Here is a 57,007-nt window from a genome sequence, read left to right on the forward strand (position 1 = left end):
TGCCTACTGCAGTGCTGTACATAGTAGGTCTTCAATAAATAGTCTTTAGATGAGTCTTAAAATTTTGAACAGACTTCTTTTTTGAACAAACCTCTTTGGAAGGAAAGCTTTACACTGAAGCTTATTTCTCTTCTGTCTCATACTTTTGTGAGCATTCATTATTAAATTAGAAGGAGCCAGATTTTAAATAAACTGAGTTTTCATTTTCTAGAAAATGAAATCCCATTTTCTAGGGATTTCTCTCACTTCAAATTCCATATAATATAGCTTGTAACTGGGCATATGTTCTAGCAGCTTTACATTGGCAGGGGGCTGCCCTAACTTTGCATTTATTTACTTCCTTTTACAGCAGGTACCTCCATAGTCAAACAGTCACCACAGCCTCAGACATTGGTTTAAGCTCATTAACAAGGAAGGATACATTAAATACACAGTGACATTTGCCTATCAGATTGGTGCCAAAGTAGTTGCGGTTTTTGCCATTAAAAGTAATGACAGGCTGGGCGCGTTGGCTTACGCCTGTAATCCCAGCACTTTAGGAGGCCAAGGAGGGTGGATCATCTGAGGTCAGGAGTTCGAGACCAGCCTGGCCAACATGGTGAAACCCCTCTACTAAAAATACAGAAATCAGCTGGGCGTGGTGACACATTCCTGTACTCCCAGCTACAAGGGAAGCTGAGGCAGGAGAATCACTTGAACCCAGGAGGCGGGGGTCACAGTCAGCCAAGAACGTGCCACTGCACTCCAGTCTGGGCCCAGAGTGAGACTCCATCTAAAAAAAGTAAATAAATAAATAAATAAATAAAAATAATGACAAAACCTGCAATTATTTTTGTGCCAACCTAATACTTTGGATCATAAAGGAATTGGAAGCAAACCTCTCTTCCTTTTTCACTGACAAATACATTTGTCGTGAGGTGGAGGCTGGATATTGAATCTGCAAGCCCTCTTTTGTTCTTTCCCCTGGGTAGCAATGCGTGATTTCTCCTGGAACACTTGCTCTAAAGCGGGTCTCTCAAGTGACTGATACCTGAGTGAGGGAGATGGGCCAGCAGCAGAGCTCTCTGGTTCTGTCTGTACCATATTTGCTTGACTTTAAGCACAAGAGGTTGAAGTGCTGTTTTCTAAATTAAGAGACTCTTTACACACGAGTTTGCGTATGCATATGCACACACTTCTGTTCAAGCCCAATGTGTATTTAAAGCATGGGTCTTTCTGGCTTAATGCTCTTTGAGGCGTTTTAATTTATTTATATACCTGTATTTATCGGACTGTAGGCTAAACAAGAGCGAGATAAATAGCATTGTATCTTGGAGAAGTTACTCCTGTTTATTACCTCTCCCAAAAATAGTGATGGGGGAAGGTCAGATTCTAGCTAATTTCCGTGGACTGTTATGTAAGAACACAGGAATTAGGTTTTTAATACTTAGGTTGGAATTCGGGGCATTCAGTCAAATGCAATGCGGAGTTACTTCTAGAGAGGCTATCAGTGCCTGGTTTCTGCAGGAGTCCACCACCTTAATGTTGCTCAACAGCTCATTAACAGCAAAATAGTGACTATAGATGGTGTTCCAGAAAAGGAATTCATCACCAAGTCTAAAGAACATGGAAATGATCTTACTGTTTTCATGAGCTGGTACTAGAGATGTCAGACATCTCAAGTTCTTTGTGATAAGAACTTGCAAAATCATTGTTTTCATTGTAAGTCACATGAAATACATTCATTCTAGACCTTTATTTACTACTCCCTTAACCAATGTAATTGCAGGGTAATGGCAGCAACTATCTTAGTCAGTGGAGTCTATTCCTTGAGAGGGCTGGATGCCCTAGAGATAAACCCAAATTATCTCTGGTTATAGTTGCCCTGTAATAAACCTTCTTTCCCAAAGAAAAACAATTACCTGTATCTCTTGGGCTGGGCTAGGATGGAGAGGCTTTGAGAGCATTGCTTGCACCGGCATCTTTGCTGATAGTCTGACAACGTTTAAGGCAGGTGTTTGTGGCATTTGGCCAACATCAAAGTGAAATTTAGTTGAAGATTCAGTAAGTAAGTGGATGACTAATTTTGCTGTGCCTCAATGTTCACATGTTGTTGCCTTTTGAATAATTCTTGGTTATTGAGCTGCCTCTAAGCAGTAATTGTGTTAAGGCTGTGTGGATGTCTGGAGGAATGTCTCCTCTAGAAACTGGGATGTGATTTGGGAGTATCACCATGGGTTGCCTGAGAGGCACAGCCTGCAGCTTCACCCTCCTGGCTAAGAGCCCCTTCACTCTTGCTGCTGACATGCACCCCTCTTGCTGGATGGGCTGTCTTCCTTGCGTGTTGAAGGACACACCTTTGAAAATCTGTTGCCTCAGTAGAAGATGTTGGGGCAGTGGTTCTCAACCCTGGCCGCACATTAAAGTAACTTGAGCTTTAAAACAATACTCATGTCTGGGCTCCTCCTTAAACCAATTTAATGAGTTGAGGGTGGGGCCTGGCCATCAGTATGTTAAGTCCCTTAGGAGAAACACCACGACCACTGTTGGCACCTTGTGAACTTTGTAACCGTGTGAGAGGCTGGACCCGTTGCTCTCTCAAAAGGGGTTTCCTCTGAGAATATGAATTTGTGGGACATTGTATCCAGTGAGACAATTAGAGAAGTAGATGTGAGGGTGGGGACGTGAGCAGTAGGATTTCTGTTTTCCGGGGGAATTTTAGGGAACCTTATTCTTGCTGGATGAGGTTGGTGGTGCCAAAGAGCAGAGGGGTGCTGTGAGCTCTGGGCCGGAAATAAAGTAAGCTGGCTTCTTGTCCTGACTCTTCTAGTGTCTGACTCTTCTAGTGTCTGAACCTAATGGTAGTTTCAGGAGCTTGATGCTGGGAAGAGAGCCCTTCTCTCTTTGGGAGCCAAAGCTCTCTGCCCTCCTTTTTTTAATGTGCAAGACTTAGTGCAAAGTGAGCCTGCATAGAATTTGCCAGCCTATGCCTGTATTTGTTGGGTCTTAAAACTCAATCACCAATAATTAGCACAAAAGCAGTTATGCTAACTGAAACAATTTAGGCAAGTTAAAACCTTTTTTGGCTCATCAAAACTCACTGTTGTGCATCTAAGTGTGAACTAATTGACAGTGAGATTAAGTACAATGAAATTGTGGGAAAGAAAAAACCCACTGGCAAGCTTTAGAAAGTCTTTATTAATTTTTTTTTTTTTAATTTGAGCCCAGATTTTCCATTTTTTTGTCCAGCCTGTCAACTCCACCTCCACCAGAATCGGGCCACTTCTCACCACCTTCATGGCCACCAGCTTGGGGCAAGCCGCCATCATCACCCATCTGGTTTATTGCAAAAGACTTGTCTGAACTCCCTGCTCGTGCCCTTGCCCCTTCATCAGCAGTTTTCCACCTGGCACCAGAATGATTGCATTGGTCCTCAGAACTCAGTGGCCTTTCTTGCCTTTCTTTCTCTTTCTTTCCCTTCCTTCCTTCCTTCCTTCCTTCCTTCCTTCCTTCCTTCCTTCCTTCCTTCCTTCCTTTCTTCTTTCCTTCCTTCCTTCCTTCCTTCCTTCCTTCCTTCCTTCCTTCCTTCCTTCCTTCCTTCCTTCCTTCCTTCCTTCCTTCCTTCCTTTCTTTCTTTCTTCTTTTTCTTTCTTCTTTCTTTCTCTTTCCTTTTCTTTCTCCTTTCTCTTTTTCTTTCTCTCTTTCTTTCTTTTTCTTTCTTTTCTTTTTTTTCTGTCTTTTCCCCTTCCTTCCCTCCTTCCTTCCTTCCTTCCTTCCTTCCTTCCTTCCTTCCTTCCTTCCTTCCTTCCTTCCCTCCCTCCCTCCCTCCCTCCCTCCCTCCCTCCTTCCTTCCTTCCTTCCTTTTCCGTTCTTTTTCGTTCTTTCTTTTTCTTTCTTTCAGATGAAGTCTTGCTCTGTTGCCCAGGCTGGAGCTCAGTGGCGTGATTTCAGCTCACTGCAACCTCCGCCTCCCCGGTTCAAGCAATTCTCCTGCCTCAACCTCCCAAGTAGCTAGGATTACAGGTGCCTGCCACTGCCCCCTGCTAATTTTTGTGTTTTTAGTAGAGATGGGGTTTCACCATGTTGGCCAGGCTGGTCTTGAACTCCTGACCTCAGGTGATCCACCCACCTCAGCCTCCCAAAGTGCTGTGATTACAGGTGTGAGCCACCTCACCAGTCCAGCTTTTCTTGTCCTGCAAGAATAACATGTGGATCTACACCCACTCCTCTGCCAACCACCCCCCATGCTGGCCCTTTTCCAGTGACCCCAGCATGCCCAGGACAGGACCTTGGTACTCAGTGAATTCTGTCTGCCCGCAGTGCTTCCTTCAAAGATGAGGTTTCCACAACCACTCTCTCATCTCTGGATGTCATTCAGTAGTCACCTAAGGCCTTCCTCAGCTGCTTCATCTGAAGTTTCAACATGCTCTGCATCCCCCCACAACCCCCACATTCAGACACATCCCTTTCATAATCACCTTCCTTGTTTTCTTTTTCCTCTTGAGCACTAAACACTTTAAAAGTATTTGACTTTTTTATTTTGTTTAATTTTTGGTCTCCCCATTAGAATGTAAGTTCCATGAGGACAAGGATTTGGGTGTGTTTCGTTCTTGGCTGTATCCTCAGTGCCTAGGGAAGTGCCTAGCAGTTAGTAAGTCCTCAGTAAATATAAGAATGACTTAATGAACGAATGAATCTTTCCCTGCAGGGCAGCTCTACGTTCCATATTTTGGTATAAAAATTGGCTTGCTTAGAAACGGCTACTCTCACACACAACTCACTCCTTGGCTCAAGCCCCACGTCTGTACTCTGCAAAAGGCCTGCAGCCACTGAATGCTTGGGCACGAAGGCAGGTTTCCAAACTTAGTAGAAGTGGTGCCCTTTTTAAAGGAAACAAGACCTCAAAAGCCTCTGTAGTACGCCAGGAGTCCCCATTTTGAGAAATTTTAGCTAATGTTGTATACTTACTCTAAGACCATCTTCCATTTGACACTGTAGGAGAGGTAACTGGTAAGCATTTTTAAAGATTATCACTAAAATAAAAGTAAATTTAAAAATCTTTATAACACTGGTGGACTCTGAGAAGAGGTTCCATGCAGAGAAACTGTAAGACTTTAAGGTCTTTTAGACACAAGAGTTCCTGGGCTGGTTGAGGCCTCCTGAAAGGAACAGTAACACTGGGTAACTGGTATTGGCAACTCGGGGTTGGACCAGATGTGGCCCTGCCTTCGAACCCTTCACGACCTGACGGTGAGCTCTAACCTCACATACAGCGAGGGTGGCCACTGAGGAGGCTTGGCCCTGGGCCCAGAAAGGTGACGTCGCCCCATGCAGTGGGGAGGTGGGTCCCGTGGGAGTCACGGCGAGCGCAGGGCCTTGTGAGCACTCCTGCAGCCTGTTCACATGTGGGTCCATGCCTCCCAACATGTGTTTCAGGGGGCCTGGGGTGGGGCATCTAAAACACAGCCAGGCCTGAGCACCACCAACTTAGGGAATTCTTGCTAGCTAAATGAGAGTGTTTTAATTTTATCTTGATGTTAGGGGCTTATAAACTTGGGTCTGTAGTTCCTTCAAGGATTTCTGTAGAGATGTCATGCTCTATTTATACCCATCTGTGTTTTTCTAGGGGAATGGATGTATCCCGTCTCCAAGGGGTCAGCTGCCCAACTGAAGTCCAGGTCTGACTGCAGGTCCTGGGGGCCGCTTTCCAGATGGAGCTCCTTTATGGGGAACCCCACCAGCATTGGCACCTCATTTCTTCAGATGCAAAGACCTTCACATTCAAGTCTGCAATGAAGGGGGAGGGGGTGGCCCAGGATCTTTCAAGCTGAAGGGTGAGATGGATCTGGAGACACCAGGCTGGGGTGTTAATTTGCTTAGGAATTGGGGGCCTCCATGGAGCACATGTGGAAAGTCCCTGAATGGCCAGAGGGAGTATGAATTCCCTTGTAATTGGAGGTACAGCATTTGGGCCAAGCAGGAAGCACAGGGAAAAGAGGTGGCTGCACGATGGCTCATGGGCCCCCCACTGGCTTTCCCCAGAGAACACCGGACTAGAACTGGGATTGAAGGAAGAAATAATAAGTCTTAGGATTTCTCCACCTTCCTGGGTGGAAGAGCCTCTGTGGGGTTCGTGATGCTTTATTGTTTATCATGGTGGGGCCTTAGAGAGCTAGAGAGGGCCTTACGTGGTGCTCTACAGAGCTAATGAAGAAGCACAATTAATTACTTTGTCGTATTCACAGCAGAAGCTGAAGGGTAGTTTTTTTCTGAAACTGGAATCATTAGCTCCTACTTGCCCCTGCTCAATCATTTGTCCACCAAGCAGACACTGAGACGGAACTCAGGACGTCTCTTTGGAAAATCCCTTCTACTCAGGTTCTCCTTTCCAAAGTGCAGTAGCTAACGTTCAGAATTTCCTATGGATCTGGCTTTCATCCTTCATTTATCCAAGCAGCATCTGTGGACCCTGCTGTGTACACAGACAAATGTGGGGTTTAAGTAGAGTGATCATATAATTTATTGTCCAGACCAGGACTCATGAGAGTGAAAGTTATGCTATTAATTACACCAGGTCACCGGAATCATCCTGGACTAACGGGGGCAAACCATGTCTCGTCCCAGCTCAGGGAACTGCAGAACTGCTGAAGGGCAGCCTGTGTCCTCTGCCAGTGGGAAGTCAAGAGCCATCGAGGCCTGGGGCCCCTTGGTTAATGAGGTTAATCTGGAGACAACTGCAGGAGAGTCTGCAGGGTGTGACGGAGGCCCTTCCACTCCCATCTGCTGTCACTCAGGTGAAGTAGAGAAGAGGTGATGCCCTCTGTCTGGAACTGGCCTCTGGGCTCTAGTAAGAGTAGGGTATGGAGCCACAGACAGATTTCTCCTGCTGTGCAAAGCCAATAGATCTCTGGGACTTCTTTGTGCCTTTGGTCATTCTTGTGGGTTAACCAGCTCTGGGTGGAACAAATAGGAAAGGCTGGTTTATTTAGTGAATGTTTCTAGGGTTTCTCTTGAGTGCAGAACTCTTGCTGCAGGCCTAAGAAACAGCATATGCCCCCTGGAATGACCAGCCCAGCAGTGGAGTCTGCAGAGACTGCTGAAGGAGCACCCAGAGGGGACACTTCTGACTAATGCATAGGATTTGCCAGGTGATGGTTCTGTGATGAGGGAGGCCTGCTACAGCGCTGTGTGGGAGGGCCTTGAGGCCTAAACAAAGAAATCCCTAAGAGGAAAATCTGGCAGAAACTCAGTCAACACAGGGCAGTGATGCCCTCTGCCCATTCCTCCTGCTAATTAACATGTCTAAGTGGCACAGCCCCCTCAGGAAAATTAGTGGCACCTTCAAGGCAGAGCCTGGAAGCCATCCTGGGCATATTGATGAGTAGATTCACATGTTTTCTTTTTTTTCCTTTTTTTTTTTTTTTTTTGAGACTGAACCTCACTCTGTCCCCTAGGCTGGAGTGCAGTGGTGTGATCTCAGCTCACTGCAACCTCCGCCTCCTGGGTTCAAGCGATTCTCTTGCCTCAGCCTCCCAAATACCTGGGATTACAGACGCGTGCCACCATACCTGGCTAATTTTTGTATTTGTAGTAGATATGGGAGTTTTACCATGTTGATCATGCTGGTCTCAAACTCATGACCTCAAGTGATCTGCCCACCACGGCCTCCCAAAGTGCTGGGATTACAGGCATGAGCCACCGCCCCCGGCATCGCTGTCACTTTCTACAGCACATGGGTGTGTGTTGGAAAGAAGAGACAAGGGATGTGTCTTTTTTTGCTGGCCCACACCCCTGCTGTAAGAATCACCCGGGGCTTGTGAAGCGTGTGGATTCCTAGACCCCACCAAGCATGACTCCTGAAGCCTGCTGTGCAACATGCCACCTGGTTGCTTCCAGGTGTGCTCTCAGAACAGCGGCCCTGGCTGAAGGGGTCTCCCTGCTTCAAGTCCCTCCTATGCTCTCGGCCACCCCCACCACTGGTTCCACCTGAGGGAACAGCTGTTTACCGCCAAGCCCTCCCTGACCCTGGCTGAAATGTCACTCTAGGAAAGAACTCCCCTGGGCCTCCCAGCCCCAGGCCTGCCCCCATGCCCCATGACATGTGCGGGGGATTTTGTTCTCCTGAGCGTGCCATTTTCTAGTCCCTTCACCTGTCCCTCATAGGACAGCCTCCTTCCCATCCAGCTGCATCAGCACATGTCCCCCACCTGCCCAGGGCCTCTGAAGATGCTAGGGAAAGCACAAGCAGCACAGCTGGGCTTTCTTCCCTATTCTGTTTCTGGGGCATCCGGAAGTCCGGGCCTGCATGGGGGTGAAGGGGAAAGAAGTGGGGAGGGCAGCTGAGGTCCTCATGCCTAGAAGCCAGCTGGCTTGGGGCCACTGTGGGCGTGGGCTAGGAGATGGACAGAGCAAGGGGCTGAGGACAGGCGCAGGCTGTGGGAGCCAATGTGTCTTTTGCCTGCCTTTTCCTTGTGCTGTTCTCAACCAGATTTTGAGTTTCTTGAAACAGGAACCTTGTCTTTCTGTTACTTCCATACCTGGCACACCCTGGTATTCTGTGAATGGGGACTGATGGAGGAAGGTGCGTGTGCCTCCCTCTCTGGGTCTCTGTGTGTGTTCCTGCAAGTCTCTCTGTGTTCCTGCCCTTGTGTCATTTCCATCTGGGCCTCCCTCTCTGTGGCCACGGGACTGTTGGCCTCCGTCTCTTAGGAAAGTCTGTACGTTGGAGGGACTTTCTGCGAGTGCCATGCCCCGCAGGTCTTGAGGCTTCAGGCCCTCGGGTAGCCCCTCCACCATGGGCCCTCCCAGCAGGGGACCCGGGAGAGAAATGCCATCCCTGCCATTCACCTCCTGCCCCACAGATGCTCCACCACCCACCACTCCTGCTGCCGTGTGTCATTTACCAGCTTCTACCCAAGCAGGTACTTTCTAGCCTCACTTTGATGATGACCCAGGGACTTGGAGCTGTGCTGGGGTCAGGACAGAGCCTGTTCATCTCTCTTGGAGTGGGGCCAAGAGGCTGGTGTGAGGACATGCAGCTGGCTCAGGTCTTCCCCAGTTGTGTAAATCAGGGTGGGTGAAAGGGTTAAACAGGGACCCTAAGAGCCCCCAAGATCTGGGTGCTGGAACTTGCCTGCTATGGAGAAGGAGAGTCTGCTAATGAGGCCACTTTCCAGGAAGGCCCGCTCCACGAGGTGCTGCCAGTGCCACAGCAGATGCTAATGAGGACTGGCTTGGCTTGAGAAACAGGTGCCTAATGAGCTTAACAAGTAGGGACCTAGAGAGATGGCCTAATGGCTCTGTTGGCATTTTAAGGGCAGAGCTCAGTGGGAGCCATAACCAGGAGACTGAGTAATGAGGGATTCAGGGCTGGGGTGGGACCAAGGAGGAGCCTCCTCTGAACTGGAGAGAGAGCATATTGAAGTGCCTGCTGAACAAAGGTTAGCAACTTTGATGCTTTTCTCAGTGTTGGCCTTGGCAGGCCTGGACTCCCAGCAGGGATCACAGGCCCTTGGTCCCTCCAGGGAGCAAAGGACAGTTGGCATAATGAGCCGGGGGCTGCGTTAAGAAGCAGTGATGAATGCCTGGGACTTGGTGCCAGGTTCTGCAGCGTCTGCTCCGATAAGCACCTGCTCACAGCCTCATCTGGCCACAGAAATCTCCAAGTGGCCTCTTGGGGGCCAAGCCATTTGCAGCTCGTTGCTCTACAAGAGCCCGGATGATGCTAACGGATGCGGCCATCATGCTGCCGCTGGGTGTGCAGTAAGACTGTCTAAGATACCCTGAGTTCTGAGTTCTGTCACTTGAGAAAATAAAATCAGGGCGCCCCAACCTGCCTGCCCTCTTGACAAGGGAAGCAGGGCTCACATTTAACCTGCAGTGCACTCCCACACAGCTGGTGGTGAGAAATGGAATGAGCTGATGACATGGGCACCCTAAGCCTACTGCAAGTCAGATAATGTTCAGTTCATCTTTTCCAGCCCAGTTGAAAGGACACTTAATTAAACAGCCAGCTGATAGGTCATTTTGGTGGTAGATCATTATGCAGTTTTGACTGTACATCTCAGCAGGAAGATAGAGAACTGACTGGCAGTGCCAGATCATCTCCTGAATCGAAAACGCTTCTCAGCACAGCCCACTATAAACGGTTAAAAAGGAAAAGAATTGATGCTGAGTCCCGATTTATTCTAGCAATAAATATTCACCTAAAGATTCATGAGCCGTTAACTTCCTATCCATTTCATTAAGCTGTGTTTTCAATACATTTTCCTCTTTAGGTTTAACTAGTTACTTATAAAAACTTTAGGTATCTATGTTGTTTTAATCAGCGGCTTACTGTATTTTATATCAAAAATTAATTGTAATAATTCAACCCAGAAGATTATTGTAAAAACCCTTGAACCTTTGGTCATAGAAAATGAAATATCTTAATTTTAATTCATACATATATTGTGTGGCAGAGAAGTAAGACAAAGTGAGCAATAAAACACTTTGAGCCATAAAAGTAATGCATTAGTATAAAATTCTGTAGGGCCATGGAATGAAGCTACACATTAAAGAGGAAGGAAACAATATCACATTTCCCACAATTAAATCCGAGCTGACCAGCCTGAGCAACATGATGAGACCCTGTCTCTACAAAAAAAATACAAAAATTAGCCCAGCATGGTGGTGCATGCCTATAGTCCCAGCTACTGGGGAGGCTGAGCTGGGAAGATCACCTGAGCCGGGGAAGTGGAGGTTGCAGTGAGCTGAGATCTTGCCACTGCACCCTAGCCTGGGTGACAGAGTCTCAAAAAAAAAAAAAAAAAAAAAAAAAAAAAAAAAAAAAGGAAGACGAAGAGCTGAGTCAGGTGTTTTTAAAATAGATGAGGGTGGGTGTTAAATCACTGTGGTGTTCAGAATTCATTTGATATATTTTAAAGTGTTGCAGCAGTTTTATTTAAAGATGTAAATATTTACAAAATGACAGAAATCACACCTTTGAAGGTTTTAAAGCTTAAGTAAAAATACTACATGTCAACTTAAAAATGTGCAAGATAGAATACATGATTTTTCAAAATTTATTTTTGTAGGGGTACCTAGAGCATTGGTTCCTTTTAGAAGCAATGACCTGATGCTTCTCCCTCCCTGACTCCTGTGGCTCTGCTGCAGGGACATAGGGACGGAAGCCAAGCCCAGAAGCTGCCCCGGTGGTCGACTGAGGGGCCTTGTCTACCCTTCCCACCAGATTCCAGAGCCTTGGCCTTTGGGACAGGCCCTGGCTTGCTGGATGAGCTGCACACCTCCTCCAGGCTGAACCAAACTGCCCTTGGTTGGGGGCTAGGGCCAGGTATTAGCCCGGTTGGAGTGATAAGGGACAGACCTGCCTTCAGGTGCTTTGACCATAAAGACTCCAAACCTACTAGAGGTCAGAGAGAGAGAGAACTGGCCCGAGGCCAGGGCCCGAGTCCACTAAGGAAGATGGATGTGGCCCCTCAGACCCAGCCACAATCCTTGGCCCACACCACTCATTAGATGCCTGGGTGACTTGACCTGAGGGGAGGCCATTTTCAAGAGGCATGGTTTATTTCACAGAGAGCAGAGATGTTTCTGAAGGGGAGGCTGGAGGGTGAAAGGCAATGGGGTGTGAGTTTCAATCACTGAAGACATAGTTGGTTTCTGCTATTCCCATCCCATGCCTCCATCCTCCACGCCTCTGCTCCTCATTTTGCCCTGCATGATGCAACTGGTTGACCTAAGAATGTGGCTGCCCTGATGGCATCTTCCTCGATTCCCTAATCTGTGGACTAGGCAGAGAAGGGGTCTCCCAAGAGAGGAAGCCTGGCCTGGACACCTGCATCCTTCATGGAGCCCCTGAGGCAGGAGGATGGCTGGGGAGGGGACAGAGGAACAAGGGTGGGGCACAAGTGAGCCTCTCTAGGTGACAGCCCCTGGGATAAGGCAGTCAAATTGATCCTTTGCTCTAGCTGGCATACCCCACCCAGCTGCAGGGGCACCACTGAGTGTGGGGGCCAAGGGCTGGTGCAGGGCCACACCATCACCTGACTGCTGGCACCGTGAGTAGGGCAGGGGAGCCCCGTGTCTGCCACTATAAATAGCTGTGTGTATTGGACAGGCCCTTCTCTGCTCTAGGCCTCAGTTCCCTCTCTACAGTGAGGCTCTGGCCAGCGAGGCTGGGATGGGCAAATGCCTGCAGACATTTGACTGGCTCTTCTCAGGGGGTCCTGTGAATTCCCTCTGCTCCCTCTCGCACTGAACCTGGCGGCCCCCACTGGTCCCTGTCCCTTGGAGTCCCCCTTGGCTGCCGCACCCCTTCTTTCCTGCCAAGCTGGAGAGCTGGTCTCTCCCCTCCCATTTCCTGCCCCACCAGAGCCTGCCCAGCAAAGAGAATCCAGAGGAAGAAAGTGAAGAAGGACGGGGGAACTGCATAGGTGGGCGCATGAGGGGTCACACGGCGGCGGTCTGCTTGATGCTGTGGAAGCTCATCCGTGTGGGTGATGTAGGGATGGACATGGCCCGGGCCACGGGGACTCGAAGGGATTGATGGTCCTGCCAGCGGTGCCACCTCTTCCTCACAGCCGAGCGCACCTGTGGAGAAGGCAGAGGCTCAGCCGGCTCCCAGTGACCAACCCTGGGCTTCTGGGACAGCTTCCTTCCCTGCTGTCTGCTCTCATGGGTCGACTGCCACCCTCATGCCAAGCAATTGTCTGCTTCCAAAACCGAGGTCCTTCTCTGATGCTGTTGCCTCTCTCCAGGTGCCCCTTCCTTATCCTTCTCCTGGAGAGGCTTAACTCCACACCTCCTTTACTCCACACTGTCCTCCCAGATCATCCAGTTTCCTCTGGACACACTGCCTTCCCTTCCAAACTGGCTCCAGCCCCTGCAAGGAGGATTCCTGTTCCCCTAAAGCCAGATGGTATCTCAAGCCTTCCCCTCCCTGGGACTCCTGCAAGGCTGGGCAGCACCACTGGAGCTGCCCTGGAGTGGGATCTGAGGACCTGGATATCTCAGGACCCCCCGCGGGCCTGGCCTCATACCTCTCCATTGAAGAAGCAGTAGAAGACAGACACAAAGAAACCCTGGAGAGGAGGAAAGAAGGGAGTGATCAGTGACCTGCCTGCAGAACTGCTCTGCCTGGAGGGGTGGCACTGGGGACAGGATGGTGGGGGGAAGGCTGTGACCAAGGAACCCCTGGAGTCTGAGCTGGGTGGGGTCCTAGCCTCAAGGTGCAGATATTCCACGGTCCACTCTGAGTGAGCAGTGGCCACAGGCCTGGAGCCAGGCAGACTCCAGTCTCCTCAATATTGTGTGACCTGTCCCAGGGCATTTGGCCAGGCTGCCTGCATCCTCAGAACAGGTGCTGTGACAGAACAGGTGCAGGCTGGTAGGACCCAGATGCAGGCTGCGTGGGGATGACGGACCAGGCTCAGGCTGAGCGCGTACGGGCTTCTAACTCTATGGATGTAACTGAGCCACGGGTGTGCCAGTCCCGTGGGACCATCTTAATGAGGGCATGGCTGCCACAGCAGCCTCAGGAAAGCTCACTGTGGGGCCCTCATCTGGTCATGGGCCCCACCTGGAACGACTGCAGGAAGGAGTTGAAATAGATGAACACGATCTGCGACAGGTCGTCCTCCCCAGGATTGACAAAGAAGAGCATGTAGGTGATGCCCAGGAGGGGCAGGAGCACCAGGGTGGCCTTCACCGCCTTCCTGGGGGCAAGAGGTAGACACAGGTCTGAGCCCATGCGGCAGGCAGGGCCTCACCTTGTGGGATGGCGGGAGACACTGTGGCTGTGTTTCTTCTGGGAGCTTGAGCGAGCTCCGTGGGTGAGGCCTGGAGCAGAGGGCTCTGCCAGGAAGCAGGGGGACAGCCCAATGACCTCCTCCTCTCCCCACTGTGGGGTCAAAGCACCCCCTCACGTACCTGTACTGGATTGTCTCGGATGTGGTGGACGCACGTAACTTTGTCATTAGGATCCTGACGATGTTGAACAGAAATATGAAATTGATCTGGAGGGAGGGCGGGCATGGGAAAGAGAGGAAAGGAAGGAGCACGTGTTTGAGATAAGCCGAGAGGCAGCCCCCTTCCCCGCAGCCCCCTGGAAACCCACGTCCCATGTACACACCTATCCTACCTGTCCCCCTAGCACCTGCCAGCATCCCAAGGCCTGTGCTCCTCCCTCGCCAGGATGGGGAGACAGCCCATTTTCCAAGGCCTGCATCTCCAGCCCGGGCTTGAGGAGGAAAGGCGGCAGCCTCTGTGGGTGGTGACCGAGAGCACGGGGCACGCCCTCCGAGGTTCAGAAAGCCCCCAACCCTCTCCCCCGCATAGGGACCCTACGGAAGCCCCTTCCCCTCTCTGTCCCTACTTGTTAACTGAGGGGCTCTCTGAGTCCCTTGCACTGTTACTGGCTCTAGGACGGCCTGAGGTCCTTCTGACTGAGGACAGCACTGCCCTGGTGGGGCAGACAAGGCCAGATGGAGGGATTAAGAACTCAGTTGCTGAACGAGTGATTCATCTGCCAGCATCCCCCTGTGCCCAGGAACTCCAGAGCCTTCGTAGGCACTCTAGACAGGGAAGATGGATGGGCTGCGGGGCTGGCTCTGAGGCCCCAGGAAGGGCCTCATTTATCTTCATTCTGAGTTTTCCCTTAGCACCAGAGCCTCCCCATCCAGCCCCTGGACCTGGAACTGGCCTGTGTGGCTCCCCAGTCACTCCCTGCTCGGTGTGGGTCCCTGTGGGCCTGCAAGTGTCTGTTCATCTGTGTCGGCTGTGACTGTGACTGTGTTGTCCCCTGGGAGCTGCGATGTGGGTCCGTGGGTCTATCCTTTAAGCACTTGTGCAAGTGGGTTTGCCTCACAGAGCGTGTGCATGCGTGAGCGTGGATCTGGGGCCCAGGCACATCTGTGTTTCTTTTCACCTGCCTCCGAGCGTAGGTAGGCAGGCAAGGGAGTGTGTATCGGCCTGACACAGTGGAGCTGTTTCCTGGCAAAGTGCTCATGGGCCAGAAGGAGACACATGTTAGTCCATGGGTGTCTGCTGGCTCGTGTGTGCACACCCACTCACACACACACACACACACACCTCTGAGGATCTGTCTAGAAAATCCATTCGTTCTTAAGCTTGGGCTGGGCCCTTCTAACCCTCCCAAGTTCTGAATCCTGGCTAGGAGAGGAGGGACACAGGATCCAGGCAGATATCCTGAGACTGTCAACCCTGTAGCCTCTGGATGCTCTCCACAAGCTTTCGGGTAGCCCTAGGGGCAGGGAGAGCTCACACCCCACCTCAGCTACTGCCTGCTGCCCTCTTACCACATAGTGGTATGGCCTGGGGGGTCCAAGGGAGGGCTGGGGGTGGAAAGCCTTCAGCGGGGCTGCCATGACCCGATACCCCCAGCTTTCTCCTAAGGCTCACCTAATTGCCAGCTCCTGGGTCTCCAGCATATTCCCCTGGATCATGGGACACAAGTCACCTTAACATATAAGTGAATCCTAATTTTCTCATACAAGTAATGCAAAGTATTTGACCTTTTCTGATTCTTCCTGACTTCCCTGAGAGTAGAAACTGTTGGAATCAAAATATACTCTCGTTTCTGCCACATTTTCTTGAATTCAATATTAATCTTTGGACATCCATCAACCCACTAATCAGTTCAATTATCCACCCACTTTTATTCATCCATCCATCCATCCATCCATCCATCCATCCATCCATCCATCCATCCATCCACTTACCTACCAACCAATTCATTCAATTACCCACCTACTTTTATCCTTCCTTCCTTCCTTCCTTCCTTCCTTCCTTCCTTCCTTCCTTCCTTCCTTCCTTCCTTCCTTCCTTCCTTTCTTCCTTCCATCTATCCACCTAGCCAACAACCAATTCAATTACCCACCTACTTTTATCCATCCATCCATCCTTCCTTCCTTCCTTTCATCCACCTAGCCAACAACCAATTCATTCAATTACCCACCTACTTTTATCCATCCATCCTTCCATCCATCCATTCACCCATCCATCCATCCTTCCTTCCTTCCATCCATCCACCTAGCCAACAACCAATTTATTCAATTACCCACCTACTTTTATCCATCCATCCATTCTTTCTTCCTTCCTTCCATCCACCTAGCCAACAACCAATTCATTCAATTACCCACCTACTTTTATCCATCCATCCATTCTTCCTTCCTTCCTTCCATCCATCCACCTAGCCAACAACCAATTCATTCAATTATCCACCTACCCTTTTATCTATCCATCCACGCACCCATCCATCCACCTACCCAATAACCAATCCATTCAGTTATCCACCTACTGTTTTATCTGCCCATCCAGTGGCCCATCCATCTATCCATCCATCTACCTAGCAACCAATTTATTCAATTGTCCAACCGCTATTTTACCCATCTACCCATCCATCTATTCAGTAAACAAGTGGTTCCTGAGCGCCTCTCGGCTATAGGGCCCTGTTTCTTGTGCTGAGGCAAGGTCAGGGACAGGGTTGAGTGTGGAGCATCTGGGAGACAAGGCCTTGTCCCCATCCTTACACTTGGCAGGCATTTAGTTCTGTGGCCCCACTCATCTCAGCTTGGGTCTATGTAACCTGAAAATCCTTCTTTCCTTTGAGCCTGTTTCCCAGCCTCCCACTTCACACCACCACAGGCACCTTCCTCTCTCTCCAGGGAGCCTTCTGGTCACCCTGCCCACACTGAGCTCTCCAACTTTCCATTCTTGAACTCCACCTCCCCATTAAAAACACACTCCAGTTCTTTAGTAAGAACTGTCTATTGTACCCTGTCCTTGTTCAGCCTGTTTCTGGTTTTATTTAATTGTTCATTCATTCAATGAATCAATGGACCGTGTGTCAGCCTCTGAGCCAGGCATCCGCGATGGGGAAGTGGACAGGCAGTCAGAGCCCCTGCTTGCAGAGGGCTTGTGGCCTAGCTGGGGGCCTGGAGGGGTTGGGGTGGGGGAGATGACACCTTTCCTAAGGTGTCAGAAAGGCCTGGAGAAATGGCGGATGGGCTAAGAACTGAAGATAAGCACCCCCCCGCCACAACAAATGAACTGAAGCACCAAGTCCTAGTCTCATGGCTCAAATTTTGACTGTTCCAATTTGCAGTTGTGTGGCCTTGGGCAAGTTGCTTAACCTCATGAGCTCCTGCTGCCTTGTCTACCTCCAAGGGGGCTAACCACAGAGCTTGCCTTAGAAGATTAGCACAATACTCACAGAGAGCACTAAGACCTGTGTCTGGCCTAGTGACTGCCAGTCCTTTCCCATGACACCAACAGTGACAACACCAGCAAGAAGTCAGGTTTCCTGCAAGCTCAACCACCTGATTCACTTCTCAGAACCAGAAATAAGTATCTCTTAGCAGCAGAAATGCAGCTGTGAACTGCTGGGGAGTGTAAGGATGGCAGGAACGCCAAGCACGTGTCCAACTTCGAGGACAGCAGGCAGATGGTGGGGACAAAGCAGGAGATCTGTCTTTGAGCCTCAGCTGTGCTAGCTATTAGTGGTGACCTTGGGCAAGCCAATTCATCTCTCTCGGCTTCTTCATCTGTAAAATGGAGAGCATAACCCTACTTCTTTTAAGACTTGAGCGTGCAAGGGTTGGAAATAACGTAGATAGAGCTTCTGGAAGGGCTCAGCTTGGAATCTGGAAGCCCCTGTTGATGCAAAGAGCTGGGCCCAAAGGAAAGAAGGAAAGGGCTTATGAGCACAGACGCCAGGGTGGAGCCAAAGAAGGGGTCTGGAAGAGGAAGCAGGGAGCTGGGTCTTGACACTGAGCTCTTGCATTCCTCGCCTCCTTTTCTCTTGGCATTTCCTCACCACCTGTCCAACATCTTTACAGCTGGGGCTCACTCTCTGGCACCATTGGTCCCTCATCCAGGCCAGCCTTCCTTGGCTCCATCCCAAGCTCATCAAAAGCCTTATTCCTCCAGGATGGCCCTCGGCAGCTGGTTGGGAAGAAATGGATCTCATGGGGTTTCTGTTCACACTGAGGGGTGAGTGACTCACCACAGCTGGGAGTCCAAGGACAATCCTACTAGCTGCTGACAAAACCTGGTTTCTGCCTCTGAAGTGAACCAAGCCCTGACAGTGGAATTTCCAGCAGTGGGGTGAAAAACCTTCCTAGTTGTCATCAGTTCGCATATATCAAGGACACTCCAAAGATGGAGGTCAAATGAAACCCAAAGTCACAGAAAAAGGAGAGTAAGAAAATAAAAGAGATACATAATAATTGTCTCCAAGGTAGACAAAAGAAAGCCCCACCAGGCACCTTCTGTGTGCAGGAGGAGATGGCACTCTTGCTGAGTCTCCCAGAAGGTACTGTGGCCCTTTAAGGAAGCCGGTACATACAGGAGCCTGAAATTACTGAGCCTGAAATAAGTCTTACGTAAATGCCAATTTCTTACGGGGCTTTTATGTATGTCGTTCTTTCTCTCTCTCTCTCTCTCTCTCTTTTTTTTTTTTTTAAGGTATGATATATAATGGGTTCCTTTTGCAGAATGCAGCCTCTACTTAAACTCTCCCTTAATTAAAGCTCTTTGTGGATTAAAGATGTGTGGCAATTATACCTTAGATGCAAATACATTTGGCAAAGGGTGGGGAGCTGGACAAGGAACAATTGCTCATTATGCTTCATCCCAGTATTCTCCACTCCAGGCTGGGGGCGGTGGGCTGGACCCAGAGAGGGTCGCTGGGTGCCGAGGGGAACGTAGGTCTGGAATGAACAGAAGTCTGCACACTCTTCTGTTGTCACCAGCTGCCTGCTCACCTGGCTATCTCAGCATTGTACAGTGTCAGACCAGGAGGGCACAGGAAGTCTACCCATTAGATCCTTTCTCCTCCCAGAGAAAGAGCCCTGAGGTCACCAGTGTGGTGCAGGGCTGTACCAGGGCATCGAGCGTAAGGAAGGGAAGGCTGGGTGGTGCTGGGGCACAGGGTGGCATGGACAGGGTATGGGATGGCATATAGAGTGGGTGCACAGGGCCACCCATGCCACATCTTTGCCACTGTGTCTGCCTGGGTGAACCCTCCACTGTCCTCCTGTCACCCAGCCCCATCCCAGCCACCACTGAGGACCTACCAGGAGCACGAGAATGATGGGGCCTTGGTAGATGTAGTCCACCAGGTCACCAGGCTCCTTGCCAAACCAGCACCTGTGAAGATGGGGTGGCTTTAGGGGGCCTGCTGAGCTGGAACTGAGGGAATCCCCCAGACTTGGGCCCAGGGTCCTCCAGCTTTACCCTTCCTGAGACCCAGCCTCCAGGACTGCCCCTTCCCAGAAAGCCCTGGTGGAAATACCAGCTCCACTGACCACCCTCACCCACCCAGGCTGTCTTTTGCTCTACACGGTGGGTCTGATCTCCCCAGCCAGATTGAGGACAGGCCATGGGTTTCTTGCTCCTCCTCTCCTGCCTGCCCCATTGCAGCCTGCTAGGCACAGGACTGGGCATGTAGGAGGCATAGGGAGAGCTGGGCTCCCTCTTGCTGGTCCACGGCCAATTGCGTTAGGCCACCTGTTCCCATATTGCTTGAAACCCGCTGTTCTGTGTGCCAGGCACTCACTCGGCCACACAAAGCAGCAGATGTGGAAGTGGAGTCTTCCTACCTCCAGCCTGGGATTTTGTGTCTTTGAGCCAACACTTGTTCACCCAGTGAAGGGAGCTGCTGGCTGGCTGGCCTCACTGGCTGCCAGAGGCTTAGTTCATTCTCTGGGGATGCTGGTCAGGAGAAATGCTTTAGGGTCTGGGTCGGCCAGCAACTACTGCACCACAGGGAGGGGCCATCAACTTTGGGGAATTCAGTCCTCTGAAATCTTGGAGGTCATCCAGTGCAGACCTGCCGCAGATAGGATTCTCCCTATCTTCCAGGGTTTCTGGTCTCTGCTTGGACACCTCCTTTGACAGGAAGCTCACCACCTACCAAGGCAGCCCTCTTCTTCTTGGGTAGCTTTTGCTCTTACAAGCTCTTCCTAATGTTGAGTTCCTGGAACTCTACCCCATTCTTGTCCCCACTCTGAGGACAGATCCCCTCTGCTCTCTCCAGGCTCTGAGACAGACCCCTCGAAGATCTGCATACAGGCTGATGTTCCCCAGTCCCCACTGCTCTCAGTTGGTGACACTCGACTTCCTGGCTGCTCCCTGGCTGACCCATGGCCAGAGTTGCTGTCATTTGGGCTGTGGCTCAGCATATCACAACCTGTGGCATAGGGAGAACCTCAGGATGGGACACTGCACCCAGGCATAGACTGGGACTTCAGAAAAAAAAAAAAAAAAAAAAAAAAAAAAAAAAAAAAAGCTCTGTTAAATGCTCATGGACAGCTCTGGATGTCCTGTGCAGCCTTGGCCCCTTCCACATACCCCGGGCCAGAGCTGCCACATCCAAGTCTGAGGAGGTCTTACAAAGACCAAAGGGGGCGTGCGTGGCACGGAGGTGGGGGTGCGGGGAGGGGCCGGGGAGACACTGCAAGGAACCATGATTCCTAACTTAATTCAGCAAAGTTCCTTGAGCCCTACTACATGAGTACCTCTGAGTGCAGGGCTATTTTTTTCAATTTAAGGACAACAGGACAGTGAATCTGTCTAGGTGTGGCTACAACTCCTGCTCCACGGCTTGGCCAGAGCCCAAGGCTGACCTTTCCTAACACCCCCACCCTTCCCCCATGAGCCCCCATAGCTGGCCCATCCACTTACTGTTCATTCTCATAGTAGAGCTTGCTGATGGCCCAGGTGATGATGATGGGACAGGGGATGCCTGAGAGAAGGACAGACTTGGGCTGCAGGAGACCGATGGTCAGGGACCTTCTTGTAGGACATATCATGGAGGACCACAATGGGGCTGGGATCATGTTTTTAGTCTTCCAACAGCAGGCTACCCATAACCCCAGGGGTGCTCTGTCCCTCGACCCCTGGCCCATGTCCCTGCCCCTCTCTCCAAGCAGGGATGCGTGATTTTGTGATAGAGTAGAGCCAGCCAGTTTCTGAGCCAGAGACAAAGGCCTTGGACAGGTCCTTCCTGGCAGGGGGAGAAGAGCTATTTGAGAAATATCCTTTGGAGGGATCCTTTGCTTGTTCCTCACCAGCGTGGAGGGAAGTAGCTGCATCCGCAGGACTGGGCTGGGGGTGGAGGGCAGGCCCGGGCTCTGGTCCTTGGACCCAAGATGAAGGGAAATGGCCTGGTGAGAAGTCCTCCCCCCAACTAGGCCCTGCTGCCCCCAGGACCCTCACACCATCCGATGAAGAGGAAGAGCCACTTGCGCAGGCGCTCGGTGGAGTAGGTCATGACGATGGCCGTGTGCAGGTAGCAGCCTTCCACAAACATCCAGAAGAAGTTGGTCACCACGAAGTAGTTGAAGATGGTGGTGATGCAGCGGCACCAGATCTGTGTGCAGGGCACAGGCTGTCAGGAGGTTGCTCGGGGCCTAGGCAGGACATACCCATCCCCAGGCAGGGCAACAAGACACAGGGCTTCCCAAAGGGGGTTCGTGAACATGCCATCAAATACCAGTGAACCTCACTCTGAAAAGCCTCATCCTTCTCCAGTGCTCTTTCACTCTTTCAGATTAAGTTAAGGTGCCATTCTCCACTGGGGCCAGTGTGCTTTTTTAACTTCTCTCTAACTCTAATTTTTCTTTCTATTAAAGAGAAGAAGAGTCTGGCTCTGAGCTTTCTGTAGACAGAGGCTGGAATTCAACCATCTTGTTGTATTTTCATTTTAGTTTTTTTGAGTCATTTTCAATCCATAGCAAGTCAGATCTGCTTCCTTTTAGGGATGGGATATGGAATTTCATTTAGAAAAAAATGAAAAAAAAAAAGTGAGTAAAGTGAGTCAAGGGTGTATGAAGTGGGGCTGCGGCCAGGGAGGAGATTCTCCAAAGACTCTGGGTTTGGGAACTTCTGGACTTGGCACAATCATTACTGGCTCTGGAGGGAAACTTGCAAAGGACATGGCTCCTAGCAAGTCACTGCCCCTCTCTGAACCTCAAAAAGTAACACTGCCTTCCAGGGTGGTTGAAGGAGACAGAGGATAACAAAGACAGGCACGAGGGTAGCTGTGTTGTGGCCGTGGTTGTGCCTGCTGTGGTTCCGTGCCTTCCCAGCAGAGGGGAATTTGTCCCTGTCCCTCTGAGTAAGGCTACCTTCCCCAAGCACAAAGGTTACCTTCCCAAAGGAAGCAGGGAGGGGAAGCCCCCGCCCCTCTAGAGCCACACAGTGGGCCACAGCAAGGCCAGGGTCTAGGCCTTGGGCTTCCACGCCAGAGCTCCTCTCAACAGACCCCCACCTGGTCATCTTCCCCACATGCTCATCTCCAGGGCACCCTGAGAGCCAAGGCTGGGACATGGGGAATGATGGAGCCAGCTGAAGATCTGGGGACCTGTGTGTCAGGGCCTCTGCTTCTGGCTCTGACAGCCCCGGTTCTTAGATAACCCTCCTGTCCTGAGCTGCTGGCTGCTTCTGGGCTTGCCTGCCCAGTCCCCGTGGCTGTCTTCTGGGCTTCCCTGCACAGCCTCCTGTGGATGTCTGTCTCCCTTTTTTCTGAGAAAGTCCTGCTGAGGTGGGAAGCTACCGAGCCCCTCCTCCCAACCCTACTTTTCCTCCATGGTTGATGATGTTCTATTAGCACAAGCCCACGTGGGAGCTGGAAGGCGCCCTCAACTTGAGTGAGCCTATTTGGTTCTGAGGCAAGGTTCTTTGTGGGATCATGTTAAGGATCACACCAGGCTGGTGTCTACTAAGGCACACGCCACCCAAAGGAAATGTACTGAGAAGTCTCTAATGGTGTGCCACAGGCTCTGCGATGGCCAAAACTAGTCTATACTTTTACAATGGCTTGGACACAGTACACAGCAATGCACAGAAATCCAGGGTGGACAGTTAGCATGTGGGATAGCCCCTTATGTAGAGGTACCATCACTGCATGTGACCTTGGCTAGTCACTTAACCTCTGTGAGTCTCAGTTTCCATGTCTATGTAATGAGGAAAATGATCCCTGCTAGTCTCATTGGGATTCAGAGAAAGCTCAACAGAGGTTAGTTCTAGCCTCTTTTTCTCAAAGGGGTCTTTGAGGACATCTGAATCCACAAGACGAGGAGTGGATTAGGATAAATGTGTCTGGAGTCAGCTTTGTGAAGCTTCCAGCCTGGCATCTTCCTGCTCCTCCCAGCCCAGCTCTGGTGGGACAATGGCTAGGGTGGAGGTGAGCTCAGGTATGGTTTTGCACCTGAGCCACAGCCCAGATGACAGCATTCTGGCCATGGGTCAGCCAAGGAGCAGCCAGAAAGTCAGGTGTCACCAGCTGAGAGTAGTGGGGACTGGTGAACATCAGTCTCTGTGTGCAAATCTCCAAGGGGTCTGTCTCAGAGCCTGGAGAGAGTACAGAGGATCTATTCTCAGAGTGGGAGCAAGAATGGGGTAGAGTTGCAGAAGCTCAACATTAGGAAGAGCTTGTAAGAGTAAAAGCTGCCCAAGAAGAAGAGGGCTGCTTTGATAGGTAGTGAGTTTCCTGTCAAAGGAGGGGTCTAAGCAGAGAGCAGACAGAGAGATGGTGCCCCCAGAGCCCAGAGTCCCCCAGGTCTAGCCCCGAGTCTCCCCGAGCAGTGACCTCATTGCTCTCATGCACTTCATGGTCGATGAGCTGCAGCAGGAACCACATGACATTTCGCAGGATAAAGGTGGTGATGAGGTTCCAGTGAATCACATTCCGCAGACAGCGGATGCTCCTGTGGGAGGTGCAGGTCAGGGGTCAGCCGGGGTCAGGGGTCAACTGGGACTGGGTTCACCCTGAGGCCAGGTAGAGACTCAGGGTGAGGGCAGGGCTGCACTAGGAGCCACTTCCCACCCATGGTGGCCACAGTGAGGCCTCTGAGTCCAGCTCCCACTCTGCAGCCCACATGCCTGCTGGTGATCTATGCCCTGGCACCCCACCCAAGCCCCCCCTTTCTCCACTGGCCCTTTTATCTGCTGGACCCCAGAATGGAGGTGAGAATGTCTGGGAGAGGTGAAGGGGGTACTGTAGGAGGAGGGAGGAGGAGAAAGCAAGGCAGAAGGGTGGACTCACCGCAGGGCCAGGAAAAGCAGGAAGGCAGCCACCAGGGCTGCCACAGATACGCAGTGGCCCAGGTAGTTGACGACAAGGGCAACGCGGTAGTGCAGATCGTACTTCCTCTGCTGGACAGACAGACATGGGCAGGGCAGATGGGGGCACGGGCATGTGGGGGTGGGGCTGGGTACTCCAGCCATGGCCACCTCTGCGTCCTGATCTTGGGGGCAGAAGTGCTCCACCTGTCATTGCCATGCCTGGCTCTTAGAGTTCATTCCTGTTGGTCCTGGGTGGCTCTTGTTGTGATAAATGGCTGTGGTCAGGCCTTCCAACATGCATTTATTTTTATTTTTTTAGGGATGGGGTATCAGTCTGTTGCTCAGGCTGGGTTCCAGTGGCTATTCACAGGTGTAATCATAGTGCACTGCAGCCTTGATCTGCAGGCCTGAAGCAATCCTCCCACTTCAGCCTCTCAAGTAGCTGGGACTACAGACATGTGCCACTGTGCCAGGCACCAACATGCATTTTTGGGGGCACATTTTGAGAGGTATGGGTACAGATTCTTTTTAAAAATTCTAGACTCTAGCATGCCTCTCCTGAGTTTAGTCTCAGCCCAGATCTCAGCTGGCTGAGTGACTGAGGGTGGGTTAATTTTTATCTCTGGACCTCAGTTTTGATGTCTGTACAATGGGGCCAACTTGCCATCCTGCCTCAGAAGCAATGGCCTATGGGAGGCCTGGGGTGGGGTGCACTGAGATTACTCTGCCCTGGAGACCACACGAGGGGGTGCACTATCTATAGAGAATTTAGAAATTTTATTCAAACTGAATAAAAGTCAGTTGACTTTTAATTATCACCAAGTGTTGGCAATTTGAAACAAAGTCAGTGATGAAATACTCCTTCCCGCCAGGGAGAGCCACCCGTCCACCCTACCCACCCCCTGTGTTGATTCTCCACTGCTGGAGCAGCAGAAAGAGTGGAGGTGAGAACTGAGGGCTGGAGGCCTCCCTGCCCGTTGAGTGGCCTCCCTGCAGAACCCCTGTGGCTCACATTTTGCAGAATCACTTTCTCAGGGCGGGTGAATGTTTTTCTCTCTCAATTTGGACTTCATTTGGGGAAAAGTCCCAGCCCCACTGAGGACTGTGCTGGGTGATGAGGAGGGGACAGAGCTGAGATGTATCCTTTCAGGTCAGGAATGAGGCGTAGCCTCAAAGGGAGGAGTTCGGTGCCTCAGCAGCACCGAATTGAATTCCAGAGCAAGAGCTGGAGCAGGGCTCCGGGGAGGCAGAGCAGGACCCAGCTTCCCACCGGGACAGCCCTTGTGGGGCTGCATTTGTTTCCATGTGGAGTCACAGAATCAGAATGTCAGATTGGGAAACTGAGGCCCAGAGGGAGAGGAAGGTGTGCAGCCACACAGCGTCTAAGATGTTGGGAGCATTGATTACACGGTCATTCCCTTTTTGTGTCACATGCCACCTTGGCTGTATCCTCTAGCAGCCCAAGCTCTCTTGAAGGTAGGACTCCATGTCCCCCTTCTCTACTCCTCTACAGTATCACTGAGCACAGGGCAGGACACTGGGGGCAGGGGCAGGAGGTACAGAAGGGAGTGGCTGGGTGACACAAGGATTGGTCTGCCCCCCTTGGGATCCTCTGTGTTCAACCTGAGTCCTAATACGTCTGTGAGGCCTGGGGTCGCAGCAGGTGAGGGCCACTCACCTTGTCATCCAAAATGGGCTCACACTGTGAGTAGTTGATCTTTGAGGCCCACGTCCCATTCTCCAAGCATTCTCGATAGGCATTCCCTACAAAAAAATGCCAACTGCCAAGAGTCAGGTCACTCCCCTCCTCAAGAGCCCTCCCTTGCTCCCTAGTGCCCACAGGATAAGGTAAATACATCTCAGCTCTCCTAGGGCAGGAAATACAATGTGCATCTGAAAGTTTACATGCAAGCCACTTGTGTGAAAATAGCACAAAAGACTCATCTTACAAGATTGCTAAAGGCATGCTAAAACCCATTTTAGACACAATCTTTGACTAACACTTTGTACACTTTCATTTTGTTCATTTGCTTCAAAACTGAATCCAATTGTGAGCAGTGGGTTATGCCTGAAGATTCACTGCTTTCAGCATGCCACATGATTTACATCCTCATCTCAATTGTTTTATATTTGAGATCCATACTTCACCAATATCAGCATTTCAATTTTAATAATAGCTACCATTTACATAGCATGTGTTTCCCATGTGCCAGGTCCTCTTCTAACTGCTATGGATACACATTCAATCTCTACAACCACCCCATGAAGTAGGAATTAATATGAACCCATTTCAAACAGGAGGAAACTGAGGCACAAAGAGATTAAGCTGCTGGCCAAGGATACAAAGATGACAAGAGGATTCAAACCCAGAAGTTCTGGCTTCAGGTCTTCTGTTCTTAACCTTTAGGCCATATCAAGTAGTGGCAAACAGGAATGAGGGAATGCTGGGGACTCAGGGCTGGGCCGCTGCCCTTGGGCTGCTGCTGCCTGGGAGGCCACCATGTGATGTCTCTAAATGTTCAAGAACCAGCCTCTGTATTCAAGTTGGAACATGATGTGTGAAAAGACGTTTCAAGGAGCATTGTCCTGTGCACATAAGTGCAGGTTTTGTCAAGGGGGAAGGTAGGAAAGTTGAAAAATGCTCATATTTGCCTTTCTCTCTATCTCAGCTCCAACTGTCAAGGTCTGGCTCCTAAGACACCCCCTTCATACGCCAGCTCCAGTCAGGAAGAAGCCCTTCCACCTGAGAAGGCCCGGAGCTCTCCAAGCCTGCCTCTGCTCTGCCTACCTCACTAGTGTGTTTCTGACCTCCCGGGTGAGTTACAAATGCTGAATGTTCCACTGTATGGGGGTGATTTGTACCAGGGTTCATCTCTCTGACTAATGAGCAGTTGTCTGTGAATTTTTCTTTTTAGCATATGTTAGATATACAATATAAAGCTAATTAAAATAAATAGCTCGCAGATCACAGAGTTGCAGAGCTGGAGGGGGAACCTTAGGTTGTTTTTGGAAGCAGTGTGTTCTGAAATAATTAAGTTTACTTAAAAACCCACTTCCGTTGAGCCCGATGAGTTTGAAGCAATGGAATTGGGAAGGAGCACTTGCCGAAGAGCAAAATCAATGGGGAAGATTCTATTAGCTTAATTGTGTTTTAGTTTGGTGCCTGGAGCTCATCCATTCTTCAAACCCAGGGTCATGACTGGCCTATTCCTTCCTCCTGGGCCAAGGCCCATCCCTGGCAGGGCCCTGCCCTCCCCCTGCGAAGTGAGTCACGGAATGCCCTGGTCTGATGCTGATTCTGACTCCCAGGAAGAGGAAGTTGGCTCCCCACCCCTAGCCATGGTGCCCAACTCCCCAGGTGGGCTCTGAATTTGATACCTGGGACCATCTTTTCTTACCAACATTCATGCTCATGAAAGGGAGAGGCTACCTCAACTTCTGAGGGTTGGTGATGGTGATGTCACCGAACTAAAAAAGTAAGTGTGTAAGGAGGGTAAGTTCTTTTGTGAAATGAACAGTCCCTCCCTGATGGGGTTTTACAGTGTCTCTGAACAGTCTATGTGAGGTGAGGCAGACCAGAATCCTGTCTGTGTTTCAAAGGGCAGAAAAATTTATCTTCTATGTGTTCATAAATATTATCTAGCTTTCCTGAAGCTCAATGCTAGGCCCCTTCCTTCAGGAAGACCTCCTTGATTGCTTTCTCTATAGCTCTCTCTCCCAAGCACCTCCAGTCCTGACCGCCTGAGCCCCACACTCCAAACTTTGCCCCATGACCAGCCCTGAGCTGTCCAGGTGAGTGAGTCTGATCACTCTGATCAGTGTGGGGGCTCCCTGAGGATGGGGCCTCAGAACACTTGTTTCCCAAATATGATATCCTGTGGTGGCATTGATAGTGGGGTGGACTTGCAGGTGGGAGGGGGTCAGGATAGAAATGCTGCAAATCAGAGACCTTTCCTCCCCTCACACCAGTGCCCATGGGGTCCCAAGTTCCATGGATTCTTTCTCCTCCTTTTCTTTTTCCAGAGTTCACTCCCTTCCTGCCCATCCCTCCATCTGCTCTTTAGTCTTCTTGCCTGGACTGCCACAACGGCCTCCTCTCTCGCCTCCCTGCTTCTTCTCTTGCCACCTTGACCATGTTGATTCCTGCTTAAAAGCCATCAGTGGCTGTTTATTGCTCTCAGGAATAAAGTCTAATTTCTTAGCATGATAGTCAAGGCCCTTGATACACAGGCCCCAGCCTAGCTGCCCTGACCCATCTCCAGCATTCTGCATGGCCACTGGCATTGGCACAAATAGGCTTGGCACATACCCTCTTTGTGTGGATCCACCTCTTAAAACACCTCCTCCTTCTTACCCACTGCTCATGGATGAACTCTTACCCATCTTTAACCCACTCTCAAATGCCACCTCCTGCATGGAGCCATCCCCAGCACCCCTAGGTCTGAGGCAATCCTTTCTTTGTTTCCCCCTGTATCCCTTCTCTTCTCTTGTATTGTAGTTTTTCCACTTTATTGCCCTTGAACCACAATAACACATACATTTTGTATTATAATCCAGTACACACACACACACACACACACACAGAATCCAGTTTCAAAAAGCAAGATTTAGCTTGAGCACAACTGTACTATTTTCCTATCCAGCCTATTCTAATGCCTTCTATTCATTTCACACACAAACGCTGATCATGACCCACTAAATTGACTCCACAGTCCACTCTTGTATCACAATCCATAGTTTGAAAAACACAAATTCTGTTTTAGTGCATTTGCTGTAATTCACTATGAATTTCACGTCTTTGGACCTAATCATTCTTTTCTTTGGTACTGGACTTGAGCTCCTTGGGGACAGACAAGTAAGTAGAAACCATATTGGAGCCACCAGATCTCCCTCAGGACAGAGCCACTGAGGAAATGTGGGCTGAACAGAATTGACTCAGACCTGCTGACCCCTGGGAAAGCAGGTAGGATGCAGTAGTGGGAGAGGACTTCCCTCTCTGGCAGCCCAGCCCTGCCTGCAGATAAGCTTCTGGCTACAGACACTGGGTATCAAAGGACTGGAGGACAGATGTGCCCCACTCTTCGGAGGAGCTGTCTACTGTAGCTAATGAGGGCACTGGGCCCTCAGGCACAGCCTTGGACAGGAGTGAGTAAGACGGAAAGAATCCCCTCCACCCCCTGGAAACCATAGATGGATGGGCACACACTCTGAGGGCAGATGGCAAAGCTAAAATTGTGGGGCTGGATGCAGAGAGGTGGGTGTCCATTACCATAGCAACACAGGTGCCCCTGCTGAGGATCAATGCTGATGATGTGGAGTGTGGGCTTCCAGGGGCATTAGGGTCTGAATGATGCAGGCAGGGTCTTCTCTTGCAGGACTCTGTAGTCTGGAAGACCTGGTTTCCATGCTCAGAGTGGCCCAGGCCTGCCAAAAACCCCCATTACAATGGTCTCTCCCCATTTCAGATGCTGACACTTTGCAAAGAGTTCCCAGTTCAGACAGTTACCTGGGGTGGTCCTGAAGCCTGGCTAGGACATGAGAGCCTATATTCTAGCTGTAGTTTTGTCTCTGGATAGCTAGGTGACCATGACTAAGTCCCTTCCCTCTTAGTCTCAGTTTTGCCTCTTAGAAAAACTACAGTAAATTGATTCTCTATGATGTTTGGCATCTCAGGTGTATCAATTATATGTTATGTGAGACTCCCCAGTCTACTAAATGCCAGTTAGCATCCCCAAGCTATTGTGACAACTCCAAGCATCCTCACATCACCTTCAAATAGTTGGCACTTCTATCTCCGATACCGTCTGGAGAGACATGGACCATAGGAGACAAGGACCATGAGGGGCTATTTTTGGTGGTAGTTCTGGGGGAAGGAGTACAAGGGACAGGGGTAGGCATGGGGAAAAGAGTGAATGGGACTGTGGTGAAGCACAGCAATGGGGTCATTGGCTATTTGGAAAGAAAAGTACAGGAGGAAGTGAGGGAAAGGCTGGATATGGTGGCTCATGCCTGTAATCCCAACATTTTGGGAGACCAAGGTGGGTGAATTGCTTGAGCCCGGGAGTTTGAAACCAGTCTGAGCAACATGATGAAACTCCATCTCTCTCTAAAAAAAAAAAAAAAAAAAACAACAACCAGGCGTGGTGGTGTGTGCCTATAGTCCCAGCTACTCAGAAGGCTGAAGTGAGAGGATTGCTTGAGCCTGGGAGGCAGAGGTTGCAGTCAGCTGAGATTGTGCCACTGCACTCCAGCCTGGGTGATAGAGTGAGACCCTGTGATATCGATTATAGAAGAAGAAGGAGGATGAGGAGAAGGAGGAGGAGAAAAAGAAGAGGTAGTACTAGTAGTAGTAGTGGTGAGGGAGAGAAGGTGATGACATTGAGGTGGGGAGGGCCAGAAGCAATATTTACAGAAGGAATGAAGTCACCACATGGGAATCGGAACTTTCAGCACCGCGGACAGCGTAACTCCATTCTTCATCCCTGCCTGTCTCTACGGTTGGGGACCTCGGAGACCTCGGAGAGCTCCTAAGAATCAGCCTTCCCACCTGATATTCAGACCTTGGCCCTGGGCCCGGCCCAAGGAGGTCACGCTAATTCATGCCCCTTTTCAAGGCCCAGCTCCAGCCCCAGTTCCTCCAGGTAGCTTCCATGACTGTTCCAGCTCCCCAAGGGTCCAGCTGCTTATGTCTGCCTGGCTCACGCTAGGCTGGGATTGTTCTTTCACTGACCCCTGTAAAGGTGTTGTACTTTCCTAACCAGCCCAGGTTCTCTGGAGCAGAAGTTTGCCTTATTTTGTACAAGGCTGAGAACCCCTAAAGGCATGGCCTGGATTGCTGTCATTTCTGGCCCTTTCTTAAGTACTGCACAAAGCTGAGCACACAGGATCTCAGGATGGACCAAGGCTGATGCTGTTTCCTAGGTTACTTGGGAACTCATTGAAGGTAGGAGGCTCAGAGTGGGCCTGGAAGACAGTCTGCCACCTTGTATGCCCATGCTCCACCAAGATGCATGGCAAATACAAAACAGTCACACACGCAAGATCACACGACAAGACACCACGGGTAGGCTGACCCAGCTGCCAAACTGCAGACATTGCAGTCCAACCTCACATGGGGGAGGGGTGTCAGTCTCAAACAGCAAACCTGTGGGCACCATCCTCCAGGTTCCTGGCATGAAAGCTTTGACTATTCCAAGGGAAGCAAGTTGGAAACTGAGTCATGAGGCATCTCCTTGGGAATTAGGAAGGAAGGCAACTTCTGCATCTGGTCTGGTGGGACCCGAAGAGAGAAACTGACATGTCTGGGGTCACTCAACCATAAAGAGGCAAAAGATCTCTCTCCTCTGGGACACACTTCCTCACAGGAGACCCTGGAGTTGATGTACCTAGGAGAGAGGCTCTCCCTATGACCCTGTGTTTCAGCAGGTGCAGCCAGTTATACCACCTCTTCAGTGTCATTGCCACTTAGTGTCCAGATCCCCAGAAGATAATACCTTAGGGGCCAGATATTCCACTCTCAATTCCTTTTACTGCCTGTAGTTGGGCCACTCCAGATCCAGCCATCTTCTTGTCTGACTTGGGGCCTAGTTGGGAAATCTTTGACCTTGACTTTGAGGCACCTTTCTTACCTACTTTTTTTGAGATGGGGTCTCACTCTGTCACCCAGGTTGGAGGGCAGTGGTGTGATCTTAGCTCTCTGCAGCCTTGAACTCCTGTACTCAAGTGATCCTCCTGCCTCAGCCTCCTGAGTAATGGGACTACAGGCATGTGCCACCATGCCATGATAATTTGTTAATTTTTTTTTTTTTTGTAGAAATGGGGTCTCACTATGTGGCTTTAGCTGGTCTCAAACTCCTGGCCTCAAGTGATCCTCCTGCCTCAGCCTCCCAAAATGTTGGGATTGCAGGCATGAGTCACCATGCCTGGCCATCTTTCTTGCTTTTTTTGGGAAAAACCTCTCAGACAATGTCTCCTCCCAGCTTGGCCTCCACTTCCTGGGCTGGATTGCTTTTCATACCCAGTTAAGAGACTTTTCAGGAAGTGCGGCCAGAGCTGGGGTGGTCAGACGTATAGTCCTGGTGCTAACAGCATGGTTTTCCTGAGCTTCCCAAATGAGGTGCATCTCCTTGAGTCAGTACCCTGCATTGCCTGGAGGCCACTTCTGGCTAAGGAGGACTGACCAACGTTGAGGCCCACCTTGCATATTTCTGTCTTGATCCGATCACAGCAAATTGGTGGTCAGAGAGGAATAGGCAGCTGGTGATGTTCACCCAAGCCCAGACCCAGACTGACATAGAAGTGCTAGGTTGAGTTTGGGAGTCTACTATTGCCAACCCCAGCCAATGGGTGGGAAAGGCATCCCCAGGGCCCTTTGTTGGTGATGTATGAGATTCAGGCCAGGGAGCTTGGATTCCATTTCTTAGTGTTGTATGGACACAGCTCTCTGAACCTCAACTGCCTGTTCTGGACCTCCAGAGAGCCTCAGCTCCCTATTTCCACAGGACTTTTCACTCACGGTGCCCTGCCATCCTTAAGCAGGATCTATAAGCATACTTAAAGGAGACAGTGGGGAAACTGAGTCATAGAGGCACTGAGCAGTTTAATGAAGACCATACTGGGTCTATGAAAAAGGGAAGGGGGAGCAGAACCCAGCTCACTGTGTAAGCTCTGCCCTCCCCGGAGAAGGGGCAGTGGGAGGAGGCCCCTACCTCATGCTCCCGCCTCTACTGTACAGGGCTCCCTCCTTCCAGCCATCCTAGCAACGCTCAGTGGGCTCGTCGCCATGACGCCGGCCTGTGGAGGAAGGTGGGGAAAGGACGAACAGAGGACCCCTGTGGTAGAAGCTGCCTTGGAACTGAGAAACATCACTAGAACTCATCAAGTCCTCCACCCACCTGGTGCAGATAAACTGAGGTCTGAAGAGGGGAGACAACCTGCCCAAAGTGAGAAAAGCAGTGAGTAGGATGGCCAGAATTAGAACTGGCTTTCAGTTCATGGTTCCTGTGAAGCAATGCAGGGAGAAGACAGCTGGGGGGGCAAGTGGCTGCCTTTCTCTACAGGCTTTTAGGGACCAGACCTTCTCAGTCTAGATGGACAGACTTCCCCCTCCCAGGACATCCCCAGAAACCACAGCATTCTGGGGACTCTCAGAGACAGCAGGAGACCACCACTCCAGAATGAGGATAGCCATTCTTGGTGTGGGTGGGACTCTCCCCTCCCCAAGGACATGATGGCCTCTCCTTCCGGGCCCCAGGCCACCTTCAACTCCCCTCCCCTTGCTGACAATGTCCTAGCTGTCCACAGGGAGCCCCAAGCAGCCTCATCTCCCCTGTGTGCGATGGCCCCACGAGGTCAGCATGTTCGCTGTCCCCTTCAAACAGATAAGAAAACCGAGACTTGGACAAGGAGGGCCTGCCAGTCCCTCAGTGAGTCATGGCAAACCCAGGACTTAGATCCAGCCCTGCTGAATCTGAGCCCAGGTTCCTTCCACTCTCCCTTGCCCCAGCCGCTCTCCTGGCAGGTGCTGTGTGTGAAAGGGACTGCCTGCCTGACTCTGGAGCACCTGGTGGGGGTGGGCAGTCAGAGGGGCCCAGATGCCTGCACCTGAGGCCCAGACAAGAAGCCCTGTGGGGAGCTCCCTGAGGGTTACTGAGATGGGGCTCCTCCTTTAGTCCTTCTCCAGGGATCCAGGCTCTGCTGTGGCATTGGTGGTAGGGAGTGCACAGGGAAGGATGCTGGGACCTCTGACTTAATGAGCAGGAGGTAGGAGAGGAAATGGCCAGAGTATTCTGGTCCTGCACCATAGGGCTACGGACAAACAGCCGGTGTCTCTAAAGCCAGCAGAATTGAGGCCAACATCTTAGGCCTCCATGATCTGGCTTCTGCTTCCCTCCCTCCTCCTCCACTTCTGCTCCCACCCTCCCTTCCATCTGACACATCATTAGCTCAATTTTTCAAGGTACTGTTCAACAAGACTTTCTCCATGAAGTCTTCCAAACTTACTCTCCCTTCCTCTTGGAATAATTCCCTTCCATGTGCCCGACTGTCTTCACTGCGCTATTTTACTTGAGAGCATATATTAAAAAGTTCTCTTTGAGGGTCTGCCTGTCACTGTTTCTAGAACAGGAGCTCCTGGAAGGCAGGCTCAGGTCTTACGCATCTTTGACAACCTTGTCTCTAGGCTCCTCAGTGCTTTCTGGGGGAAAGGGTGAAATACAACCTCAATAAGGGGTGAGCCTGAGCAAGATGATTAGGTGGCTGGAGGATTCCTGGGGAGAGCAGGAGACAGGAAAGATCAAGATGCATGCAGAGGTGGGTAGAAGCTAGAGCAGAAGCCAGGAGTTTCCGGAGCCAGCAGAGGCCTACCAGGGCCCAGACTTGCTGTAGGACTCTGGGCAACTGTTTTGCCCTCTCCTGGGCAGTCATTTCCTACCCTTAGGGGAGGGGAGGGCTGGACTCAGCGTATAGAGGGCTCTGCAGCCGGGCAGCTCTGGGGTGTCAGGATGGCCACAAGGGCATCCACTTCTGCTTTATTTCTCTTCCTTCCTTCTTCTCTTAGCTAAACCTCTGTGACGGCTGTGCCTGCCCCGCCTTCCCTCTCTCCCAGCAGGGAAGTTGTTCTCACACATGGAGTAACTTATGGGCCTTGGAGAATGGAATAGAGTCAGGGCAGGATCAGGTCTCACTGGTGTCTGAGAATGCAGACCTAAGTTTCCAGATTTACAGCTTCTACTTCTTCAACCCAGAGGGCAGGGTCTATCTGAGGTCCTCCTGAGGCTTGCACTCCTGCACTGTGCCTGTCCTCAACAAATGTGGCATCCCAACTGCTCTAAGACCTTTAAAGTTTACCCCCACTCCCTCCAGAAAGCCTCCCAGGAATGTCCCAGTGTCCACCAAACCCCTCTTCCTGATCTCTGACTTGATTTGCACAAGCCTGGTTGATAAGCAGCCTGGAGCTTCCTGAGGGCAGGTCTCAGCCTTTCTTATCACCTCTGGCCCTGAGGGCTGAAGAAGGGATTAAGCAGGCAGACCCAATGGGAGAGACTCCTCTGGCTGGAGACCACTCAGCTTATGTGTTTCCATTGTAACACAACCAGTGTTTCAGCATGTCTCTAGAATGGGGTTCTGGGAAGTGGGGACCCCTAACCTCTCCATGTGACTAGGTTAGATGGGATGTCCCTTCTTCCCCTGTCCTGGCAGATGCCTCAGTAGAGATGACCCCAACCATTCCCAGTAGGACATTGTGGAGCCTGAGGTCAAGGAGGCTGAGGCTGAGCCAAGCTCCACTTAGTGGTTCCACAGAAGGAAAATGGACCATGGCCAGGAGGGAGGTGGCAGGACCCTCCTTTGCAGCCAAAAGGACCACAGGGACAGGCAAGATGAGGTGCAGGAGGAGGGCAGATAGAGTGAGGGATGTGAGCGGGGAGATGGTGGGTTTGGAGATGGAGCCGGGGGACGGAGAAAGCAGTAAGGAGAGATGGAGAAGGAGAAAGAGAGAGAGATAGAAAAAAAAAAAGAGAAACTGAGAAGGACATAGAAACATACACACAGAAACAGAACCACACATAGAGAAAAACAGAAACAGGGAGACAACGAGAGAGACACAGAGACAGAGATGTGCACAGAGATGGGCTCAGAGAAGTCCATGTGGAATGGGGAGAGGTGGGAGGAAAATGGAATATAAGTGCCCCACTTCTGGCCAAACCACTTCCATGCTAATCCACCTCCTTTCTGCCTACAGATAGGGAGACTGAGGCCCACAAAAGGGAGAGGACTTGCCCCGATTAAATTGCATATGGACATTTAGGATTGTTTCTAGCCACCCAGGATTTGAACCTGGGCTCGGGGAATCCTGGGGGAAGACCGAGGCTACCTCCCCACCTACAGCTAAAATGCCAGATCCTTACTTCCCAGGCTCCCTTGTAGCCAGAGCTTTGGCATGGGACCTGGGGCTCCACATACTCCCCCAACCATCAGATGCACCTACCTGAGGGAATTAGTGAACTGGGGGCCCCTAGATGGAGACAGGGAGAAAGCCTCTCCAGAGATAACTGCAGGAAGCTTAAGACTCCAGGTTGGCCAGGTGCAGCAGCTCACGCCTATTCTCCCAGCACTTTGGGAGCCAGAGACAGGAGGATCGCTTGAGTCCAGGAGTTGAAGACCAGCTCTGGCAAAATGGCAAGATCCCACCTCTACAAAAAATTTAAAAATTAGCCAGGTGTGGTGGCATGTGCCTGTAGTCTCAGCTACTTGGGAGGCTGAGGCAGGAGGATCGCCTGGGCACAGGAGTTTGAGATTGCAGTGATCCTTGATCATGCCACTGGACTCCAGCCTGGGTAGTAGATTGAGAGCTTGTCTCAAAAAAAAAAAAAGACTCTAGAGTAGTGGTAGCAGTGGTGGCAGTGGTGGTAGCAGGGCTGTGTCCCACCTAGTGGCCAGGGCTGGTGGTGTTTGGCAGGGCCTTTCAGGGAGAGGGAGGTCCCCTCACTGGGCCAGCTCTGCCCTGTGTTCTTGGCTTGGGGCCCCAAATCTGGTTCTCTAGCCCACTCGTGATTCCATAAGCTCTCCAATAAATTTTTTTTTAAAACTTCTTCTCTGCTTAACCTAGCAGAGTTGCTTCTTGAGAGGCAGCAGAACCTGGGTTTGAATCCTTGTTCTGTTATAAGTGACTTAATTGCTCCACACCTCAGTTTCCCCAGGTGTAAAATGAGGATAATGCTATGTCTCTGTCACTGGATGGTGCGAGGATTAAATAAGTTAAACCACAGTACAAACACATGGAAGCTCAGCCACTGAAGTGCCAGCACAGGTTGTGTAGAGAACACCCAAGGAGACTCGTGTGCTTAACTTGGCTCTGCCACTGACTAGCATGTGTGGCCATGCACTAGTCCCTTCCCTTCCCTTGGCCCTGCTGCATCTGGAAATAGCTCTGGGTAAGATGACTCAAGGCTCTGACCTAGCCTCCCAAACTCACACACTGTAGCTATTTGCTAACCCCACATCCTGAGGACTTCTAAATGCCTTATCTCCACTCTTGGTGCTCTCTTGAGCTTTTCCCAACCCAGCTGGCTGCTTTCTGGACACCTCTGCTCAGGTGTCCCTCCAGCTCCTCAAAGCCAACACATTCCCAACTGTGCTCAGCTGTTTCTTGTGTGCCCAATGCTTTACCTTGCCGTTTCTCACCATATCTTGTCAATTTCAAATGCCCAAGGTTGCTGGCATCTTCATCCTCGTTTGCTCCCACAACCTATAGTCTACCTGGCTCTGTGCAAAAGTCCCCTTACCTCTCCTTTCCCTCCAGAGGACAATGTGCTCCCAAAGCTGAGCTCCCCTGCTCCCAAGCTCACCCAGGCTCCCTCTCCAGATGGTGAAGCCCTGTAGAATGGCCTGCATCACCTGACCTCCATGCTCCTCCCCAGCCTCATTGTTTCTCCTACTCCCTGTTCTCTATACAACACTCACTCCTCCCAAGGCACAAAGCCCGGCCTCTCTCCATGCTTTGCCCAGTCACCTCAGCCTAGAGGGCCTCTCCTGTGCCTATTACACACTCACCTGCTAAAACCCAAACTGTCCCTCGAAACCCAGCTCAGAGGGCTAAGTCCTCCCTGATCCTCCAGGCCGGAGGTATGAGTCTTCTTTCCAAATCTCTAAGCTCTCCTCACAAACCGAATGCCTCTTATGGAGGCAGTAACTGCTCCATGGTTAATAGTGAGGGCTGTGGATTCACCTGCCTGCACTGGTGCATAGGAGCTGATTAGGACTTTGAACAAGTTACTTCATGTGTCTGAGACTCAGTGTTCTTGTCTGCAATATGGGCATAAAAGCAGTATGTACTCAGAGGGAGTGTGGGTGAGTGGGATTATGGATGCCTGAGATATGGATACAAAGCTCTCTCAGTAGCAGCTGGCACCTGGAAAATGATCAACACTTGATAGCTTTGTGGCAGATTCTCTGTGCTCAGTTGAGTTGAAAAATTGCGGAGACTAATATCTAAACTGCTATCCCCACCTGGGCGATTTCTGCTCTCTAAGGAATGAGGCTTCAGTGGGGGTTTGGCTATAGCATAACAAAATTGGGGCAGGAAGTGGAGCCTGAACGCTCCTGTTCTTCCCTTAGGCTTCTCATGGAGTTTTCTCTCTGTGTCATTCTTTTTAAAGGAAGGATCCCATGGAAAAGGCAAACAGAGAAGAAGGAAGCAGCATTGATGTGAAGAAAGGGGAGGAGGGAAATCAATCATGCATTTCCACAGCCATTAGCAGCCTTTGCTCTTCCCACCTAGGCTGACCTCATAGGTGCTGGTTAATGGTAAGTGATCCCCACCCTCCACCAGCTCCTCTCATTCTCCAGCAGTTGCAGTGCCAGGAGCACTTTGGTCTAAATGAAGAAAATTGTTCATTAGATACCAGGGGCTAATTGGCCTACTTTTACCAGCCTGGGTGGTGCGCAAACATTTTATCAGCTTCTCATTAGACCTTAATTGATAGGAATGGCCTGATATGTGCTGTCTGCAGCACCTTTGGGAAGTCTTCCCTATCACCCACCCCCACCCCAATTCCACAGACCTTGTGCTTCCCCCTAATCAGGGCATTCATCATTCTGTTCTTTTTGTCTGTCGCAATTGTGAGTGAGAGTCTCAATACAGTGCCTGTGCAGTGGCTGGCACATAGTGGGTGTTCCACAAATTGACTGAATATTACTGTACTCAGTTCAGTTATGAAGAAGAGACCCAGGCCCTGCCTTGGGAAAGGGGGCCTCCAGGCTGGTTGGGGAGAACAAGGCATAGCCCAGGCTGGGGTAAGACCAAAGCAGAGCTCCTGAGGTTCACAGGCTGTGGGCTAAGATGCTCCATCACCCCACTTTACCCTGGATGGCCCCTTAATCTCCGGGCCCAGTCTGAATTAGGCACGCTGATCTCCATTGCCCCACCGCACACAGCTCATGGAATCCTAAAAATACAGTTTTATAAGGTCAGGAATAGGAAGGTACAGGGAAATCATTCCTTCTGCTTGCACACCTCCTAGCTTGAGGACCTTACTTCCTTCCAGGGAGATCTGTTTTAATCATGGATAGGAAGCATGTGGTCCCTGGGCCACCAGAGCCCTCAGCTGGTGCAGCCAAGGGAATGCAGCTTGGCATCAGGTGCAGGTGCATCTCTTGCCTTCTAACCATCCCTCATGGCAAAGCCCTCAGCCTCAGCTTCTGAAAGCTTGTGTGTGTGTGTGTGTGTGTGTGTGTGTATGGGTGGTGGAGGTGGAGCTGGGCCACCACTCAGACACAGACACTCTGAGATGGCTTCTAAGGATGTTTCCAGGATGAGAGGCTTCAGACAAACAATCCAGATAGGGTCTCAGCGTGCTTGACAACTGGGGTCCGGCTGGAGATGTGAGGGGGCTTATAGGTGGGGCAGTGATTTCTGCCCCCACAGCCTCCTGCAGACCACATGCCTGGCTCCCATCCCATTGTTCCACAGGGCACAGACAGGCACTTACAGACATGCACACACCCAGAACCCACACTGAACGACCCCACCTGGAGGCTGTGTAACTCCAGCAACCTCTGCTGCCCTTTCCCCCAGAGCCTCAAGCCAGTCCGTGACTTGCCAGGAGGAAGGCAGGCACAGGTTGTTCTCCTTGAGAAGTGGTGTTTGGCGGTGGGGTGGGGTAGGGGTGGGGGCTGATTCAGACAACAGTCATCATGGGGACGCAGGAATAATGCTGCCCACAGCCCCTGACTCAGCCAGCAGGTCAGTCCTGGGACCTCGGATTAGGGAAGATGCAACACCCCGCACCCTCTGGCTTAGCATAATCTACGCCTGCATGTCCTTCCCACAAAATATGCCCTCGCCTCAGCCCTCCTGCCTCCTGCCCTCCTCCTCTCCACTGTGGTAGTAGGATCTGGTCACTGCACTCACTCTCGGGGGGATTTGGGACTTAGCATATCCGCCCTCCTGGGACAGGTCCCCGTCCTGGGCAGGGAAGCATTATCTAAACAATGAGCCCTAATGGGGAACTTCAGGCAACGGGAACCTACAATGAGGGAGGGAGGTTTACACTCAAAGAGGAGGAAGTATTTCCTTCTCCCCTTTTTGGACTGTCACCGCATGGAGCACGGGAATTGTGGGCAAATCAACTGGCTTACTGAGGTTAGACGCCTGTATTGGGGATAGAAGCAGAAGGCGCGCCCCCAACATTGTAAGGGGGTCCTTAACGCCAGCGGTCTGCGGTACCACGGCCCTCAGCTGCTTTGTGCCGCTGGGTCCGGAATCCTCTTTACTCCCTAATCGCCTTCCTGGAGGCCGGTATAGAGCAGGTAGCGAGAGCCGGGGGCACTCACGGGTCGTGTTGTACTGACGCCGTTGAAGTACTCGGGGCACGGCCTCTCCACGAGGGGCTCCGGCAGCGCTGCGGGGCCAGCACGTTTCCGATCTGGTCCAAGGTCGTGTTGCAGTAGGAGTAGGGACCTGGCGGCGCGAGAGAGCGCAGTAGGGCTCAGAGGGGCCCCCTGGGACGCGGGGCTCTCGGAGCGTGGGGTCAGGGGCGCATCCAGCGCGCAAGAGAAGGAGCCCGCGCAGCCTCCGACCTCTCGCCTCCCGCCTACCCTCGGGGTCCAGGGGTGGCCCCCAGCCGTCCAAGAGCAGCTCTTCGGCCAGCGCCAGCCTGCAGTTAACCTCCAACAGTGCTGTGGAGGCAGTGCCGCGTCCATCGCGCTCCGCAGCCGCGTGCGGAGAGGGAGTAGGAGTGCGCGCCTCGGCGTGGCCTGCGAAGGAGTGGCCGCGAGAGTGAGCGGCAGAGAGGGCTCGGGGTCCTGGCCCCCGCCAGCCCAGCCCCGGTCTCCCGGGCAGCCTCTGGGCGCCGCCTCCGGTCGCCCAGAGCTGTCAAAGTGGGGACCTTCCCGGAGAGGAGCGGCGGAGCGCACCCAGCTGCGGGTACAGCCGCTCCGCCGCGGCCAATGGCGGCGCCGGGGGGGCGGGGCCGGGCGGCTCCTCTCGGAGGGGCTCGGACTCCAGCCCCCGGGCCCCCCACCCTGCCCAGAGTACGGCTTCGCAGTTCTCGGCTCTCTTCCACTCGCGGCGTCCAGAGGAGGGCTGTGGGCTGGAGAGCGTGGGCCTGGGTAACGGAATGCCCCGTGAGGGGATAGCAGGCCCCAGAGCTGCAGGGGGCAGCAAAGCGCTCCCACCTGCCCGCCTGCCGGAGGAGAACACTGCAGCTCTCCTAACTGAGGGACAGCCGCGACCCAAAGTTCGAAAGCTCTCCGCCTGAGCTTCCCCTCCCTGAGCGAGGACATTGGAGGGAGGCAGGGACCGAGAGGCCATGGGCAGATCTGCACCCTCCAAAAGCCTCTATAGCCTCCTGGAAGGAAATGGATTGGGGAGGCCTGGAGGGAAGCAGGGAGACACCCAAGAGTCTAATGAGATCAAGTGGCCTGAGTAGGTTGAAGACCTTGGATCAGGCTGTGGAAGCTGGAATGGAGAGAGATTTCCGAGGGGCAGCCAGACCTGGTGAGGAGGAACTGGAGTGGGTGGCTGGTTTTAAGCAGGAGCCCGGAAGCAGGGATAACATTGGGTCTCCAGCTTGAGTGACCGGGTGGCCATTTAATCAGATGGAGTAAGTCTAGGGGAGAAATTGGCTGAAATTATCTGGAAGGCTTTATACACCCGGGTGTTGGTGCCCTGGGCACCAGAAAGAAAGTGAGAATGTGTATCTCTTCCTCAAGGCTTGGGCAGGGCCTCACCTGACCCTGGTTTCCACACCAGTAGCCGTCAGGGGCCGGGAGAATTAGGCCCCACAGCAGGTGTGGAGGAGCTGAAAACTTTCCCAGGGAACTTGCTCAGGTCCCCCAACCCCAGACTGCCTCCTTGGGGATCTGCTGTGGCTGCACCCTCAGAGTGCCCAGGGCAGGCCTGCTGTGTCTGCCTGCTGAGTGGGGCATCCGGCTCGGGCAGCAGGGCCTGGAGTAAGACATGCTTCCACTCAGGCTGCGTTTTGGTCCAGGTTCTGATTCTGCTCTCTCTGCCATGGTACCCCAGGCAGGACTCTTGCCCTCTCTTCTGGGGCTTTCTCCATCAGTGAAATCTTCCCCGAGGCCCCTCTCAGCTCTGAGACTGGTTCTGAGTTATGAGATGGAGAGACTGGGGAATACATACATATGTGTTGTGTGTTTCTATCTTTAGAGGGCAGGGAGAGCTGGAACCCAGTCTCAGGAATGAGTCCTGTTCCCCTGCCATCCTCCACATAAACCTAAACTGCTAGGAGAGGCTGAATTCACCATGAACCAGCACCATGCCCTGGGCAAAGAGAGGCGAAGCGGCAGGCAGGCTGCTTTGTGTGCTCTGCTCTCACCAGCCTCCATATTAATGGTTCTGTCACTGCCCAGGCAGAGCGAGCGAGGCCACACTAAGACCAGGGCTGAGCCTTGGAATCTCTCCAGGGCCTGCTGACTGGCAGGTACAAGGTGCTGAGCACTCAGCCAGGTCTATCCTCTGCCTCCTGAATGGACAGTGAGAGCTCATGTTCAGCTCTGGGCAACTGCAGAGGTAGAATTTCCTTGGTCTTCATATCATCCAGTGCTAGGAGCAGGGGAGGACCTCGGCAGAGTCCTACCCTCTGTTCCTAGACTGAGCCCTGTTAACCCAGGATCCCACACAGGCCAGAGTATGGCTGACCAGGTGAGCCCATGTATTCACAGGGAAATAGTGTCCCTCATATACAGGGGACGGCCCTTTACACAGCACAGTGCAGTACAGAGGAAGGGGAGAAATCCTAAGCCAAGCTTAAGTTATTAACCTTGTTTGTTACTAGAGCCACCACCTGGGTGTTGCCTAAAGTGTACCACCTTCTGAGATGCAGCTATGTCCAGAGGTGGTGTGCCCAATGACCAGAGGCCAGGGACTTCTCATCTCATGCAGATTTCTGCAGAACAGAGGGTTGGCCTGAGTGAACTGGATCACTCTTAACTGGGAAAGCTCATAACAGATGGTTGGCCTGGGTGAACTGGATCACTCTTAACTGGGAGATCTCACATACCGAAGATTCCTCTGGGAAGTAATCATTTCAGCGGCAGAGTCAAAGGCTGTTCTGCATCCTGAATGAGCAGTTGGGGTCTGAGCACAGACCCACAGACCCAAGGTCCCCTGGATGTGGGGCCATTACTTCATGGATATTATTATAGGCATAGTTGTCATTCCAGATGTGACACAGGGAAAACTAGAAAAGGTAACAGTTTGGGAACAAATTGATTTTACAGCTCACTTTAGTGTCTGCAAATAGGTAAATGAGGAGGAAATTGGGAAGAGCCCCACACTTCCCTCAATTTTACTAAATCCAAGTACACAAACAAACAAAGACAGGGGCCTTTTTGCTAACTAAAGAAGCAGAGGTAGATTAGAGGCTTTGGGATAGTGATGGATTCCCCGGGCTGCAGGCCAGCCCCATCCCAGCTGGAGGCCAGGCATTAGGGGATAAGCATTTGGAACAGTTTGTGTCTCCCCAAGCTGCTGGGGACATGTTGGCAAATAGGTTCAGGGAAGTGTGACAGGTGCTCGGGAAGACCCCTGTGTACCATAAGCAGCAGGGTAAGGCAGGTGCCTCTGGTGCCCTGTATCCCATCCCATGACCCACCTCTGATGTCAGCTGTAGCGGCAGTGGACAGTTCCAGGCCAGCTCAGACACACTTGCAAAGCCTACTACATGGCATCAAACAGGCATGTAGGCACAACAGAATCGTACACAGAACCACAGTTATGCATCTTCACCATAAACACACATTCTCTCTCTCATTCATCCCCTACCACTCAAATGTCAACTGGAAAACAGGATTTAAAGGCACAGGATGCATCTTTGCTTCTCCAAGGGACTGTCCTTGGTTAGACTGCATAGACAGGGAGTCTATTCAGGCACAGCTGGAACAGTCATGGTGTTTCCTGGGAATTATGATGGGGTTGCTGAGGGCGCAGGGGTTCCAGAGGGGCCTGAAGGTGCCTCACTCTTGCCCTGTAGCACTGGAGACAGGGGTCCCAGGCCAGGCACCCCCTCCTCACCCTATCCTACTCCACTGCAGGACAGAGGAAGTGGCCTGGTGTCTTCGTGTCAAACCATGGGACTAAGCTGTGGGGACAGAAAGGACCCTCAGTGACATCCAATCCCACATTCTTGTTTTACAAATGGACAATAGGATTCCCAGACAAGGAAAAGAGGTTTCCCCCCTGCTTCTCCCAGGCCGTCCTCATCTCTACAGCAGCCCAAATGGGCTCCCTGTCTCCTCATGGCAGATGAAACGATGTTTTATAATTATGATCCTGTCACTCTGCCTCATAGGAGTTCCCCCACCCCGTTGCCCTTGAGATGGAGACCACCTCTTTGGTATTGCAAAGAAGGTCCTTCATGATCATCTATCCCTCATCCTCACCCTCCTGCTTGATTTGAAAGGCCCTCCAGAACAATGTGTCATTCCTGGGAACCATCTTTGGTATTGCAAAGAAGGTTCTTCATGATCATTGTTCCCCATCCTCACCCTCCTGCTTCATTTGAAAGGCCCTCCAGAACAATATGTCACTACCAGGAACCATTCGCTATCTCTGCTCCTTGTTTGTGTTCCTGTACTGGAAATGGCCTTACAGCTCCACACTCATCCTTCAGACATGCAGCTCTTTGGTGACCCCATCTGCTGGGTGCTGGCCTATGTCACATCCAAGTTGCTTTTTATTCATTGTCTCATCTACCAGCCCATGCCTCCCCAAGGGCAGGGCTGGTCCTGTTCACTAACCCATCCACAGCACCCATTGAAATGCTCTAGGCTTCAGCCCAGTGAATCACTAAGAAAGAACAGATACCTTGGCAGAAGAGCTGAGGAAAGCCCAGGACCCTGTCTTCGGGCCACGGCTCTCTTCCCATTTGACCAACCCCGGTGTATGTGTGTGTGTGTTGCATTGAGGAATTATTTCTTTTTTTTTTTTTTTGAGACGAAGTCTCGCTCTGTCACCCAGGCTGGAGTGCAGTGGCCAGATCTCAGCTCACTGCAAGCTCTGCCTCCCAGGTTTACGCCATTCTGCCTCAGCCTCCCGAGTAGCTGGGACTCCAGGTGCCCACCACCTCGCCCGGCTAGATTTTTTATTTTTTTTATTTTTCAGTAGAGACGGGGTTTCGCCATGTTAGCCAGGATGGTCTCGATCTCCTGACCTCGTGATCCGCCCGTCTCGGCCTCCCAAAGTGCTGGGATTATAGGCTTGAGCCACCACGCCTGGCCTCATTGAGGAATTATTTCAAGGTATCTTTGAATCCATTCGGATTCTTGGCCAAGTGTGGTGGGTGACACCTATAATCTCAGCACTTGGGGAAGCCAAGGAAGGCAGATTGCTTGAGTCCAGGAATTCAAGACCAGCCTGGGCAACACAGTGAGACCCCCACCTCTACAAAAAATAATAAATAAATAAATAAATAGTCCGTTTGGATTTTTATATTGTCTATGGATGGGATAAATAAAATGCCTCATAATATATGCCCTAATATTTTTCAAATATATGTAGATGCTTCTGTGATGAATAAAATAGAAATAATCTATTTAAAGCCTGCCTGAAGTCATAATCGCTCTTGTGATTATGCATGTGTTTCCTTTTTCAGGGGCATACAATTGAATTGATCATAGTTTCATGACCCTTTGTCATTATTAGCCTGTGCATTAGCCCATGCATGGCTTAACTTTATTTTTTAGTCTTTATTTTATTTAGTCTTTTTATTGTATGTAGTAGACAATATAATAAACCTACCACCCAACTGGAAACTACATCATTACTAGTCACTTACATAGTTATTTCTATTCTCCTTGCCCAGAGGAAACATTCCCTTGACTATTGCATTTGTCATTCTCTGGCTCATATATTTTTTTTTTTTTTTTCAGTTTTCTCACAGGTATGTACATCTAAAAGACATAGTGTTTGGTTTTACTTGGTTTTGAACTCTGTGTTAGTCATGATGTATTTCCTCAAAGAGTGGACACTAAAAAGAAGGTCATTATCATGTGGGGACTTGAGAAATGATTCCTGAAGCTCGAGGGGCTCCCTAACAGCCTCTACATCCACCATCCAGTCATGCTTCATACTGGGGTAAAGCATCCCCAGGGTGGCTGCTAGGCAGCGTTACCAGCGATGTGGTGGTTGAATATTTAATGACATGGGGAAATGTTCACTCTGAGTTATAAGAGGAAAAAGCAGGTGACGAAACTATGGACACACTATTATCGCATTTAAAAAAAAAAAGAAAAGAAAAGAAAAGAAAAAGAAAATGAAGAAAACAGTTGAACATGAGGCTCTATGGATGCATACATTCTTGAGGGATATGAGGCATTATAAAAATTCTTGGGTTGCGGGAGAACAAGTACTTATTGTCTTCTTTGAGTTACATTTTTTTGTGCCCAATTTTATAGAAATCATGTGGATCCCTTTTGCAAATAGATGAATGCTGTTAGAAGCTGAAGAGAGGCAAGGGTGTATGTTTGGAGAAGCTGGGACCCTATCCACTGCACTCAGAGGGAGGACCATCCCCCAAGGGAGACAGGGAAGGGTCTGTGCCACCTGCTGGAGGGAGAGCAGGGGAAGGCAGGGAGAAGGCTGTGGGTCTGCTGACAAACCCGCGCTGCCTCTGAGGGTGAGGGAAGGCTGGGCCTTCCTGAAGGGAGGGGCCTCCATTTCCTGTCTGGTGCTGGCATGGCCTGTGCTGGGTGTCCATGTGGGCTCTCATTCAGCCTTCACTGTGAGCCTCCGAGGTGGACTTAGACCCATTGCTAAACAGATGAGGAAACTAGTTTCAGATGCTGTTACAGGCTGAACTGTGTTACTCCAAAATTCATATGTTGAAGTCCTAACTCCCAATACCTCAGAATGTGGCCTTGTTTGGATTTAGGGTCTTTGATGAGGTGATTAAAGTAAAGTAAGGTAAGTGGGCTTTAATCCGATAGTACTGGTGTTCTTAGAAGAAGAGGAGATTGGGACACAGACATGCAGAGGAGACAGCAGGTGAAGACATAGGGAGAAGAAGACCATCTGCAAGCCAAGAGGAGAGGCCTCGGGAGGAACCAACCCTGCCCACAGCTTGATCTTGGTCTTCCAGTCTCCAGAATGGTGAGGAAATCAGCTTCTGCTCAAGCCCCCAGTCTGCAGTGCTTTGTTCCAGTGGCCCCAGGACACTAGGACACTAACACAGATGAGTTAGGCGAATTTCCAGGGTCTGGGCGAGGCCGCTGGGTGGAAGAGCTAGGATCCAGACTTAGGTCTACCTGATCCCAACACCTGAGCTCTTGACCGCCCCAGTGGAAGGAGAACAGGCAGCAAGACTTTCTCTTTGATGCCTGGCTTGGGCAGCGCCTGGCTGGGTGGTGCGGCGGGGCCAGTACCCTTGTTCTCATGCCCTGGCGGTGGCCCCAGGCCCGAGCGAGGGTCACCCCCACTCCCATCCTGTGGATGCAGACCTGGGAAGGCCAGGATACAGGGTGGGGACACTGGAGATATCTCTCTGGAACCCAGCAGAATCCAGGGCTCTGTGTAGCTCTGCAGTGGCTGACCCTGACCCTGTGAATCAGCCACTGGAAACCTCTGAGGGGCCAGAACTCAGGGCCGGGCTGCTGCTTTGCAAGTCCTTACCAGGAAGTGACACCTGTAGCCACGGCAACCAGAGAATATTTAGCACCTTCTGCCAGTCTCCCCGGAGTTGGAAAGCAGAGGGGTCATCCCCTCCTTGAACTCCTGAATGCCAGCCAACTGACTTACCTCGAGGGAGCTGGGAATGGGGAGGGGCCTCCCAGTCAAGCCCTTCATTATCAGGGGCAGGCCTGAGCCTAGAATGGGGAAGGCGCCTGCCTAAGGGCCCCCAGCAAGGCAGAAATCAAACCAGGACTGGAAGCCAGCACCCCACCCACTATCCAGCTGAGCCTGGGCTGGCCTCAGGAAAGCCTCTTCCTCTCCTAGGGCCCACCCACATCTCTGGAAGCTGCTGGATGGTGGTGGTGGAGGGTGCCTACCTGAGAGGTTGGTGAGGCTCATGATGGTGTGGCAGTACTGCTCCAGAAGTGCCCACAGGCTCTGGCTCTGCCCAGCTGCCTAGGGGAGAGCAGGGATGAGGGTCAGAGATCAGGCCCAGGCTGGCCATTGACAACGTCTGTCTGCTCCCATCCTATCCTATCACTTATCCCTTACTCCTCTTAGTAAGAGAGGGAGAACAACGAGGAGGGAGATGCCCACAGCCACATGGAGCAGCAGCAGCCTGGCCTGGGCTAGACCCAAGAAGGCCTCAGAAGTGGCCCAGTGTAACATTGTCTCCTGGGCAGGGGTCTGCTCTGTCCATCCCTCAGCTCCCAAGGCTGTCTCCTCCTCAGGCTGGGATGTGTCCCTGTGATGGAGCTCATGTCCTTCTGTCAGCAAAGCCGGGTGAGGGGTGGGTTCCATTAGTTGTTCATTCAACCGACAAATATTTGCAGAACACCTACTGTGTGTCAGGCCCTGGCTGGGGGAACTTGATGGGTGTCCTTCAGGTAGTCCCAGGCCAGGTAGGGATCCTCTAGACTTAGAAAGTGCAGAAGAAAGAGGAGGCAAATGCATGATTTAACTTTGTTTCCCTGTCACACAGGTAAGCAGGCATTTGCAACGAACAGCATTAGGTTAATACATGAGAGAGGTGCCTGACTTGGATTCAGGAAGACAGGGAAGGCTTTACTGAAAGAGGTAGCATTTTGGGGCAACCAGAAAGATGAGTAGGGACAAAAGAAGGGACCATAGGGCCAGCTTAGGCACTCACTAGGGAAGAGATGTGATTGTTGCAATAATGGCATTTCCATCCAAAAGACAGAGAAGTACCCAGGATCCCATCTCCTAAAAAATAATCAGAATGGGTGCTGGATGTGCATGGATAAAGTAGATGTGGGCATGTGCACCCGTGAAGGGACCATATTCCGGTGGGAAAGATGGATAGGATATACAGCTTTACAGCATGTATGATTTACTGAGGAGGGCAGGGGTAGCATCACAGAAGAGGTCATGCTAATGTGGGTTTTGAAGGGTGAGTAGGAGCTTGCCAAGCTGATCAGGCCAGGAAGGGCATTCTAGGTAGAGAGCACAGCATGCGCAAAGGCAGAGAGCCGGAAAATGCATGGTGTATGACTGAACGAGAGCAATGCACTCTAAAATTCTAACCCTTGGCCCTATTCGTCCCAAGACCACTCCTTTCTTGCTCTGTGGTCAGCATGTGTGCGTGTGCATGCACATGTGTGTGTGACTTTTGTGCCTCTCCCAACCCTGACATTCCTGATTCTGGGATTCTAGAAGGCACTGCTCCATCAGTGGGCAGCCCCTTCTCTTCCTGCTGCCTGTCAGATGTACTCCTTCTGACAGCTGGGTCAATGTTTGCCCCAGGATGTCCCCAGGGGCCAGAGCCCCAAAGCCCTCAAACATCACGTTCTCCACACTGGGCTCAGTCCGTTTCCTGTGCTGGGCCTGGAAGCTGCACGCTCAGCCTCACCATGTCAGCCTGGAGCTTCTAATGAATGATCCCACCTGTGCAGACAGGAGAGTGCTGCCCCCTGCACCCCTCCCGGAAGCCTAGGGTGAGGAAGACACCATTTAGAGGCACTCACTGCACCTGTGTTCCGCTAAACTCCCACCCACAATGTGAGGTACTGAGGGAAATGCAGAGGAGCAGGCGTGTGTGTTGTGTGTGTGTCTTGGCACTGTGGGGGCCTCCTGAGCTGTCAGCCAGGAGTTCTGGCCTCTTGGCCTGCAGGACAAACCCTGGGGGCCATGGTCTTGCTGTCTGCATATCAAAGGAGCTGCTGAGAGTTCCTCAGCTCCAACTTCTCTGGCATCAGGAAGACCTTGCTGACCCACTGCCAGGGGTCGGGGGTGCTGGGGAAGGGAGGGAACACTCCAGACACTGATACCTTCCAGGAAGAATTCTCAGGCCCTGCTTTCGGTTGGGTCTGGGGAGAGTGAGGGTTCTAGGCCTGACCCATCACCCTCTTTACGGCTCCCATCCCCCTTGTTTGAGAACCCTCCCTGGGAGGGTTCCCAGTGAATCCCAGCCTCTGGAGGTCAGGGTATGGGCAACCCAGAAGCATGCAGTGTCCATGGTACGCCCTTAGGCAGACACAGCCATTCCATCTCAGACATTAGTGCCTTCTCTCAAAGTCCCTGAGCTGTGACATTTGTAGCCCCATCACAGAAGTGATCTCCTGTTTGACTTTACTGGGGGTTCTGATGCCTGCTTTGAACCCATGATAGGGTCAGGGCATCCTCCCCCAGGACTCAGGCAATGTGGCGTTGTCCTTGCCTTGGATTCTGTGGTCTCAGGCTGTGGCCATCTTCTGGCTGAGCAAGCACTTTGTGGGGAGTGGGCACAGGGTTACCATATTCTGCAATTGATGCTTGCTCTTTGGGTCTGAGCAAAATTTAGGGCAGGCATATCAGAAGTAATTTTTGGAATAACCCCAGATCCCGGCTTCATCTCCTGTAACTTCTCTGCTGGCCCCAAAAGCTGGCACAGCCAAAGATACTCATTCTCTTCAAGGGGCTTGTTTGGGTGGATTTGACTCAGTCCCAAGTTGTAATATACCCTGCAGGTGTCAATTCTGGGCAGAGCCCCTGGTGGTGGTGGTGATGGGTGGACAGGGAGGAGGAGGAAAGGGAGGCTGCTGTCCTCAGAAAACACATGGTCCAGGAAAGTCAGGGACAGACACATCTTGGATAATCCCATTCCAAGAACTTGAGAAGAGCTCTCAGAGTGGGTAGAGTGCACACATCCCTGTGTGCAGAGTTCTGGCGATGCTGGGCTTAGCTGTGTGGCTTTGGCAAGCCACTTAAGTTCTCTAAGCCTTGATCTCCTCATCTTTAAAATGGGGATGATACAGATCCCATAGGATTTTGTGTGCATTCAACAAATTACTGTAGGTCAAGAGCCTGGCACGTAGACTGCACATGCTGAATGGTGACTCTTGGCGAGGACTTTAGGAGGGAGCTAGTTCGAGTGATGGGAGGTCGAGTCCCCTCGTGGGGACTCCCAAGGCCCAGCTCAAGCTCTTCCTGCCCAGAAAACCTTCCTGGAAACCTTGTGCCCCTCTTCCCCAGCTCTCCAGTCAGTGTGGGACTCCGTTTGCCCTCAGCAGCCTTCCCTTGGACAATGGGCCCCTGAAGGCATACCCTCCACCTCCCACACTGAGCTCACTCCTCAGCGGCACTCAGTGAATGCTCATTGAGGAAACCGAAGGCCCTTAGGAGAACTGGGCATTGGAGTAGAATCTAAAAGGATGGAAGGACTTGGGCCATAAGTAGGGCAGACAGCAAGAAGAGGAGAAAGTGACACAGGCAGGAACTGAGAGAGCAAAGCCTCAGAGGCAGGCAAGTCCAGGGCCCACACAGAAAACTGCAGAATCTGGTTTGGGGGTGCCAAGAGAAGGAGAGGGGAGACAGGCAGGAAGAGGAGGCTTCTTTCATGCGAAGTCAGCACTGACTCTAGTGCTAGACCTGCCTCTAAATGCCCTACAGAAGACAGCAGATTTAATCCTCACAGCAGTCTCTGAGGTAGCTGCAAACAACCCCATTTCACAGATGAGGCTGCTGAGGCCCAGGGAAGCAAAGTCACCCGCCAAAGGTCCGACTTCAGGTAAGGGGCAGAGGCAGGATTCAAGCCCAGACAGTCGGCAGGTTTGTGGCTTGGTCAGGTACCCATGGGAAGAGTTGGTCCTGGGTGAGGAAGTGAAGACCTGTGGGTCACAGATGCTGAGAGGACCCCAGCCCCAGAATGGGGTTGCTGTGGGGCTCAGGAGGCCACTCAAGTGAGAAGCCCCTCTCTTGCCACAGAGGAGCAGGGGCCTTGGAGGCAGAGAGCTGGGTCACAGGAGGCAGACCCAGCCAGCGGGTAGGACCTTGCACAAGAGAGATGAGGAATTATAAATATTAGGTCTTAGCCCCCGGTTCCCGACACAGAGTCCTGAAAACCTTTGGAATTTCCTAGGTGACAGGAGTGTCGTTTGTTCTAATGAGGTGACTCTTGGTGGGCTCCCAAATGGAGCTGGTTACCAGAGAGACCAAGCCATGGTTAGAAGGTTGGAGCTTTCAGCACCTTCCTATGCCTTGAGGAAGGGAGAGGGCTGGAGATTGGGTTAATATGCCTTGGTAATGGAGCCTCTATGAAACCCCTCAAAGGTGGGATTGGGGGCTTCTGGGTGGTGACCACTTGGTGGTGCTGGGAGGGTGGCATCCAGCGAGGGCATGGTGCTCTGCGCCCTCCCCACAGCTTACCCTGTGTGCCTCTCCACCTGGCTGTTCAGCTGTATCCTTTGTGATAGACTTTAAAATAAACTGGAAATAGAAATGTTTCCTTGAATTTTGTAAAATGTTATAGCACATTATTGAACCCAAAGAGAGGGTCATGAGAACTCTTGATTTACATAGCCTGTCCGTCGAGAGAATGGGAAGCCCTGTCTTGTGATTGGCATCTGAATTGGGGGCAGTCTTGTGGGACTGAGCCTTTACCTGTGGGGGCTGATGCTGACTCCAGGAAGATAGCATCAGAATTGAATTGAATTGGGGGACACCCAGTTGGGGTCCCCAGAGAAGTACAGAATTGCTTGGGGCAGAAAATCCACACTTTTGGTGTCAGAGGTGTGTAAGAGTGTAGAGAAGAAATAGACTGTTTTCCTGTTTCCATGATTCTCTCTTCTGAGGGAAGCATCTTGGGCATGTGTGCTAATTAGCTCTTGGCTGTCCTAGGACAGAGAGCTCCCCACCATCCACACCCCAGCCCATGAGACTGACTGTAGGCTGTGGGAGCCCAGGGTCCACATCTGTGTCCCCAGTCCCTAGTTCAGAGCCTGGCACATAGCAGGTGCTAAATAAATGTTTGTCGACTGACTAACTGCTTGGATGGATTAATGAAACCATGACCCCCTCAGCCAGGTAGAGCTACATCCCCACCCCTAATTCTGGGAGCCCAGGTTCTGGGCTTTTCCTGCTTGCTATATTTCCTTCTCTCTGAACTTTGCTCTGAGCCTAGCCTGTGTGAGGGCTCAGGTCCTGGTTCCTGCCTCTCAGTGCCTGGCATGGGAGGCCCTCACCTTAGAAGAGGCAAAGGAAAGGCCCTGGCTGGGGAAGGATGCAGGAGTGAGAGCCAATACTCCAGCTGCTCTTCTTCCACCTTGGATCCTATCCAAACAGAACCTGTGCCCGGGGCCCAGACAGGCCTCAAAGGTGTCGCCTCCCTGGAGCCTGGGGGTCTGGCCCAGTCTAGTGTTCCCTCCAGGACCTGGTGACAAAGCTTCTGTCTATATTTAGCCCTTGGTCTAAGCTGGGGAGATTTACAGGACCACACGTCCTGGGCCCAGGCTGCCAGGGACCAGAGGGGAATGGGGTGAGCTCCCTCCCTGCTTCCTCCCTCTGCTTCCCAAGGTCAGAGAAGGACTCAGCTGGGAGGGGCAGGATTCCATCCCATGTTTGCTTTCATTCAGTGGATTTCAATGAGCCTGAGCTCAGGCCCTGCCCCTTAGGCAGCACAGAATTAGAGGAAAGAGCAAGAGGAGAGGAAGAGGAGAAGAAGGAGGCTTGGAGGGGAAGACTGGAAAAGAGGGAAGGAAGAATGCAGAGGAGGGAGAAGGAAGGGAGGAAGGAGGAGCGGGGAGGAGAGGGGATGATGATGAGGAGAGAAGAAGGGGTCGGAAAAGGGAGAGGGGGAGAATGAGGAGGAGAGAAAGAAGGAAGGGGAGGAAGAGGAGTATGGGGGAAGGAGGTGGAGGAGACCGGGAAGAGAAAGGGGAGGAGGTGGGGGAGGAAGGAAGGATGCAGGAACAGGAAGGAGGGGGAAGAATGGAGGAAGGTGGCCATGAGCAAGGAGGGGAGGAGGAGGCAGTCAGGCCCTGCATAGACATAGGGGACAGTAATGGGAGCTGAGACTGGCCCAGGGGAGGGTGAGGGGTGGGGAGTCAGATGAGGGAAGTGGGTCATTATTTCCTGGTGTGTCCAGGCAGGCTCCTTGGAAGAGGAGACTTTAGATCTAACTTGTAGGGTGTTGGATGTTGAGTGAGGACCCCCACCCCCGCCCTGGGCAGCTCCCAGAGGCTTTCTCATCCCTGAGTCTGTGCTCAGCCGAGTTCATCTTCCTCCTAGTTCCCCTCCAGCTCCCCCGGGAGGCCTTAGGCCTCTCCTCATTCTGCTGTTCTCTCTTCTCTCTAAACGCCTGTGAATGCCTCTCCTCTCAGTCCTGCTTGCCTCCCCTGTGCCGAGCCCTGGGCCCTGAACACTGATGGGGAAGGAGGAGGACTGGGAGGGGAGGGAGAGGTGACTTGGCCCAACATAGGGGCAGGAACTGGCCAGCAGGAGGTCCTCTAACAGGCCACTTGGCCTAAAGTTATCTCCTTAATTATCAACACATCTAATGTCCAGTTTGCCTAAAAGTCACATCTCTTCTGATTTGGCATCTGTCTGAATGTCCTAAAAATAATTCGACATTAAAATTAAACAATGTTAAAATTAAACTTTGTTAAAGGAAGGGAATCTGGAGTCAGGCTGTGGGTTGGAATCCTGGCCCTGCCATGTACGAGCTGAGCGGCCCTGGGCACATGAGCTCACCTCACTTCCTCATCTGCAAAATGGGGATAGGATGGTTTTAACTGGTGGGGTTGATGTGAAGCTAAACATAGGTGAGGGGAGTCAGTGCCCATGATAGGCCCTGTAGGGCTGCTAGGTGAAATAAAATAAGCTTATTGAATCATCTGTCCCCCATGGGTTTGCAATGATTAAAAATTAGAATTTTGAGAAAGACAAACATCGCATGTTATCACTTATTTGTGGGATTTAAAATTCAAAACAGTTGAATTTGTGGAGATAGAGAGTAGAAGAATGGTTACCAGAGGCTGGTAAGGGTATTAGGGGATGGGCTAACAGGTACCAAAAAAAAAATAGACTGAACAAGACGTAGTATTTCACAGTACAAAAGGGTGACTGTAGTCAATAATTTAATTGTACATTTTAAAATAACTAAATAACTAAAAGTACAATTGGATTGTCTGTAACACAAAGGATAAATTCTTGAGGGGATGGATGCCCCATTTTACATGATGTGTTGTTTACACATTGTATGCCTGTATAAAAATATCTCATGTACCCCATAAATGTATACACCTACTATGTACCCACAAAAATTAAAATAAAAATTAAGGCCAGGCACGGTGGCTCACGCCTGTAATCCCAGCACTTTGGGAGGCTGAGGTGAGTGGATCATGAGGTCAGGAGATCAAGACCATCCTGGCCAACATGGCGAAACCCCATCTCTACCAAAAGTACACAAAAAAATTAGCTGGGTGTGGTGATGGGTGCCTGTAGTCCTAGCTACTCAGGAGGCTGAGGCAGGAGAATCACTTGAACCCAGGAGGCGGAGTTTGCAGTGAGCCGAGATTGTGCCACTGCACTCCAGCCTGGGCAACAGAGTGAGACTCCATCTAAAACAAAACAAAATAAAATAATTATAATTATAATTAACATTTAAAAAGTTAGAATTTTGGAAGAAGTGACTGTAGCTAAACTGGCTGAGGAATGCTTAAAATGGTTTAAATTAAATGAAGTAGAATATGACAGCTAAGAAGATAAAGAGTAGTCCCATAATTCTTAAAGGCTGCAAATTTGAGACTTAGGAGGAATACAAAATTAAGTAGGCATTGCCCTCAGACAGATTTTTTTTTTTTTTTAAATACTGAAACACCAACAATTCGCAAAAAACAGAGACTAAATTAGCTAGATAGGCTAGACAATGCTCCGAAGGGAGTTGAATTTTTGGGAAAAGTCATTCAATGCATTAGCTGCTGGCAAATGGCCTGCCGACCCTCAGTGTGTGTCTTAGGGCACACAGTGGACTTGGTCTTTGGTGTGAGCCAGACAGGTCAGGGACGGTCCAGGGACTGCCAGGGACTTCGTGTTTTTCTCTTTGCTGAGCCTTCTTGGGGCAGATGGGCCCACCAGAAGCCAGGACCTGGGCAAGAGGTCACAGAGGCAGCGTCCATGAGACGCTATGGGGGTATCTCGCTGTCCAAAGCTCCAAGGAGCTGAACTCAGTCAGCAGGGGCTGAGAAGCTCCTGGGATCTTCACAGAGTGGGAGGCAAGTGGCATTGCTGAGCCTTTAAACCTGTTTCCTGTCTGTAAATAAGTGGCCCCACCTCCCGGTGTTTGAGTAAGGCGCCTAACACCACTTAAAAGCTGCCAGATTACGGCCTGCCTCCAGAGCAGCTTCCCAAAGTCCTCCATGGGGAATAGGGAGCACCGGGGTCAAGTCTGGGTGGGTTCCTCCAGGCCTTCAGTGTGTCCTGGGCCAGGGCATCCTCTTCACTCAAAAACAGCAGCTGGAACCCCTACAATTGCAGATCAGACCAGTCCTCTCCCCTGCTCAGAGAGCGCCCCATGTCCTCAGATCCCACAGATGTCTTTTCAGGGTATGTCCTCAGATCATACAGCTCTGCAGTCTCGCACAGATGTCTTTTCTGGGTTGGGGCCCTGGGGCCTTCCCCGCTACCTTCTCCCTATCCCTTCCCTTGAACTACCCATCTCCATCCCTGCTATGCTGCCACCTCCCACCAGGCTCCCCATCCTGTAAAGGGCCCTCACACCTACACATACTTCTTCTGAGCCCATTTACTGGAACTTGTAAATACAGACTCCTTTCTTTCCTGCCACGCCCCCTTCTGGGCTATAAACTCCACAAGAACTGAAACCAGATTAGCGTTTCAGACCCGATCCTCCCCATGGGCAGTCCTCCTTAAACACTGATGAATAACTGAGAAGCCTCCCAGGCCAGGCCGGACTCTCTCGGCTGCCTTCCCTCCCTACGTGCCTCAGGTCTCATCATCTCAGGACCCAGGAAAAAGTCCCATTGCCATGAAGGCCCAGCGAGATGAAGGCTGGGCTTTGGCGTCAGAAAGGCT

General features: G+C 51.4%; 1 protein-coding gene across 1 annotated transcript; it reads right to left on the minus strand.

The window, feature by feature from the left end:
• Positions 1–12,429: 12,429 nt before the first annotated feature.
• Positions 12,430–44,957, minus strand: CRHR2 (corticotropin releasing hormone receptor 2). Its single transcript, XM_030922418.1, is given in 14 exon segments — positions 12,430–12,570; positions 13,020–13,061; positions 13,559–13,694; positions 13,909–13,994; positions 19,077–19,149; positions 20,686–20,746; positions 21,220–21,373; positions 23,594–23,711; positions 24,050–24,159; positions 25,748–25,833; positions 40,353–40,455; positions 40,457–40,486; positions 40,488–40,528; positions 44,897–44,957. Coding segments are annotated over 14 exon segments (1,242 nt in total).
• Between the last annotated feature and the right edge of the window lie 12,050 nt (positions 44,958–57,007).

Source organism: Rhinopithecus roxellana, chromosome 18 (assembly GCF_007565055.1).
Source record: "Rhinopithecus roxellana isolate Shanxi Qingling chromosome 18, ASM756505v1, whole genome shotgun sequence".
Lineage (NCBI taxonomy): Eukaryota > Metazoa > Chordata > Mammalia > Primates > Cercopithecidae > Rhinopithecus > Rhinopithecus roxellana.